The sequence below is a fragment of the Cibotium barometz genome, chromosome 15 (genome assembly GCF_041138505.1).
Source record: "Cibotium barometz isolate CiBa-2024 chromosome 15, ASM4113850v1, whole genome shotgun sequence".
Classification (NCBI taxonomy): Eukaryota; Viridiplantae; Streptophyta; class Polypodiopsida; order Cyatheales; family Cibotiaceae; genus Cibotium; species Cibotium barometz.
The window spans coordinates 18,224,103-18,296,191 of NC_141060.1; the positions used below are offsets into that span (position 1 = coordinate 18,224,103).

General features: G+C 40.4%; 1 protein-coding gene and 2 long non-coding RNA genes across 3 annotated transcripts; all 3 read right to left on the minus strand.

The window, feature by feature from the left end:
• Nucleotides 1-20,393: 20,393 nt before the first annotated feature.
• On the minus strand, nt 20,394-21,114 carry LOC147631021 (uncharacterized). The gene is made up of 3 exons (XR_015267455.1): nt 21,008-21,114; nt 20,750-20,860; nt 20,394-20,543 (listed from the first exon to the last, which is right to left on the minus strand). It is a non-coding gene; the product is annotated as an uncharacterized LOC147631021 (long non-coding RNA).
• Nucleotides 21,115-30,419: 9,305 nt separating this feature from the next.
• Nucleotides 30,420-31,185, minus strand: LOC147631022 (uncharacterized). The gene is made up of 3 exons (XR_015267456.1): nt 31,030-31,185; nt 30,772-30,882; nt 30,420-30,553 (listed from the first exon to the last, which is right to left on the minus strand). It is a non-coding gene; the product is annotated as an uncharacterized LOC147631022 (long non-coding RNA).
• Nucleotides 31,186-31,300: 115 nt separating this feature from the next.
• Nucleotides 31,301-32,189, minus strand: LOC147631023 (bidirectional sugar transporter SWEET7b-like). Its single transcript, XM_086809131.1, has 3 exons — nt 32,134-32,189; nt 31,900-31,936; nt 31,301-31,571 (listed from the first exon to the last, which is right to left on the minus strand). The coding sequence occupies exons 1-3, from the start codon at nt 32,180-32,182 to the stop codon at nt 31,301-31,303; spliced, it is 357 nt and encodes a 118-aa protein (XP_086665257.1). The 5' UTR covers nt 32,183-32,189.
• Nucleotides 32,190-72,089: the final 39,900 nt, after the last annotated feature.

Sequence of the window (72,089 nt, forward strand, 5' to 3'; positions counted from 1 at the left end):
TCAACTTCATGAATCTTATGGTGTATCTGGATCTAGAATTCTACGCCATGCTCATATCCATGTGAGTAATTTTTGTTGCGTTGACTTGTTATATCCTAGAATGTGGATGAAAAGAAGTGAGGGAAGTTGTAACAGACATGAGAGTTTCGTTGCATTGCTTCATGGAATTGAAGTGGAGTGAGTCATCTTTTGATCGGCATGAATAATGGATCCTCTCCTTGTGTCGGCGGGAAGCACTGGTATTGAAAACTGTATTCTGGAGCTATCAGATACTCCTTGCACCAATCCGGATGTATGCCAAAATCCTCTAGCCGGGGGTTGGTATCATCCCCTTATATGCACTGGGTGTTTTTTTCACCATCTATGGAAATAATAGTTGATCATGAATGTGACAATTCGGATCTCCGCAGATTGGCCAAGTGTGGATTGGCCAGCTTGGTGTGACAAGCTACATTCTCCCACAAGGTCCCCTCTCCTCCCATTGGTAACAGCTCTTCTAAATTTAGCATTGGGGCTTGGACCGGGAATGGTACATAAGGCTGCCTCCGTGACTCCATGTTCAAGTATGCATTCGGCAGGATCCTTCTGGTAGGCTCAAATGGTGTGATTTGGCAGCACCTTGAACATGAGTTTAGGCTTTAAGAGTGGGTTGCCTGTGTGGATGAAGCCCTCGTACTCTATAGAAAGTTGACAAAGACTCAAGAACATTTACATTAGTAAAAGCTTGGATATCATCTTTAGGTTGATGATCACATACCTTAGCAATCGGCCTTGGTGGAGATAGAGTTAGTGCCAGAATCTCCTTGGGGGAAAGTGTGTTAATGGGAAAATCAACGGGAATAGAAGAGAAGTGAGAGAAGATACAATGGGCCTCCGTTTTGGTAGTAGGAGATACACTAGGAAAGGGATTTAATAACTTACTGGGTGATGGAAGAGAACATTGGATAAGTAAAAGAAGTGGAGTTCCGTGGTGTTTCTTCTTGATCCTCTTTTGAACTTGGGGATGGTAGGCTGGGCTTGTTAGTTTTCATAAATTCTTGGAGGTCAAGTATATCTATAATTGTGGTTATATTAGGATATTCTATATGCTACTTATCAAAATTATAAACCACATTAGTGAACATATCCTCCAAATGTTTATGGATATTTCGATAAAGTTTTATAATACCAAAAGAATGATATAATCTAAGAGGTTTAGATGTTAATGGGTATTATAAACTCTAGTCCAGCCATGGCTAGTAACCCATTGGTAGCTACATGCAACAACCTCATAGTTGGCTAGTGTCATTGGGATATCATCTAGTAAAAACAAGTCAAGTTTATTGACACTGTCATCGAGGATGTTTGATTGTTGCAGCACCCAATACCAACGACGAAGGTTTAGCACTATTCGATGTAAGGGGAAAAAGAAAATGTTATCTAGGTCAGTTAGAATTATATCTCCCATAGGATTCCCATTATTATGGTTGGGTCTGCATCCCTTTCCGTGTATTGATGAATTAGGGTTAGGTCTCCGAAACTGAGGTCTTTGATTAGGTTAATATCGCATTGAAAAAGAGAGGGGGTTAGTGTAGATAAAAATAGTGTGAGAGTCGGAGGAGGCCCGAGGAGTTATTGGCAACAAACCTATCTCCTATCTCCAAGGTGCGTCGTCCGATGAGTTGCATAATTCATTTGGTTGATCAGTTGTTTGAGATCTTTGTTGGAGGGCAAGCTAGCGTTCCAGATCCTATATTTTGGAGTCTTTAGTGGTGAGTAATGTGGAGATGGCTGCTTCTCGTGCACCTCAAGTAGCTCTTCATATCTTCTTACAAACTCCTCTGTTGTAATCCTGGAAGTTGTGGCTTGAACATTAGCCTCTTCAACCTAATTTAGCCGTTCTTATGCCAAGCTTTGGCTGCTCGTTAATTGCTAGTGTACATGCACAAGCACCTGTTGATGGCTAACTAGCATCTGATCCATTGACTTTGTAGTGATTGAGGGCTTTCAATTTCTCAGCATGTGCTTTGTTCAGTTGCTCTCTTTCTTTTTGAAGGCTTACCACTCTCTTTTCTTATTTAGCAATGTGGCTTCAGTGAGTGTGTTGATCTACCTTGCATATCCGTCTTCCTTTTCTTGGAACATGGGATGTGCTTCCTTTAGCTACTGTGTATGTTGTTCTTCTTTCTCCTAGGTATGTGCCACTTCCTTTTGCAGTTGTACCTTATCTTGTTCTAATTTTTCCTTGAGCTCCTCATTCTCTTTGGTGATACAGACTGTAGTCTTGATGATTAGTCTGTTATTGCTCTCCAGGGTTTGGAGCCTTGCCTCCTATTCTTCGGCTACCTTTAAACTCTTTAGGATCACCTCTCTATCTGTGGAATCCATCGTGGCTATTTGCTCCTTAAGCGCCTTTACCCAGTCCATGAAATCCTGGACATGTTTCCATAGATTGGCATTCTTGTCATGTAGCAGTAAGCAAATGACATCTCTAGACCCTTTGCTCTTGGGACAAAATATCTGCACTTGTGGAGACTGAGCCTTCTGTTTGGTGCACCAGCAGCATGTCGAGGCCTTCCATGGTATCTTCTAGCAGCGTCAAGATTATACAAGAAGGATCGTTCTCCTATTTTGTCCTCAACGTTCGTTTGTTTTTGCTTACTAGGACTAGGAGTCTTGTCAGTTCTCTTCCTCTTCTCAGCTTATTTATATTTTTGAGTTTTTGGTTGTGCTAAGGTGGCCTCTTCATTCCTTTTGCCCTCATCTATTTGTGGCAATTGTTGTGCTATTGGAGCCTGTGTTACACCAATCTCCACGGAGGTGGGCTGATCTGAGATTACGAAGTCGTAGAGTGGTGAAAGGTTTGTGAATACCATATGAGAAAGGCTAGAAGGTGGTGTGTGATATGTTGACTCTGGAACGATACTTGCTATCAAACTGATATTGTCTTTTTCGTTTTCTTCCTATTGCTCTAGGATGCGATGTCATGGGCTACCTCTTCTTCCATATGTTGCGGTTTTGATTATAATTATTGGAGGTTGTCTCGCATATTTTTACCTTTCTTTGACTTCTTAACCACCCTTCGGCTCTTGAATTAGTTTCTTAGTCTCCTTTAGGACCGCTTGTTCTTACTGCAACTCTTATGAAATTGTTAAGACCCTAAAGATCTCTCTAGCTAATCACTATGCATAATCATGCATAAACCAGGCATATACTCATCCACCCAACCCCCCCGACCCAAGGGTCCACACATAAATACAATGAAGTACCACATAACTTACCTTGGTGTCCCATAATACCACCAAGAGATATGACTTTACTCCAGTATCACATAGCTCTATCATGAAATGACAAGAGAGTAGATACAATGCTCTACACAAGAGAGTAGATACAATGCTCTACACAAGAGAACATCCCTTGAGAGTGCCCCATGCCCCTATTATATATGCGGGCCCTCAAGTGTCTCTTGACTCTCCGTTTCCATATGTGACCCTTGATTTCCTGACCCTAACCTCAACCCAAGGTTTGACCTAACCCTTGCCCCACTAGAGCATGTTCCCATGCTCCCATGCTCACATGCCTAGGGTGGGTTAGCCTCCTAGTATATGCACATAACATACTTCCCCTCTCTCAAAACATTGCACTTTTGCAATGAAAAGAAGGAAAATCGGGTTGAACGTTCTCAACTGGCTCCCAAGTCAAATCTTCAATTTCCCTATCTTTCCACTTAATTTTAATCTCAAAGGATTAAGAGACTACAAAGTTTCCTTTCCTTGAATTTAAGTACCTTTTCAGGTTCATGTGGAACATAAGTCAAATATTCAACCTCAATGAGTTCTTGTGAGGAGTAGCTATGTTATCTTCACCTCCCAGCTTCTCTTTCAGTCTATTGACATGAAAGACTCCATGAACTCTACATGTAAAGGTAGTTTTAGCTCATACACAAACGTTCCAATCCGACGTATAACTCGAACTGGACCACAAAATCTAGGAGATAATTTTGAGCATTTTCCTATATTAACAAAGTCTGAGAATATTTAGGAACTTTCAAATACACCAATGCTCGCGGCTTAAAAGACCGAGGTGAGCGTCCCCTATCAGCATAAAACTTTGCTCTATCCTCAGCACTCCTGATAGAATATTGAGCTTGGGTCGGCATTTCTTGCATATCATGCAAGAAATCCCTCGATGCATCAAGCTCAATGTCCCTAAGACCAACATCAACACGTGCAGTGGGCTGATACCCATACATAAACATGAATGGACTTTAACCAATAGACGTATGCTTAGAACTGTTATAGGCAAATTCTATCATTGGAAGATATTTTTCCCAACTCGATGGTTTTTTAGAGACATATGCACAAATCATATCCTCTAAAATCTTATTCACACGCCCTGTTTGCCCACCATCAGACTACTGCGGGTGATCAGAGGAACTCATACTCAAAGTAGTTTCCAATTTCTTGAAAACTTCCTGCTGCCAAAAATGAGCTGTGAACTTAGGTCCCTATCGCTCATAATATCAAAAGGTAGACCATATAGTTTAAATAGTTGCACGACAAATTTGTAAGCCGATTTCGATGCTTTAACTGTTGTCTTTGTGGGAGCCATCTTTGTCAATCTATCCACGACTACCCAAATGGCATCGTGACCCCTATTGGTACGTGGAAGGCCCGTAATGAAATCCATGGAAATAATTTTCCACTTTTGAGATAGAATATCCAAAGGATATAATCCAGTAGATTTAAGACACTTTGCCTTATCAATCTGACACTAATGACACTTGACCACATAATTTTGAATAAAATTCTTCATTTTTTGGCCCAATAAAAAGTCCTTCTAACCAAATCCAAGGTACGTTGTATGCTTGGTGTTGAGATGTGAAGCTCAACATGAGCTGACACTCACGAGGCACCTGCATGACCATTTGACATTTACATCACTGGCGGGTTTGGTGGCACTGACAATCTTCGCCAGAGATTCTACATCTGGACTACACCGACTAGTCCACACCTACCCACTCCACTTAGCGTGTTCACATTATGGAGTGCTTTTATATACTCTATTATGTGTGTTAGTCACTTTATCTTCTTTGTAGACCTCTTTTGTTGTGTAAAGAAGAAGAGGAATTTTCAGCCTCTCACCTTGTGTGTTCTCTTCTAGGGTTTGTGTGTTTGCAAGAGCTCAAGCTCTCTTCTACCCTGCATTTTTTCATGGTATCATAGCCTGGTTCATGCTAAGGGTTGCGTGGCAAGTAAGAAAATCATAGAAGAGGTACAAGGGTAAGATCTTTATCTACTCTTCCCCCTTTGTGTTGGTTCATACCTTTTCGGGAGCTCTTCGAGAGGCATTGGCAAACGAACTCTGATTGAGGAGATTTCTTTGCAGGAGTAGAGCTATAGGGCAACTCCATTGTCCATTGGATAGAATATTTTGGGCCAAAATTACGTTTTGAGCACGTCTGGACCTCCGTTTTTCGGTTCGCAGGCGTTCACGGGCACTGTGAGTAAGTTTCGATTCTTTGTAGAACTCAGTTTTTGGAACTGTAAGAAGTGCAATTGGTTGTGCAGACACTGTGTGTGCTATAAATAGGTCTTAAAGTTTCCATTGGGTGTATGTATGCAAATTGAGGTCACTGGTTATGATAGTTTGGGTGCAGTATAGTACCGCAATACAACAGTTTGCTCAGGTCAAACAAGAGTGTTGTTTTTGGTAAATTTGTGTTGTACACAAAATGTCAAACAAGAGTGTTGTTTTTGGTAAATTTGTGTTGCACACAAGATGTCGAATGATGGAATAAACCAGATTTTTACAGAGAAGCTTGACAAGAATAACTTCCATGCTTGGAGGTTTAGATTGATAAATTTTTTAATAGGAAAAGGTTATTGGGACTACATTGAAGGTGAACATAAGGAGGCACCAGAGGTACTAGAGATTAATCCAACTACTACAGATGTAAAAGAATTCAAGGATTGGAATCAAGGAGTAAGGAAAGTCATGTATTGGCTTTCTACCAGCATACATGACATTATGATTGGGCATATACAGAATTCCAACTCACCTTATGAGGCATGCGACACCTTGGGAAAGCTGTATGAAACTAACACCAAGGCATGGAAGATTCAGTTGAAGAATGAGCTTCATACTGTAGAGAAGAAAAATATGTCTATGAATGATTATGTCTTGATGATCAAGGGCATTGTGGAATCCCTTGCATCAATTGGTGTTTCTGTTGGATGATGATGATAAGGTGGAAGTGTGTCTATGTGGTCTCGGGCCATAATACAAGGTGTTTAAGATGTCTATTCAGACTCGGGAGAGAACATTTCCAACTTCACAGATTTGGTGTCAATGCTGATCATTGAAGAGAGGAATTTGAGTGAAGATCAATAGTCTTCACAAAACAAAAAACAATTCAGAGCAGCAGGCCGTCTACACAACTGCAGGTAGAGGATGAGGTAGAGGTCATGGACATGGCCAAGGTGGTGGCCGAATAGGTAATCAGAATTATGGCTAGCAGCAGCGACAGTCCCAAGATTCGCACAGCAACACACAGGTGGAAGAGGCCAGTTTAGAGGCAGGGGGAGTTAATGAGGTTGTGGTAATTGGCAAAGGAATCATGATGATACACAAGGCTGTTTTTACTATGGTAAACCTAGACATGTGCAGGCATATTGCTATAAGAAACATAGTGACATGAGAAATGGAAAAGTGTAGCAAAATAACTACGCGCCCTCTAGCAGAAATAATGAGAGGTTGTATGTAACATGTAGTTAATGTTGTGTCTGGAAATGATGTAGCATGTAAGGATGATGTATGGTATGTTGATTCAGGTGCTTTGAACCACATGACAAGTCATTTGGTGAGCGGTTCAAGGAAATGAAGAGTCTTGAAAGACGAGGTTTTGTTAAAACAGGGGATGACACTGCTCATCCGATTGCCCATGTTGGAGATGTGCCATTGTTTATGCAAGATGGTAAGGTGAAGTACATTGCAGATATACTTCATGCTCCAAACATTACAAAGAATCTCGTATCAGTTAGCTAGATGATAGAAGACTTTGAAGATAAGTGCAGGTTGGTTGCAAAAGGCAACAGAGTGGGCATAATGTTTACATTGAATGTAAATATGCCTGAAGTGAGTGCTGCAATGTTTGCAAATGGTTCAGGATATGTTGCAGATATAGACATTTGGTATAAGTGAATTGGGCATGTAAATGTGCAAAGAATGAACTCTATGTAGACTAAAGAAATTATGGCAAGGCTGCCTAAGTTTAAGGTTAAAGGTATGCAGAAAGTATGTGAAACATGTCAATTTGGAAACCAAACAGAGTATGGATTTCCACATGACAGAAATGTGAGCAGGAATTTACCAGATGATGTTGTGCATTCATATGTATAGGGTCCAAAGACTATGTTTATGGGTGGTTGCAAGTACTACAACGTAACATTCATTGATGACCACACGAGGAAAGTGTGGGTGTATTTCATGAAGGAGAAGAGTGAAGTGTTCACTCATTTTTAGAATATCAAATTGATGAGACTGAAAAACAAACAGGAAAATATGTGAAATGCCTAAGGTCAGATGGAGGGGGAGAATACTTCTCCAATGAGTTCTCTGAATTCTTGACAAAAAATGCCATTAAAAGAAAATTTACATGTTATAGATACACTCCACAAAAAAATGGAGTTGCTGAGCAGAAAAACAAGCACATTGTAGAGATAGCACGAGCATCAATGGTGGTAGAGAAGAATATTCCACATAACTATTGGGCTGAGGCTGTGTCTACAGCAATTTATATCATGAACAGGACTCCTGTTGTAACCATACATGATGTAATGCCAGAGGAGAAGTTTACTGGAAAGAAACCTGATTTGTCTCACTTAAAAGTTTTTGGATGTATTATATATGTGCATGTTCTAGATGAGTTGCGTACTAAGCTGGATCCAAAGGCAGAGAAATGTGTGTTTATTGGGTATTCCCTTGAGAAAAAGGGATACAGATGCTATAATCCTGCTACACGTGAATTGAGGGTAAGCAAGGATGTTGTATTTGATGAGATAAGTAGCTGTTATGCTATTGAAAAAGATGCTATTGGGGATGATGTAAGTGGAAACGTAGTTGCATAGAATGCAAGTCACAAATCACAGTCATTGAGTGGAGCAGGAGAGTCCTCATCCAGTGGTTCTATTGATATACCATGGAGTTGTAGGCTCTGTCATAATACCAATCTTGGAAATGTAGTTGGTACATCACATAAAGGCAAAGAGAAAGTGGTTGAGCCCTTTGGTATGCCTGATATTTATGCAGGGCATTCTCTTGTTGATGGAGAGTCTAGTGGCTCGAAGATGAGCCTTGATGAGGAGCTTGGGATTCCATCAATGAGGACACCTGGTGTGAAGAAGGATACGGAAGCAATGAATGCAAAGTGACAAATATCTGGAAGAGTCAAAAACCCTGTGCAAAGGTTGACTTATGATGGTTATGTAGCACATCATTATGCTTATATGGCAAAAGTTATGTAGGTTGTAGAACCCACATGTTTTGATGAGGCTATTGGAAATGTATGTTGGGAGAAAGCCATGGATGAGGAGATGGATGCATTGTATCAAAATGAGACTTGGAATTTGGTTCCATTGCCTGAAGGCAAGAAAGCTATTGGTTGTAAGTGGGTGTATAAGGTGAAACATAACAGTGATGGTAGCATAAGCAAGTACAAGGCTAGATTGGTAGCCAAAGGATATGCGCAGACACATGGGATTGGTTGTGAGAAGACATTTACTCGAGTTGCAAAGATGGCAATTGTGAGAGTTGTGATTGCAGTGGCTGCAACTAAAGGCTAGTTTTTACATCAGATGGATGTAAAAAATGTGTTCTTACATGTGACTTTTGCAAGAAGAAGTGTATATGGATCAGCCACTTGGTTTTGAGGATACATGTCACCCAGAGTATGTATGTAAGCTTCATAAGACCTTGTATGGGCTAAAGAAAGCTCCACGAGCATGGCATGACAAGATTGCTGAGTATCTTGTCACTATTGGTTTTCATATGTGGTAGATACAGATTGCTCTCTCTATGTGCGCAAGAGTGATAAGGGTATTGTGATCATCACCATCTATGTAGATGATCTTATTGTTGGGGGTGTCAAATTGGATGAGACTCAGCATGCGAAAAGTCTTTTCAAAAGGAAGTTTGAGATGAAGGATTTGGGAGATCTGCGCTACTTTTTGGGAATTGAGGTCATTCACACACTTGATGGTATTTGGCTATCATAGGAGACAGTATGTATTGGACATGTTGTCCAAGTATGGGATGGCTGATTGTAAGTCAATCTTGATGCTATTAGATCAAAATGGCAAGCTTAGTGCGGATGTAGGTTATCTGTTGGAGGATCCCACTATGTACAAGAAGATTGTAGGGAGTTTGATCTATGTAATGATGAGCATGCCAGGTTTGAGTTACACAATTGGCTTAGAGAGCCAGTCTATGTAGGTTTCATGCAAACCACATCTTGGCAGTGTGCAACGCTTGCACACTTCAGTATTTGAGGGCCACTGTTGATTATGTATTGTTTTATGCAGTAGGTACCTATATAGGTGTGCTATATAGGTACATAGATGTGCTATATAGGTACATAGATGCAAATTGGGCAGGTAGCATCTCAGACAGGAGATCTACCAGTGGATTTATGTTTTCATTGGGGAGTGCTGTTGTGACATGGAGCAGCAAGAAGTAGCCCACAGTTTCCTTGTCGAGTACAGAGGAAGAGTATAAAGGAGTTGCGGTGGCACTGTGTGAGGTAGCTTGGTTACGCAATCTACTTATTACTGATTTGGGGTTGCATGTGGAGAGAAAGGTTGTCATATATTGTGATAATATTAGCAGTATACAGTTGGCTAGGAACCCAATTTTCCATGCGCAGATGAAACACATTGAGGTACATTACCACTTCATCAGGGAGAGAGTCTTGGCAGGAGACATCGACATGGCCTACATCAGCACATAGGATCAGGTCACTGACATCTTCATCACGAAGGCCTTGGGAGCTGAGAAGATCCACAGATTTTGAGATATGCTTGGAGTTCATAAGCTGGAGTTGAGCTTGAGGGGGAGTGTTGAGATGTCAAGCTCAACATGAACTGACACTCACGAGGTGCCTTACATGACCATTTGACATTTACATCATTGGCGATTTTGGTAGCGAGCACCGACATATCTTCGCTAGAGATTGTACAGCTAGACTACATCGACTATTCCACACCTACCCACGCCACTTAGCATATTCACATTATGGACCGCTTGTATATACTCTATTATGTGTGTTAGTCACTTTATCTTCTTTGTAGACCTCTTTTGTTGTGTGAAGAAAAAGAAGAATTTTCAGCTTCTCACCTTGTGTGTTCTCTTCTTATAGGATTTGTGTGAGTGTTTGTGTGCTTTGCAAGAGCTCAAGCTCTCTTCTCCCCTGCATCTTTTCACCTAGATTTCCTGCTGATGGTGTATCATGGCACTCAAATAGGATCCTCAGTTTAATTTCTGGCACATCCGGTATACAAACCTTATCATTTCGGAATAAAAGACCATTCTAAATAAAAAATTGGTTGGCTTTTCCTTGATTCACCAAGTTTTGGTCTACCTCAAAGTTGGACTTTGATTTTGCTAAATTCTAATATTTTTCAAAGAAAATATCTGTACTACATTTTTCCCTGAGTGAATCATACAAGTTAGAAGTAATTTCCATGAAGCTAAGTTCATTTACTTCACCAATTCAACTCAACACATTAGCAATGCTATTCAAGCTACCTTTTATATATGTAATCTCATGAAATCAAAGTCCTACATCAATTCAGCCCATCTGGCGTTTCCACCTTTCAAGTCCAGTTGATCACAAATGAACTACAAAGATTGATGAGATCTGTTAAGGCCATAAACTGAGACTCGTAGAGATACTATCTCCATGCCTTTAAAGCATAAATGATTGCATACAAATCCTTCTCTTGAACTGGGTACCTAGTCTCTGCATCGTTGAGTTTCTTACTTTCAAAGGCCACACGCTTCCCATCCTAGAACAAAGATGTGCCTACCACAAAATCACTAGCATCAGTTTCAACAATGTAAAGCCTCTGCTAGGATCTGGTAAGGCTAACACAATAGCATCTCGAATCTTATATTTCAAAGTATTGAAAGTTTCATATAGCTTCTCATCCCAATCAATTGGTGTCAATGGTGGTCTATACATACCTCTCAATAAGGAGTTTTAAGAAGGACTACTGCATTCCAACTAGGGTGCATTTAGAATGGCTAGTAGGGCTAGTGGTTGCTTTAGTGCTGGGAGCATGAGTTGTGGTGTCAGAGTCCACCTTACTGGGTTTCCTTGGTGTACTAGAGCCCACATGTTAAGTTTCCTTAGTACCAATGAGTTGTATCGCGGTTCTTCTGGTGATGGTAATGAGCACAATACTATTGTTTCCTATCCCTTAGTAACAATTTCGGTGGAAAATTACATAATAAACCATATTTGTCTATGAAAATGTAACATACCCATTGTAAATAACACTGTACTTGCTTCAGAGTTGAAAAATATATCTTAGCTTGTCATTTTTCCGATCAAAAAAACTTCTATTTTTGGAAAATGAGCCATTTTTGCTTAGAAATTTGTAATTTTGAATCCGAATTTGAAATCTACGCGTAATTTTACGCTTAAAATAGTTTTTTCTGAATTAAAAACGGGTACCCGGAATGGGTTTAATTAAACTTTTAAGCCTTTAAATCTGCGACTTCCGACCAAAAATAGTAACTATCCAGGCGTCTAATCAACGAACGGAACACGCCCCCATGGTCACAGGGCAAGGCCGGACATTTTCATCAAATAAAATTTTTTGACCCCCCCCGGGGCGGCGGGCGGCCGGCGTGGGCCCCACCACGGGCGCCGCCCGTGAAAAAAACCGACAATCCGCCCGGGGCACCCAAGCGTGTACACGACCTAGACGCACCCTCCAGCACACCCCTACACGTACCCCCTCCTCCCAGAACCCTCTATCCACAGGTGTCGCGCTCTCTCTCTCTTGGGGACACCTCCACCCCCATGTGTCACACTTTCTCTCTCCTCGAGACACCTCCACCCCCAGGTGTCTCACGCCCACACCTCTCCCGGACACCTACACCACCCAGGTGTCACCCTCCCGTACCCGGACGTCCACCCTCCAGCACCTATAAAAGGACCCTCCCAGCCCCCTTCTCCAGACAAGCCCCCAGCAAGCCTCTACGCGCAAGCTCTCTCTCAAGCTCTAGGACATGTCCTACACTCTTCTCCCCCCCCCCCCCCCCCCCCGTGTGAATAGACTTAAAGTGTGCTTCTCCTCTACCCCTTGCCTTACTCTTCCCTAGGCCTCCCTAGACGTACACTCTTCTCAAGAGCTCTCCCAGTTAAGGACACCCCTCTCAATTTCCCCCCCCCCATATGCGGCGACTTAAACTTAGGCTAAGAGGTCGTTCCTGCCCATAAGCCCAACAAGCTTTTCCTACCCCAAACGGACTCCGTTTTCGAATCCGTTTGAACCAATAGAATTCTCTCTTTTCTCTCCACGCTCCCAACCTCTTATATTCACCTCGTTTTCTCTCTATCCTCTTAAAACTCTAGTGCTCCTATGGCGCCGAAACGCCGCCGAATTGAAGAACCGCGCGCTGCCCAAGGAGGGAACGAGGCGAATCGCGTCCCTGTAATCGACTTCGCCCCTCTTGAAGCGAATAGGCATGAAAATGATAACCAGGTTGGTCATTTAATAAGTTTAACTAAAAATTCTCTCTTATGTAGTTTAATGCAAAGATTCGAAATAATAGGAAAGGAACCAAGGTTAAACCCTAGTATAGATGGCCTAAAGTACCTTATGGTTACTCTTAAGTAAAGTTATAGGAAAATAATCTTGCTTTTGAATCATTATCTTTCCAAAACGATGGTTTTTGTTAATGTGTGAATTCATTGAACAAAGGCTATGTCTTTCTTTCTATTGGATATACTGCTGGTTTATTGCTAACATGCAGGTACAGCTTCTCCCCCCCTTAGCTAACTCCGTGCTTGCCTGTGTAGACGGGCGGAGGATATAGCGAGGCCGGGAGTCGGCCCAGGGCAATCCCCTCCTATGCCACTGGGGATTGGTTTTCACCACCAGGGTGATGTATATATGCTGCCTAGTTCTGTGGGTCCAGGCTAGTGCGGTGACTTAACCCCCACCTCATGAGGAGACGTCCCCTCCGAAGAGCGAGAGGGTTTGGTACAAGCGTCAGTACCTGAGGGGGTGACAGGACGGCTTGGCCCTCATCGGCTGGCTGACGACGAGGGGAGACGGTCCGTGAGGTTTACCCAGCTGGTTGAGGCTGGAAGATCGAATTCTAGATTATCGATGTAGTTGTGGTTATGGTTATGGTTTGGACATGAGTTTGGATTGGAATATCGGCCCGGTTTCAGGGTCTTTTGTAAATATTTTTCACTGTAAGTATGCTCGTTGATTTCAATGTTGTGCTAAGAAAGACCTTCTTTAAGGAATCAAGTGTAATTAATTAACAAAGGAATTTGTTTTTAAGTGTTTCACAGTGTGGTAGGACTTAATTAGAAAATAATTGAATGGGTGAGTGCGTGGAAAGTGGGAGAATGGATGCCCTGACGGTACCATTCTAAGGATGGGTGGACCCGATCAGTCGGGTAGCTTTCTACTAGTCGTAACCTACGATACTTAGGGAATAGTAGAGTCACGAACAAGACTTGTTTTAGGGGACCGAGCCAGCGGCCGTGCCTCATGAATACGGGGGAAAAAGGCGTTGGCTTCCTTGAACCAAGTGTGGGTCTTGTTCCATCTCCACGCACATCTCGTGCTGGGGATTAGAATTTCCTTTAGGATGACTACGCTTCCCCTGCGAGATAGAGTTAGGTCCGTCCGTTTGCTCGTAACCTCGTATTTCTACGAGATCGAGGTGTCGTCGATCGGAAAAATAACACGAGACTTGACCGCCTATCAAAAGGATTCCCCCGCCCTACGGGTCGGGGGCCTTACACGTGGTATACGAGGTTACGTCGATCGGAAAAATAACACGAGACTTGACCGCCTATCAAAAGGATTCCCCCGCCCTACGGGTCGGGGGCCTTACAGAAAATAAGTATGGGTGTCTAGATTGAGGAACTAGCTAGGGCTGAACTTGAGGCTACCCTTGGGGCTAGCTTGCAACTACTGGCCTATTTTATTGAGAATATTTTCCGCCAACTCATCCATGCTCATATCCTTTTGACTATGAATCTTGCTAATGCAGTTGAGCCTGTTTAGCTACAGCTTTGGATAATGGTCTTTAGATAATTTTTCCCCTATCTCTTGGTTTGGGTGGATTACTTCTAATCTTGCAAATTGTTTACAAGGTCTATAAATCCTCCGATCATAAACCAATCAATAAATCATCCATCCAATATTTTGTAAGGGTTGCACCTCATATGGGGATACTTGGTTCTTGTAATGTATCTTGCACTGTCTCAAGTTATAGAGGTTATAGATCTTATTTGAGGTTATAGATCTATGCATAATGGGGCTCCATTGTGTGAGAGTCCCATAATGAATGTGTGTCTCAAGTCCTTATAGCGTGCCTTGTTAAGTGGATTTAGAGACCTAATCCACTAGCTTGCTTTGCCTTCAAGGAAAAATTCAAATGAATAGATCTTGGTGGGATTATTAATCCTTCTTGTGGGGCCATTAGGCTCAATTATGTGAGACTCCCATAGTAAATATGTGTCCCAAGACCTTATAGCTTGCCTTTTAAAGTCGATTTATAGACCTAATCCACTAGCTCACCTTTTAAAGTGGATTTACAGACCTAATCCACTAGCTCGCTTTTCCTTCAAGGTAAAATCCAAATGAACAGATATTGGTGGGATCATTAATCCTTCTCGTGGCCTCACAAACATGATGGAACTTATTTATATATCGAATGGGATATCTAGCTCCATAGAATTTGTTCATCAATCATCATTCTTAAGATGTGGATTGGCTTAATTTTTTGAAATTCTGAGTTTGTATGTGCTATATGTTTATGGCAAGCCCCTCCATTTCAAACACATCCTAAGCATGTCTTCTATATATTCACGTGGTGGTGAAACATAAGGTAATGGTTATGCAAATCCCTTTGTTTCATGAGCGTTTAGGATTTCTTATCCGATGGGGTGGGGTTGTGGGGATGTGATTTTTAATGGAACTTATCTTATAATTAAGGACATATTAAATGATTGCTCTTGTGGATCCCTTGAGGTAGTCCATGTCATTGGATCATCCTCGTGTTCCTTGGTCCTCGTCACACTAGAAAGAGGAACTAAAACATAGAAATTGCATAAGTTAGAGACTCCACACATTAGCTAACCAGTCAAAAACTATTTTTGATATTACCCCTTGCAATACAAGATGGTGTGCTAGCATAGTCTCACTACACCACACCATAATGTTCTCCACATACCTAAACTCTACGTTCTATGTACACTTCCTAATATTTCATCCAAAGTTTCCTAGTCCTGTTTATTTTGAGCTCCTCTCGCATGTTTGGAGGTAGCCTTCAAGTTTACAATGGAAGTAAAGAGTAAGCCTCAAGAAGGCATCAAGGAATCATCCCCCTTGAGAATGAAGCTCACACTATTGGAAATAATCCCCCTCTAGAATGAAGCTCACACTATTGGGAAGCAGAAGATTAATCCATATCAAGAAAGAGAAGATCACACCATCAAGAAAGAAAATCTCACACTCTAGAGATTTCTCCTTAACTTTTGAAAGGGTGAGAGACATGCGATCTATGAGTATCACCAAGCCAAGGGTGGCCGTGCACAATGTGAGTGCACATTGCAATCCCTAGACTCAATGATTGGCTCAACAGTTGGAGAAGTCAATGGTGGTCTGAGAGCAGAGAGAGCTAGAGAGCATCAATGAAGAACTACCAGAGTATACATGGTGGTGGTCATTAGTGGTGTCAAAGAATATGGCGGTGATAGGGGTCGGAGAGTGTGAGAATAGCCAATGGAGTCAAAGAATATGGTGGTGACGATCATGGTAGGGACAAAGATGACAATAGAGGTGAGGGATGATGGCCATCTACACTACTTCTCTCCTCCAAGATGCACAATAAAATTCAATAAAAATTAATCTAAATTATTTCAATCATTAAGAAGTTGACTAGAGAACCATGAGCACAAAGTTTTGTGCATATCTTCAAACTGCACATGTAAAAGGACATCGCATATTATCATCTACAAGCTAAATAATTCCATTAAATGTGATAATCTAAGGAGTCTTTAAGAGAGAAGTCAATTTAGCACTTTCATTATCTTTCACTCTGCTTCACTAATCGATCAAGTTTGAAACTTTATGTTCATCCAAGGTCATTGCTCTCTTTTTAGGTAATTATGTGAGAACTTACCTTGTTGCATCCCTAAAAGTTCAGGTTTATGAGATCAAGGGGGCATGTTACAAAAACGATCTCATAGCCTAAGGTTGGGCATAGATATTGGTTGAAAGCCTTTGTCAAAGGCATAAAATTTTTGTAAGGTTCAATTTGTATAAGCTCCAAATATGCAAAGGTGCTCCTGGTGGTGATAGCAAAGGTATATTCCTTGGGGGATGCTAGTAAAAGTCATGTCTCTTGGTGTTAGCAAGGGTCAAATGGATAATTTTTTCCAAAGGCTATAAAAAACTTCTATCCTCACTTGAATTTGAATATAGTAATATGTACGTGCTATTTTTCTCAATTTACTCTTTTTTCTCTCTCTAATCAAGTTTAGTGATTAGTTACCTCTACAAATACTATTACTCTTCCTCTATGATCCTAGCTAGCTTAGGAATTTTAAATTGGTGTCAAAATGCATAGAGGACACAACACAATAGACATCGATAAAAATGTGTAGCGAATTAACGAAGGCTTCTTTTTTATTTTTTATTAACCTTATTCAAAGTTTGTTAAAATATAAACCAAATTTGGTAAAGTGATACTCTAGCAAAATCAATAGCATCATTAAGAAGGCTATGCAACACCTTTCCTTAGGCTTATTTGCATTGTTTTTCTCCCTTTTTTAAAAAATTTCATAAGGTTATCTCTAAGGAAACTCACACCAAGTCCTCCCACACACATGCATACTAATGGGTGTGAAATAGTTGAAAGTGTGTTCGGCTATATTTACAGTTGTATGAAGTGTATCATATCATGAGACAAGCCTTCTTGTGCAGTAGTGAGAATAGTTTCACATCTTAAACTTGCAAGATTAAATCAGAAACCCGTAGATACTTGTCTCATGGTGTGAGACCTAAGACTCCCGTCATCATCATGAGCACCACACATAGTAGAAAATTTTGATGAAAAAGGCTTTCACACTTTTGGCAAATTTCTGCTTATGCGAGAAGTTTTATGGGACATCATTTCGGGATGTGACGCACAAACCATAGCTAGTGATTCTTCATGGAGGAGTAGAGATGAATAAAGCATCGGCAAAAATTGCACTAGGACTATTTAATTGTTTCATTCATGACATTGCCATGGCAACATCATCACATAGTGCATGAAATTCTATTTTATGGCATGGACATGAAATGTGACAATTTGAAAAGTACCATCCACCAAGTATTGGTGATGTTGTGAAGAGGATGCATTAGCAATATTACTGAAGAGCATGCCTAAGGACTTTAACAATCTTAAAAAACTTGCCATATCCCACCTAATGTTTTTTTTGTCACATGTATAATGCGTGGACTTCACCATCCCTACGGGCAGACCATATCTTATCCCTCCCTTGCCACCTACCCTAGATCCCCCATATCCACCTTCACCCATATTTCTTTCATCATGACCTTGACTCAATCTACTTAGAATACTTATACAGTCTCATGACCTTCAATAGGCTCACAGGCTCCGCGGAGCAATTCACACATGGATTCACCATCTTGGCTCCTTATTCCTGCACAGATCTTTAGTGTGTCAAGAACACCACTGTTGCCATCCATAAAGCAGGAGACCCTTGCGGACCTCAATAACTGCAGAACTATCATGATTGACCAAAGGTTTAAAACTTGTTTTTCTCTACTATGAAAGGCATAGACATTGTAAAATACAAAAGTAGCTAACGGTATCCGTGTCCCGTTTTGCTATGGTATCCATCAATCTTGTAGGGCCTTACCTAGCGATCCTAGTTGATACCATCCATTAGGTAAGGTTACTATTTTCTTTTTAGTTATATGGCTGTAGAGAAGAGAAGAAGCTAGAAGAAAATTCAGCCATCCACCTCTCTCTTGTGTCTTTCTCTCTCTCTCTCGTGTCTCTGTGTGTGTGTGTGTGTGTGTGTGTGTGTTTGCTTGCAAGGAACTCAAGCTCCCCCTCTCCCCTACATTCTCTTCAAATGGCATGCAAACATCATGGAATGAAGGATCACAATTATAGGACACAACAAATGCCCAATAATCCTGTGCATAGCTCAGTGACTCCGTCTTTTAATCAGTTAGTGTACTTATGTTTCAACCAAAGCCATGCCTAACTCTTTCTTCTTCTCCATCTCTAGCATTTTTCTACATTCATTGATGTAATGTTCTGGCTTCCAACAGTTGTTGGATTTGCCTTTCTAGGCTTATCACCCCCTTCTTGGTATCCTTTCCAAAAGAGTGGGTTGATTCTTCCTTTGGCTTATGTTAAATATTTTGGTAGTACCACATTGTAAGGTCGTGCAATTATGCCATGGGAACTTTTGTCCCAATGGGTTTTTCCCTATGGACATCCAAGTGTGAATAGGAACCTTAGGGTTAGCTAGTATATAAGGAACCTCATCCGTCAATTTAGGGTTACTATTCATTTTGTACTTCATTGTACCTTGATCTCTTGCTTCGTAGTAAACTAGCTTTCTACACTCGGTCTCTCCCTTGTTTTCCCTTTAATATGTGAACATTGAGTGAGTGATTGTTTGTAGCTTTGCTTCCTTCCATCAAAGCTAATAGTGGTATCAGAGCCAAGCTCTCCATGGCTTATTTTTTATAGTTTTCAACCTTTAGATTTTTGTTCAAGTTCTAAAAGCTTTCTATAGCTTCGATTTTGTAAAACAAGGTGGGTCCCAATTGTTTGAAGCTTACGTAGTTGGTTGCTGTGTTTATTAATAGAGTTTCCATTAATGCTTCTTTTGGTAAAGGAAGCAGACCATTGTAGTCTACATCATGCAGCAAGCTTTTCAAGGGCTACATCTACAATTGGGCTATAGATCCATCAAACATTCCTGTAGTTAGCTTCGATGGGTCGTGGTGCATGCAATAGCAGCTCAATTTAGATCTTACGAGACAGGAATGTATCAAAATCTTTCTCCTAGATATTGTGGTCTATTTAAATCCTTAAGAAGGTTGATAATGTAGCACCAACTGTCTCGTTACTGGAGATCTCTCGCGTACATCCTATTTTTCATGTCAATAGACTCAATACCATAAGGAGAACGTAGTTACTCCTAACGTTTTGGTGGATCTTTTTAAACCACCATCTCTTTCACATGAATACGAGAAGATTCTTGAATTTAGATAATGAAAGACGAGGCGTACTATGTACCATGAGGCACTAGTTAAGTGGAAGGATAGAGGAAATGAAGAATCCAGATGGGAACGCTTGAGTTTACTAAGAACTATCTAGAGTTTGGTGACAATGGTGGTGGGTTGCTGGAGAGACAAAGGTGACAATAGAGACGAGGGACAATGGCCATCTTCACTACTTATGTCCTCCAAGATGCACAATAAAAATATGTTCAAAATTAATCTAAATTATTTCAATCACTAAGAAGTTGACTAGAGAATCATAAGCACAAAGTTTTGTTCATATCTTCAAACTGGTCATGTAAAAGGGCATCACATATCATCATCAAAACAGAAGCTAAATAATTCCATTAAATGTGATAATCCAAGGAGTCTTTAAGAGAGAAGTCAATTTAGCACTTTCACTATCTTTCACTTGGCTTCACTAATCGATAAAGTTTGAAACTTTTTGTTGGTTAAATACATTTATTTGAAAGGATTTAGCTTCTCACATAAATGACATAAAAGATTTTGCTTCTCACATGAATGAAAGATATTTTTAATAGCTATGTGGATATATACAATCCTAAATATAACGTAAAATAGCATCAGCTGCTTCAACACACGCATTGTTTTTAAAAAAAACCATTTATGTTTCTTTTAGAGACTTTTTTTTAAAATAGAAAATTTATCTAAGGTTTAGAAGAAATTCCTTACAGTCTCAAGACAAGGTGTAGCTCATTCAGAAATAAAAGCAAGCTCTAAAATGTTTCAAACCTATTTTCTTCCTCCATGGTCTTAAAAACTAGGCACTTTCTATAAAAAAGAAAATTTCTACTTTTTATTTTACATTGTATCACCGATCTCTTCTTTCTTTGATGCTTCCTGTGTCATTTGCACCTCCACCACTATTTCGTTTGGATGTCCACTTTCCACTTGTTTTTCTTCTAGCTTTCTAGAAGTTCTCCTCATAAAAGCTACTTGCACACACCCAAGTACTACCCCCACGGCATTGGGTATCTGCCAAACCACCATTGATTAGTGAGTATACGAAGCTCTAATCTCCAACAAGTATGAAGTCCACACAGAGTAAAAGACGAGTGATTTGTCTCGTGTGCTCCATGATTTAGTGGCCATTTAAAGCTTTGAATTCCAACAAGTGTTAAATCTACGTTTTCCAAACCCCCCCCCCAAAAAAAAAATGTAAAGTGAATTATTGGTCTCACCACAATGTGCAAGTCCATGGTCACAAATCCATAGACTGTCCATATAACCCCCTTGAGAATTAAGGCTACAATGGAGGAGTATTTTGCATCCTTGGACTTGATAGCGTCTCTCTACACAAGTGGAATAATGATATCATCACACGTGGGCCAAAATCTCCATTAATATTGCATAATCCCTAATTATCCACACTAAACAAGGCCAAATAGTGGTGGTAATTTGAACTCGTATTTGAAATGGTGTATAATTGATGAACTCACCGCTTGCGATAGTAGTGCCAAGTGCATGCCAATACTAATCGCTGCACATAAAATGCCTACTACCATTATCCTCTTGTCACGGGTACTCAACCCTAAGAGTATGGAGGCCACCAGGGATGCTGCCGACGGGGGGGGGCGGTGGTCGCGCCGTGGAACCTGTGTGCCACGGAGCGACTTTTGCCTGTTTGACCTGGTGGTCGCGCCATGGAACCTGTGTGCCACGGAGCGACTTTTGCCTGTTTGACCAGGTCAAACAGGCAAAAGTCGCTCCGTGGCACACAGGTTCCACGGCGCGACCACCGGCCCCCCCGTCGGCCCCGGCGCACCCCGCACATCTGATCTACCCTTTTGGGGCCATACGCAGGAGAAATCGGCCCGTCGAGTCGAGCCAAAGTCGGACTGGTGGTGGCAGATGAGCGTTCACAAAAATTGATTGAAACATCATGACAGGGCACGACAACAACACATAAACACATCAAGAAGATAAAACTTAAAATCAGCTCGAAAAACATCTTGATGTCATTAATTGTTTGATTTTCACAAAAGGCAAATGAGTACATTGGATCTAGCCAACTCGCTTGATGAGCTTGGTGAAAGCCTCGTGGGTGAGAGTCTTTACTGATGGTTTGTCACCAATGCGTTCGGCTATCTCTTTGGCATCAGTGATGCCTTGTCCAAGGCTAAGGCCACAAAATCCTAGGAAAGACCCTGCACTTTTATCACTAAAGCTATAGATAGCTACTTCCCTATTTACAAGAATACATTTATGGGCATTTTGGGCTATAGGGGCTTCAGACAGGATGGCGCTTAGGGCTCTACACTTCAAAAATTCAGCTTGCGCATCATTTGAAAAGTCGTTGTGAATCACACGAAGCATCTCGGCATTGAAGCTCGGGATGTAGTGCCATAGCGCAGCATCTTTCCCCTCCACCTCCTTTCGTGCTTCACCCTTTCGGCTTGCGAACCAGTCCATTTCTCTTGCGGTCTAAAAAGTAGATAGAAGAATGAGTTGACTTCAAAAAATTACAAATTAAGAAGGGAAGAAATTGGGTGTACTACCTCAGTGGCATCATCATGATCCGCAAGGTCTGCATCACTAATATTGATGCTCCCGAGGCTGACGGAATCCGAAATGGCAAGCGGCTTGTGAGGGGCAAAGCTAGTTTCTGGCACACTCTCGTAGAAATCCTTGCACTGGGATATTTGTACAAGAGTCTCTGCCACAAGGGACTCTATTGAGGCATGATTTTCCGGGAGCGCAAGCACCTTTGTGACATCTGCGGAACTGAAGTCAATGCGGATGTCACCCAAGGACATGGGCGATGTCATCCAAAAATAAGAACTCTACACCTTCTACTATGATGGGGTGTAGAGTTCGCACTTCGAGCTCTGGAACTTCATCCATGACATCGTCCCCTTCGATGTCCCGTTTCACAGCCTCAGCTTGCGGCTCTTCTGCCAGAGTCACAAGTGCAAGAGATGCTTCTTGCACTGGGGTGACAATCTCCTCCTTTGGGTCAGCTTCCTTGATCAAGAGATAAGGTGTGGCTTTCTTTGGAGGAGTGGCCTTCCTCTTTCCCTTGCTTTTCTCTGTTCCCTCCAAGATCAGGAGGGCAAGAGTCATGTCCCATCTCAAAAAACTTGTGCCGATGTTGCCCATTCCAAGACCTACCAGGTTATCTTCTTCCTCCTCCCTTAGATATGTGCTACTAAGGCCTTTGAGGAATCTTGCAAGCCTGAACCTGAAATTTTTGTCCGCTTTGTAGGTATGCTTGATAAGATCCACAGGCACCCAAGTCCCCTCCTCGTCTTCAAAGTTGACACAATATTCAGCCATGTATGTGTCCATGTAGCTAGTGAACGCCCCAAACACGTCATTATGGAGTTCGGCGGTGCCTTCCATGTCAATAGATGTCTGAAAGATGGGTGCAAGCTTCTCGATCAAGTGACCAAGGTCAAGCTTGTGCAATTGAGATAGGAGAGCTTAGGCGGAGGTGGCCATGCTTGAGTAGCGAAGAAGGCGAGGGGACCGCAAAGATGCCGAGAGTGAGGAGATGAACTCAAAGTGGCCAAAAGTGACTCATAAAGAGGTCTTTAAAACTTTTTTTATGTTTAAAAATTCACTTAAAACCTCTAAAAAAATAAAAACACGCGACATAACTTAAAAGTGCACAAAATTGAACGCAAATTGCGAGTAGCCAAAATTGTTTTGAATTAATCTCTCAAAATCTGTTACATAGCTTGCTTGATATGGATACATCTAGGGAAGGGAATGCTTTTACAAAAGTAAGATGCCTCTTTCCTCTTACGTAGAGGTGTGTTATCAATCACAAATGAAAAGTCACCTTTCAGTGCAAACCTACTAAGGCCTAAGTACTCCCTTAGGTTCGCCATATTCCAATCAGCATTTACTACGATATCCCACACATCAGCTTGCGTGCTAACATGTACATCAAGCTGTTCTGCATCGTTGATGTCCGAATCGAGTGCTTGCCATTCGCCTCCAGTCAGCTTCCAACGTCTGTAAGGAAAGATAATAGAGAGTTGTTGCTTTCCAAGCTGGTACCGAACGACCATCTTCTCCGACACCACCATGCACTTTATCTTGTCACCCTGATGTTTAATAACCTTCAAATCCCACGAAGGTGGCAGAAAGGCACTCATTACTATGCCTCCCTTTGCAATCCACATTGTAGGAGTCCGGTGAACATCAGCCTCCTTGAACAAAAACACAAACAAATGTAAAGGCATGAAGAACGTGAGAGTCGCACGATGTGACCCATAGGTGCACTTCATTGCATTGCACACATCAATCTCAATCCGACGTCTGGTTAGTGCAACCAAAGTATTGTCGGGCTTTGGCCAATCATGGTCCGTGAGACTTGGTGTAGGGAGCCTCCGTAGAGTCCCGAACCATCTCTTGACGTGGGTACAATATACTCTGCATGAAAGAAGAAAATTGAGCGCTCTAAAAGCTCTGATGCTGAACAACCAGTATATAGTAGCTTGCCGATTTCAAAGTGGTGCGCCTCAAAGGTTCCAGAAAGGGCCTCTAAAGGCTCCCATTCCACAAATGTCGACGGAAAGATGTCTGCACAGAACATTACAAGAACACACTTGAAAAAATCAAGCTTCCGTAACATGAAATGATATTAGCATGTCTCAGTGCAGCCCATAAAACAAGAAGCACAAATAAAACTTACAATTTGCAGGAAAGCGTTTGTGATTGGCATTGTCAACACGGAGTTGCGATGCCTTGTAGACGTGTTGGATCATCACCTGCTTGCTTCCGTCAGCCCCCTGCTTGAGATCCACTATGCGACCCTTCCAATGGTGTGACTTTAACCCTATGTATCTGCGAGAGACTTTGTGGGCTCCCCTTGTGCTTGGATGCATCGTCACCCACATTCCTTTTGCAAAGGTGCTTGTAACCCACAAGCCAGTGTCGTCTTGTTCGTTGCTGCTGCTAAAGGACTCCACTCTTGAATGAGGTCGGCGACTCATTGTGCTTGGCTAACCGATTAAGCTAAATGCTATGAAGTTGTAGGTGTGTTAGAAGATCTCTGCAACCTAATGCTAGCAGCGCATATAAGCTGGCAAGAGGAGTCAAGAATGTGTATAAGCTAACAAGAGGAGAGTGAAGAATGTGTGCAAGCAAGAGAGGATGGACTTGATGGGGAAAAAAGTGGACTGTTTTCCAAGCTTTCCATAGCCAAGAAGATCTCTGCAACCTAATGCTAGCAGAGCATATAAGCTGGCAAGAGGAGTCAAGAATGTGTATAAGCTAGCAAGAGGAGAGTGAAGAATGTGTGCAAGCAAGAGAGGATGGACTTGATGGGGAAAAAAGTGGACTGTTTTCCAAGCTTTCCATAGCCAAGAAGGCACAGAAAGATAGATCTAACTTTAGGAGGGAAGGGGAAGGCAGAATGGGGAGGGAGGAGGCCAAAAAAAGACTCTTTTAGTTAGAGAGAGACTCAAAACCGAATCGCTAGTTTTAGAGAGAGGAAGAGGGAGTGGGGAGAGGGAAAAGTAGCTTTAAATGAGAGATAATGATGGGGGGGCGTTTTTGGCCCTAGCCCACTTTTTGAGGTGGGGTCATTTATGCCAGTTTGAGCTGTCTTTATTAAAAAAAGGTGGGAAATTTAATTTTATTGAAAGATTTTGCATTTTTCAGCCCAATTTCTTTAAAAAAAATGGTATGATTCAAGTTTGACCCCTACATATTAGGAGCAGGGAAACCCAACATTTTTCTCCACATGGCCTTCTCCCATTGCACCACTCCTTAATGACTGTCATTAGGCTTTAAAGGGCCCAAGAAGACCCCAAACAAGTCCTAATGTGTATTATTCTTTAGGCATATAGTTTATGCAGCGTGATGATGGTATTTTGATGTTGCAATCAAAATATATATAGAGGCTACTTACATGGTTTGGTCTTGAAGACTGTAAGCTTGTTACTATACTAGTAGAGATAGGTGCTACACTTAGTCTTTAAGATGTAGGTGAGCCATTTGATGTGTCACTTTGTCAGTAAGCTATCGTGTGCCTCATCCATCTATGTAACATGAGGCCAGACATTCAAATTAGGGTCTCCCAATTGAGTAAGATTTACACACAGTCCTCGAAGTAAGTATGGCAGGCTGCCAAGCAAGTATTCAGATACTTATAGGGGACTTAGTGCCTTAGCCTATTCTACGTTAGGAGGGGGGGGATATTCAACTGCATGCTTTCAGTGGTTCCGATGGGCTAGATATTATGACACGCAACTGTCCACCACTAGTGGCTTTTGCTTTCACCTTGGTGATTATCATGGCTCAGCAAGAAGTAGCACATAATGGCTTTTTCTTTCACCTTGTGATTATCATGGCTCAGTAATAAGAAGAAGAAGCTAATAGTGGCCATTTCGAGCTATGAAGCTGAGCACAAGGCAAATTTTACAATGACTATGGAGTGTGTGTGGATTAAATGTAGATCTTGGTGTTGGCCCCCACCTCCATATTCAATAATAGCCAAAATGCATTAGCCGAGGAATCCCGTGTTTTATGCTTGCACAAAGCACATTAAGGTGCATTGTCATTATGTCAGGGAGAGGCTCATTGTGCAAGAGAGATTAGCCTAGCTTATGTCTCTACACACAACAATGTGGCAGATGTGTTCATGAAGGCTATCTCACAAGAGAAGTTCAAAGCTTTTCACAAAGATTTGGGCTTAGTGCCATTTGGGAATTGATCAACCAACATGATCCTTGTACATGTTCACATCATCACTACATGGGGGATTTATAGCCATTTATATGGTAGTTGTGTGTGGACATAGGCCAATAATCTCCTAGGGTACTTTTTTCCTCTTTAGGAGGTTTTTTCCCTGAGCATATGTACACACTTATGTGTGTAAGTGACCTTATCATGTCACTTCACTTGTACTTCACACATTCTCATCAATATACATTAAGTATTGTGCTTCTCTCCATCTCTCCTTACTTGCTGCATCTACGGTCTCCATCCATATCATACCAAGTATATAATGTAGTTTTAATTGGATTTAACAACAAAATATTGTACCACCCATATATTTGGGGTACTTTGGGCCAAAAATATAATCTAGTTTGAACTATGGGTATTTGGTCCAAAAACTCCAAAATTAAAGGAGTAATTTAGGCCAAAAAAAACTCCAAAATTAGAGCACTCATCTAGGCAAAAAAAAACTCCAAAATATTGTACCTACATTAGGGGTATTTTGAGGTCTTGTTTGGGTGAAAAAAATCCAAAGCGGACCATTTTCTTAAAAAAAGAATTCTTCTTTAGAGAAGCAATTGGGTAGCTCTGTCATTGGTTGTCCCCAATTCAAAAGCTACCCATGATCTTGTGGTGAAGGAAGAAGCCCAAGTTTGTCACTTGATAAGATACGTGCTAAAAATAATAATAAAATTAGATAATGTGACATATAGTATCCTTGTAAATCCTTTCTAAAATTACAGGAAAAGTTTATTAGAAGTATGATAGTTTTAAAATATGATATTTTTTGAACACCCACCATCGTGCTAAATCACAAATTGATTCCACAAGATTGTAGTGCTAATCCTTAAAAATCCTTTATAAATTATAATTAAAAAAATAGAACTATGATAATTTTAACGTAAATATAATATTTTTAACACCCATCATATCTTCATTGTGCCAAATTACAGATTTCACAAGATTATAGTGCTGAGAATGTTTACTCGGCTCTATACGAGTACTCCTCTCTTTTCTTGATACATGCTTATGGAATATTCCACCTTTCTAAGTTCTTTTATGTATCCATATATTTTAAAGCAACAAGCTTTTCTCAAAGACTATAAAATTTTGTCAACAATGTATAAATAATAAGTCATGGGATTTTCAAGGCTACCACACTAAAAGTAAACAACTAGGTGCTTTTTTGGCCAAACATGATATAATAATTACATGTCATAATTTTATCGACTTCTTTTTGTACTTCATTTAGTAATTAAGAGCTCAACACAATAATTGATCGATTTAAATATTGGTAGGTTGTGAAGATAGAGATGTTGGGCAATGAAAGTATATTGGGATAGGATGTTGATCACCCGATTGTAAAGTAAGCACATCTCAATTAAGTATGTGCAGAAATTATTTAGTTTTTGAGATACATATTATATAATATCATGTAAAAATTTTCACCTATTGATATTGGCTTTTTTGGTGCCCTAGGCAAGATATTACTCAAATTGGATGGAGTCAAGACTCAACATCATGGAAGGGGGTAAAGATGGTTGATGTTTATGGTAATGCCATATTTATATATACTATTATTGGAGCATTTCTCTATTCGAGACTATGGGTGGCATTTTAAGGCCGTGTTAGACCCTGGGTTGAAATTTTTAAATAAAATACTGAAGAATTAAGAGGCCCTTTTCGCAGTTCGTGCTTGGGTGACTCTCCAAGTTATATACAGGCCTATGATGATAGGGTGATATCTTTATGTAGACTCATAGGGTTCCAAGCCATGCTCACCCATGGACATGCATTTAAAATGAGGCGATGTCCACGTTTTACAACAAATTCACCATGCAAGTCACCAAACAAACATGCTTAAGGCAATTGCAATCCAAGTTATTGTGAATTGGAAAATAATATGATTTTTTCTATAACAACATCTCCACCTAATAAATAAAGTTATTATGATTATTTTACTAATGGAGAGTAAAATTTGAAATACTTATAAATAAATAAAAATGAAACTACCTTTTATTTCAAATAAGTACTTTCAATATATGTTAAGAAGAGGAAGAAGAATATATCTATAAAAAGTTATTATGATTATTTTACTAATGTGGAGAAAAAATTTTGAATACTTGTAAATAAAAAAATGAAACTACCTTTTATTTCAAATAAGTACTTTCAATATATGTTAAGAAGAAGAAGAAGAATATATCTATAAAAATTTTATTTTTTATTTTAAACTAATTTTATTATTATATACTATTCTGCATTAATAGTAGTTTAATTTATTTATTTTGTTAAACTTTATGAAGATACCTTATAAACTTTCTCAAAAGAGAAAAAAAGTTTTTGATTTTCAAAAGGTCAAACTAAACACCACAAGAAGAAGGTTTTGATTATGAAAAGGTCAAATAAAACACCACACGAAGAAGTCATGTGACGTAAGTTTTGAAATCTGGTGGGAGGCCGATAAGAGAACCATAGGAGATGGCATATCAAGGGAATGCATCCCTAAGGGAGGGTGTAGAACATTTGGGTATGCATCTTGTATTTGGAGAGAGGTAAGGGTTATCGAGCACTACATTTTTGTTGTATTTATTAAAAAGATAAAGAAGGGTGAAAAAGAGAGATATGTATGGAATGTAGAGGTAAAGAAGCATTAAGTTTTATGTATGCATTATCTACAAAGGATACTATTAAAGGTAGATGTCAACAAGGCTCTACACATGTTATAGAGTCTAAAGTCGAGCTCAAGGAGTTTGAAAAGGATCTGAATGATATTAAAATAACAAACTAAGTGCTTGATAAATAATGTCAATACATGAAGGCTGGGGAGTTTTTTTAAAGGAAAAGTAACATCTAAAGTTATAAAGGGCTAGAACCATGCTAATAGAAAATAACTGGGAACATTGAGCCTTCTTGAGAAAAAAAAAACCATAAGTTATAAAGGGCTAGAACCATGCTAATAGAAAATAACTGGGAACATTGAGCCTTCTTGAGAAAAAAAAAACCATAAGTTTGTACAAATGATTCTTGCAGCCATGGTGAGAAAAAAAAAACATAAGCATTCTACAAATGATTCTTGCACTATAAAATTATTTTGGGGTAATGAAACTAAGTGATTGTTTATCTTTGGAAATAAAAGGTCTTGTAAAAAAACGTTGTAAATGCTATGAAAGAGTTTTAGAAAGTTTGTAAAAAAGGTTTCATCAGTACAAATTGTATTCGAGCTATAGATCAAATGCATTAGAACTATGGAGAGACAATGAATTGAGAGAGAGAGAGAGAGAGAGAGAGAGAGAGAGAGAGAGAGAGAGAGAGAGAGAGAGAGAGAGAGAGAGAACATCGTTAGAAGAGTACAAGTATGAGTGAGTATAAGGGATAGCTAAAAATAAGATAAAAAGCTAAGAGCACCTTATAAAGATAAGTCTTTTGTTGGGATTGTGTGTGTGTGTGTGTACGCACGCGCGCGCGCACGCGTGTATGCACGCGTGTAAGGCGTAAAAAACTATGCATTCATGTGTGTGTGAAGGAGTGTATAAGTGCTGAGGGGGGGGGGGGGGGGGGGGGGGGGCTAAGAGAAGTGTGTGATTCTTTATAAAGTGAGTGTGTGTAGAACACTTTGTAGCTTAACATGGTTTCACTTGCCCGACCTCCCGTAAGGCATTTTGCCATCTTACTCGCGTGTAATGGAAGCCCATATTTTGTAAGATGCAGTAGACTTTATATAAAGCCACCTTAATTTAACCTTAATGCCAAATAGAGAAATTACAAAATTCATGTACATGATTGCTTAGGACTAGAACAATGTCAATGGGACTATTTTTATTTTGCTTCTCACATGAATGAAAGATATTTTTAATAGCTATGTGGATATATACAATCCTAAATATAACGTAAAATAGCATCAGCTGCTGCTTCAACACACGCATTGTTTTTTTTAAATTAAACCATTTATGTTTCTTTAGAGACTTTTTTAAAATAGAAAATTTATCTAAGTTTTAGAAGAAATTCCTTACAGTCTCATGACAAGGTGTAGCTCATTCAAAAATAAAAGCAAGCTCTAAAATGTTTCAAACCTATTTTCTTCCTCCATGGTCTTAACACTAGGCACTTTCTGTAAAAAAGAAAATTTATACTTTTTATTTTACTTTGTATCACCGACTCTCTTCTTTCTTTGATGCTTCCTGTGTCATTTGCACCTCCACCACTATTTCCTTTGGATGTCCACTTTCCACTTGTTTTTCTTCTAGCTTTCTAGAAGTTCTCCTCATAAAAGCTACTTGCACACACCCAAGTACTACCCCCACGGCATTGGGTATCTGCCAAACCACCATTAATTAGTGAGTATACGAAGCTCTAATCTCCAACAAGTATGAAGTCCACACAGAGTAAAAGACGAGTGATTTGTCTAGTGTGCTCCATGATTTAGTGGCCATTTAAAGCTTCGAATTCCAACAAGTGTTAAATCTACGTTTTCCAACCCCAAACCCAACCCCCCCCCCCCCAAAAAAAAAGTAAAGTGAATTATTGGTCTCACCACAATGTGCAAGTCCATGGTCACAAATCCATAGACTGTCCATATAACCCCCTTGAGAATTAAGGCTACAATGGAGGAGTATTTTGCATCCTTGGACTTGATAGCGTCTCTCTACACAAGTGGAATAATGATATCATCACACGTGGGCCAAAAGCTCCATTAATATTGCATAATCCCTAATTATCCACACTAAACAAGGCCAAATAGTGGTGGTAATTTGAACTCGTATTTGAAATGGTGTATAATTGATGGACTTACCGCTTGCGATAGTAGTGCCAAGTGCATGCCAATACTAATCGCTGCACATAAAATGCCTACTACCATTATCCTCTTGTCACGGGTACTCAACCCTAAGAGTATGGAGGCCACCAGGGATGCTAATCCACAAATAACCACTCCAAGCTTCCAAAGAAGGCTAATCTGGTTGGTTTTGCCGAAAAGAAAGATTAGAGGGATGAGAAATCAAGATTATAAAACAATACAATGGCTTGATAGTTGTCGTTACACTAAGTCAATTAATGTTTATAGCTTAATTAAGATGACTTAATGTTAATAGCTTAATTGAAACTGATGAACTTACTCGTTGATTCTTGGAAGAGTAGTAGCAGTATAGGATTATGTACATGATCGAAAAGGCGCTGCCAAACGTGTTGGTTACAAGAACCCATCGTGCATGAGGCCGGACCATTATAGGATGTGCATAAAACATCCATAATGAGCAGTTGAGCAGCTTGAGCACGTAAAGATCTCCCGTTAACCCTCCGGTTGATTTCGTCTTGATCATGTTAAATACCCTCGGCCTGATAACATCACAGTATATTAATCATCGTAGTTTTTAACATGACTTTCTCCCTTGTAGAATACTGATTGATCTAGCTCAGCTGCACAATCCTTTATTAAATCTAGTACATGTTTGTAGCACATTGCCTCTTCATACACTACAGTTATTCTCTAATTACTCTCACAACATGCAAGTTTAGCCGTAACTGTCTTCTTATTACTGATCTCATGAGCACTATTCAAGCTTAGCTACTTCTAGTCTAATCAAATCGCCCACACTATAAAGGTTCGTCAAGTTAATCGAAAATATCAGAACACCAGAAGACCTTGATTACTGAAAGCACTTACGCTGAGGATAAGAAGAAAGTTGACGATGCAATATTGCCTGTATTGACACCAATTAACACCATAATAACCAGTTGATTAAAGCTTAAGCAAAGTGTGCTCATAGTACAATAAAGGATGTAAAATTAATCTTCTCTAAACCGAGTCGAAGGTAAGGAGAGGGGGTGGGAGGGGGTTGGTTTAACAAATCTTAATTAAACTTGCAAATCATGATCAAACTTAGCAAACTAAAATCACCTAGAATGCCTAGCAATTGAATTGCAATATTGTTGTGGATGAAGGCCATTGTGGAGGAGTGTGAGTACTTGTCCCCAAGAAGTGGTAATCTTAGACCTTAGAAAAATCTTAGACCTAAGGTCTAAGGTCTAAGATAAGACCTTAGTCCTTAGATAAGATTTTTCTGACAAGCGTGTAACATCAGTCGAAAAGTTAAGCACAAAGTCGAAAAGTTGGCAACTTTTCGACTTGCCAAGTTGACTAGAGAATCACTAAGCACAAAGTTAAGCACAAAGTCGCTTCGCTTTCCCTTTGCCACGTCATTAATATTAAAACAAGGCGCAGGTCTTCTAAGTGAAGGGGCTCCTTTAGTATACAAAAGGGTCTTCTAAGTGAAGGGGCTCCTTTTGAATATTAAAGGAGCCCCTTCACTTAGATAGGAGCCCCTTCACTTAGAAGACCCTTTAGTACCCTTTTGTTAGACAAGCAAGAAAGCTCCTAAAGCTCTGAAGTCATTTAAAATGCAAGATGCAATGCCTGGGTATTTGAATGAAGTCTATATATATATATATATATAATAGCTTAATTTGAGTGATTGTTTGTAGCTTTGCTTCCTTCCATCAAAGCTTCGCTTTTTGAATAGCTTCGCTTTCCCTTTGCCACGTCATAAATGACATAAAGGATTTTGCCCCGGTTTGCCCTTTCCCAAAATCCTTTATGTAGTTAAGTATAATATTGGATGACCATGTAAAAGGAGTTAAAAAAAGTCGTGGCATTGGATGATGATGGCAGTATTGGGCGGGCAGGGCCAACGCCCAAAGGCAGGCAAGTGTGTGGGAATCCAAGGCGGCCGCGGACCGGGCGCGACTTTTAGGGCAAAATCCTTTACCAAAAAAAAACCCTCACCGGTCGCATTTTCCCAGTTCGCCCCGAACTGGGAAAATGCGAACTGGGAAAATGCGACCGGTGAGGGCGAGCGGTGAGGGTTTTTTTTTGTAAAGGATTTTGCCCTAAAAGTCGCGCCCGGTCCGCGGCAGCCATGGATTCCCACACACTTGCCTCCAAACACTGCCTTTGGGCGTTGGCCCTGCCCGCCCAATACTGCCATCATCATTTAACATGATTAAGACGAAATCAACCGGAGGGTTAACGGGACTTTCACTATCTTTCGCTTGGCTTCACTAATGGATAAAGTTTGAAACTTTATGTTGGTTAAATACAGTTATTTGAAAGGATTTAGCTTCTCACATAAATGACATAAAGGATTTTGCTTCTCACATGAATGAAAGATATTTTTAATAGCTATGTGGATATATACAATCCTAAATATAAGGTAAAATAGCATCAGCTGCTTCAACACAAGCATTGTTTTTTAAAAAAAAACCATTTATGTTTCTTTTAGAGACTTTTTTTTAAAATAGAAAATTTATCTAAGGTTTAGAAGAAATTCCTTACAGTCTCAAGACAAGGTGTAGCTCATTCAAAAATAAAAGCAAGCTCTAAAATGTTTCAAACCTATTTTCTTCCTCCATGGTCTTAAAAACTAGGCACTTTCTATAAAAAAAGAAAATTTCTACTTTTTATTTTACTTTGTATCACCGATCTCTTCTTTCTTTGATGCTTCCTGTGTCATTTGCACCTCCACCACTATTTCCTTTGGATGTCCACTTTCCACTTGTTTTTCTTCTAGCTTTCTAGAAGTTCTCCTCATAAAAGCTACTTGCACACACCCAAGTACTACCCCCACGGCATTGGGTATCTGCCAAACCACCATTACTTAGTGAGTATACAAAGCTCTAATCTCCAACAAGTATGAAATCCACACAAAGTCGTTTTCCAACCCTAACCCCCACCCCCCCACGCAAAAAAAAAATGTAAAGTGAATCATTGGTCTCACCACAATGTGCAAGTCCATGGTCACAAATCCATAGACTGTCCATATAACCCCCTTGAGAATTAAGGCTACAATGGAGCAGTATTTTGCATCCTTGGACTTGATAGCGTCTCTCTACACAAGTGGAATAATGATATCATCACACGTGGGCCAAAAGCTCCATTAATATTGCATAATCTCTAATTATCCACACACTAAACAAGGCCGAATAGTGGTGGTAATTTGAACTCGTATTTGAAATGGTGTACAAGGTATACTGACTTTGTAGAAGATGGATGAACACCGGGCCCAAGGTACCTGGATGAAACCTGGATCGTCAGTAGACTCCAATACCATAACGAAATAGACAGGTATGGTATTTCGTCAGTAGTCTATACCTGTCTATTTCATCCAGGTATAGACTACTGACGAAATACCATACCTGTCTACTGACGAAATAGACAGGTATGGTATTTCGTCAGTAGTCTATTACACTTTTGATACCTTGACAAGTATGGTATTTCGTCAGTAGTCTATTACACTTTTGATACCTTGGGCCCGGTCTTCTACAAAGTATGGTATTTCGTCAGTAGTCTATACCTGTCTATTTCGTCAGTAGTCTATACCTGTCTATTTCGTCAGTAGTCTATATGTATCTTTGTAGAAGATACGTCATCTTTGTATCTTTTAGAGACAAAGATACAAAGATGACGTATCTTCTACAAAGATACAAAGATACAAAGATGACGTATCTTCTACAAAGATACAAAGATACAAAGATGACGTATCTTTTGTACACTTTTACAAAGCCAACCCCCTGGGGGACGGTGTTCCTCCATCTTCTACAAAGTCGTGAATAAAGCAAACAATGCCCCAACTCGCTTTAGACTTCAGAGCTGCGCTTCTTGCTTGTCTAACAAGTGGGCACTCACACTCCTCCACAATGGCCTTCATCCACAACAATATTGCAATTCAATTGCTAGGCATTCTAGGTGATTTTAGTTTGCTAAGTTTGATCACGATTTGCAAGTTTAATTAAGATTTGTTAAACCAACCCCCTCCCACCCCCTCTCCTTACCTTCGACTCGGTTTAGAGAAGATTAATTTTGCATCCTTTATTGTACTATGAGCACACTTTGCTTAAGCTTTAATCAACTGGTTATTATGGTGTTAATTGGTGTCAATACAGGCAATATTGCATCGTCAACTTTCTTCTTATCCTCAGCATAAGTGCTTTCAGTAATCAAGGTCTTCTGGTGTTCTCATATTTTTGATTAACTTGACGAACCTTTAGAGTGTGGGCGATTTGATTAGACTAGAAGTAGCTAAGCTTGAATAGTGCTCATGAGATCAGTAACAAGAAGACAGTTAAAGGCTAAACTTGCATGGTGTGAGAGTAATTAGAGAATAACTGTAGTGTATGAAGAGGCAATGTGCTACAAACATGTACTAAATTTAATAAAGGATTGTGCAGCTGAGCTAGATCAATCAGTATTCTACAAGGGAGAAAGTCATGTTAAAACTACGTTGATTAATATACTGTGATGTTATCAGGCCGAGGGTATTTAACATGATTAAGACGAAATCAACCGGAGGGTTAACGGGAGATCTTTACGTGCTCAAGCTGCTCAACTGCTCATTATGGATGTTTTATGCACATCCCATGGTCCGGCCTCATGCACTATGGGTTCTTGTAACCAACACGTTTGGCTGCGCTTTTTCGATCATGTACATAATCCTATACTGCTACTACTCTTCCAAGAATCAACGAGTAAGTTCATCAGTTTCAATTAAGCTATTAACATTAAGTCATCTTAATTAAGCTATAAACATTAATTGACTTAGTGTAACGACAACTATCAAGCCATTGTTTTTTTTTATAATCTTGATTTCTCATCCCTCTAATCTTTCTTTTCGGCAAAACCAACCAGATTAGCCTTCTTTGGAAGCTTGGAGTGGTTATTTGTGGATTAGCATCCCTGGTGGCCTCCATACTCTTAGGGTTGAGTACCCGTGACAAGAGGATAATGGTAGTAGGCATTTTATGTGCAGCGATTAGTATTGGCATGCACTTGGCACTACTATCGCAAGCGGTAAGTCCATCAATTATACACCATTTCAAATACGAGTTCAAATTACCACCACTATTTGGCCTTGTTTAGTGTGGATAATTAGGGATTATGCAATATTAATGGAGCTTTTGGCCCACGTGTGATGATATCATTATTCCACTTGTGCAGAGAGACGCATCAAGTCCAAGGATGCAAAATACTCCTCCATTGTAGCCTTAATTCTCAAGGGGGTTATATGGACAGTCTATGGATTTGTGACCATGGACTTGCACATTGTGGTGAGACCAATAATTCACTTTACATTTTTTTTTTTGTGGGGGGGGGGGGGGGTTAGGGTTGGAAAACGACTTTGTGTGGATTTCATACTTGTTGGAGATTAGAGCTTTGTATACTCACTAATTAATGGTGGTTTGGCAGATACCCAATGCCGTGGGGGTAGTACTTGGGTGTGTGCAAGTAGCTTTTATGAGGAGAACTTCTAGAAAGCTAGAAGAAAAACAAGTGGAAAGTGGACATCCAAAGGAAATAGTGGTGGAGGTGCAAATGACACAGGAAGCATCAAAGAAAGAAGAGATCGGTGATACAATGTAAAATAAAAAGTAGAAAATTTCTTTTTTATAGAAAGTGCCTAGTTTTTAAGACCATGGAGGAAGAAAATAGGCTTGAAACATTTTAGAGCTTGCTTTTATTTTTGAATGAGTTACACCTTGTCTTGAGACTGTAAGGAATTTCTTGTAAAACTTAGATAAATTTTCTATTTTAAAAAAGTCTCTAAAAGAAATATAAATGGTTTTTTTTAAAACAATGCGTGTGTTGAAGCAGTTGATGCTATTTTACGTTATATTTAGGATTGTATATATCCACATAGCTATTAAAAATATCTTTCATTCATGTGAGAAGCAAAATCCTTTATGTCATTTATATGAGAAGCTAAATCCTTTCAAATAACTGTATTTAACCAACATAAAGTTTCAAACTTTATCGATTAGTGAAGCCAAGCAAAAGATATTGAAAGTGCTAAATTGACTTCTCTCTTAAAGACTCCTTGGATTATCACATTTAATGGAATTATTTAGCTTCTGTTTTGATGATGATATGTGATGCCCTTTTACATGACCAATTTGAAGATATGAACAAAACTTTGTGCTTATGATTCTCTAGTCAACTTCTTAGTGATTGAAATAATTTAGATTAATTTTGAACATATTTTTATTGTGCATCTTGGAGGAGATAAGTAGTGTAGATGGCCATTGTCCCTCATCTCTATCGTCACCTTTGTCTCCAGCATGTGACCAACTCATCGCCGCCTGTTCTCTCACTCCACCTCTCTAACTCTAGCTCCACCGCCATACTCTCAAGCTCTCCAACCCACCACCATTGTCACCAAACTCTAGATAGTTCTTAGTAAACTCAAGCGTTCCCATCTGGATTCTTCATTTCCTCTATCCTTCCACTTAACTAGTGCCTCACGGTATACATAGTATGTCTCGTCTTTCATTATCTAAATTCGAGAATCTTCTCGTACTCATGTGAAAGAGATGGTGGTTTAACAAGATCCACCAAAACGTTAGGAGTAACTACGTTCTCCTTATGGTTTTGGAGTCTACTGACATGAAAAATAGGATGTACGCGAGAGATCTCCAGTAACTAGACAGTTGTTATGCTACATTATCTTCTTAAGGATTTAAATAGACCACAATATCTAGGAGAAAGATTTTGATACTTTCCAGTCTTAAGATCTAAATTGAGCCGCTATTGCATGCACCACGACCCATTGAGGCTAACTACACGAATGTTTGATGGATCTATAGCCCAACTGTAGATGTAACACTTGAAAAGCTTGCTACATGTAGACTACAATGGTCTGCTTCCTTTACCAAAAAAAGCATTAATGGAAACTCTATTAAGCACAGCAACCAACTACAAAAGCTTCAAACAATTGGAACCCACCTTGTTTTATAGAATGGAAGCTATAGAAAGCTTTTAGAACTTGAACAAAAATCTAAAGGTTGAACACTATAAAAAACAAGCCATGGAGAGCTTGGCTCTAATACCACTATTAGCTTTGATGGAAGGAAGCAAAGCTACAAACAATCACTCACTCAATGTCCACATATTCAAGGGAAAACAAGGGAGAGACTGAGTGTAGAAAGCTAGTTTACTATGAAGCAAGAGATCAAGGTACAATGAAGTACAAAATGAACAGTAACCCTAAATTGACGGTTGAGGTTCCTTATATACTAGCTAATCCTAAGGTTCCTATTCACACTTGGATGTCCATAGGGAAAAATCCATTGGGACAAAAGTTCCCATGGCATAAGAGTGCTCCATGCCCCTATTATATAGCAGGGCCCTCAAGTGACTCTTGACTCTCCATTTCCATTTGTCACCCTTGGTTGCCTGACCATAACCTCAACCCAAGGTTAGACCTAACCCTTGCCCCACTGGAGCATTTTCCCATGCTCACATGCCTAGGGTGGGTTAGCCTCCTATATATGCACATAACAAAAATGAGGGTAGATGGCTCCATGGGTCGTTCAGCAACCTAAGGTACCTTTGTCTCTTGAGTGCCTTGAGTAATGGAAAGATTAGCTACATGGCTGAGTACTTTGGTTAGGAGATATGGATTACAAACCTTGGATTGGTGTGACTTGAGGTAATTCTCCATTTCTTGGTGGATATACCAAGCCTAGTCCTCCTATTTCTTCTCATGGACCTTTGCTATGCGATTTAGAGGGACCATGTTATATCTATCCACTGGATTTACTTGCATGAGCATTGACATTGCTCTCTGCAAGCTTTCTCATCTGCTTCATCCTTTATATTCTTGTACTCCACCCCATTTGAGTTAAAGGAAACCCTCTTCAGCATGTCGTCCATGGGCATTTGATCAATTGTATGGACATGTGTTGGTATGGGTGGGCGTAACTGTAGAGATTCCCGTATCATTTCCTCTATGATGAGGACCTGCTCTGTGGAGCCATCTACTTTTGTGACTATACCTCACTTGGTATTTTTGTCATAAGACTTCAAAAATTCCACACATAATTATCTCTTTGCCAAGTCCTACCTTCTCTAGCTTGTTTTTTATGTCTCTATCTTCTAAGATCTTCAAACACTCTGGGATATGATAATGGAACATAATCTTCCCGTGAGCTGTCTCAATGTCTTTGTGGATGAGGATACCTTGGACCTTCTGTGCAAATGGCCCAAGGTAAGTGAGCTTGATGCCACGTGGTGACCTTTTCCTCTTGTTGTTGGTGACCCTGTGGTACTAGCCTTTCCTGTGAGTTACGGCCGGGTTCCCCTCAACCTCTGGGTCAGAAGAAGTAGCAAAGGAGGCCATCTATAACATGTGAAAAGAACATTAGTCATTATCACTAGTAGGAGCTTTTTTTTTTGGTATGTATGTGTTAGTGATTTTATGTATGGGTGTATAATGGGAAGAGTGTTAGTGTGGTGAGCAATGAATCAAGAAAGGATGTGTGTGAATTAGTGTTTTTTGAGATTAGTCCTAATCTGTGAAGTAGCAAGCCGTGAAATGGCCAAGTGTGAAGTAGTTATGCATGAAAGATTAATCAGTGAGGTGTTAACCCATAAAGGGTTAGCATGTGAAAGGTTAGTTTCGTGAAAGCTTAACCCATGAAAGGTTAAAGTGTGAAGTGTAAAGTGTAAAGATGTGAGGGGTTAAGGCATGAAAGCTTATCTCGTGAAGTGTTAGTTCGTGAAAATGCTTAAAGCATGAAGGGCTTAACTCATGAAAGGCTTAACCCGCAAAGGGCGTAACCTGTGAAGTGTTAGCTCGTGAAATGCTTAAAGTGTGAAGGGCTTAACTCATGAAAGGCTTAACCGATGAAGGGCTTAAGCTATTAAAGGCTTAACCCATGAATTTACAGTAATTTATTTCGTTAAATAGCAAATCGTTGTGTCACGATTATGAGTGTGGAATGAGTTTTAGTGATTAGCAGTTGGTATGAGCAACTAATTTTAAGCAAATGGTACATTGTTATCTGAACCGAAAGTTTAGTTTCAGACTCTGTGAAATAGCAGACTATTATTTCACAAGTCAATTTCCTTGTCATGTGAGTGGATTTGATGGGAGGTGTCTTCTTTTAAAGAAGTGGAGGGATGATGAAAACAATAAGGGAAAGGATAGATGCAATCGAATAAGAGTTGTAAAATGTAGAATTGTGTTCAAATGAGAATCGATGGTCACAAACAATCAAATGCAAACGAACATGGATGAGTGACGAACGCATTCCAGAGGACGATGAAGATGATGATGCCAATAAGAAGTGATGGAAAGAGGTTGATGAAAAATGCACAAATCTGCGATTCATGGAAGTTTTTTGACCATTTCACGGCGTGAACTAGCATAAGTTGGTTCACGATGTAAACTATTTTGAAGTGTTTCACAACGTGAAACAATCTTGAGCATTTCACGACATGAACTAGCCCAAACTAGCTCACGACGTGAAACATCTTGTACCCTTATGCATAAAAATATTGATACCCTATGGTTTCCTATATGCTCAGACACTCCAAGGCCATATGTTATGCATTATGAGAAGTAGAAGTGTACATGTCAAATGAATGAACATGCTTCATGGCATGAAAAGCATACTCCTTTACCTTGTACCCACTTGCTTAAAGCTGGGTTCCCCTCAACATCCTCTTTCCTTTTATTACCATGGAAACAATGTTGTACTTTGGAGCTTGTGGGTATGTGTTACTACAACTATTCTCATTCTAAGTGAGAACTTTTGATTTTTCCTTCCATCCAGTGGAGTAGTCCATCCACCGAATCTCGGTGAACCTGTTTTGTTTCTTGTGCATGTGAGTGCATGTCTTCTTTATCCTAGTCCACAACTTGGTTCATATTTTCCTCATTTGTGGATGACACTGGTAGTGTTGCACTCCCTTGTTTACTTGGTTGAACTTGTTTCTTTCTCCAAACCAACTTTGGTGCTTCCTTAGCACTTGATTTAGCTGGGACTTGGTCCTATATGTGCTAATTATGGCTCTCTTCTGTTTTTCTGGAGGTACATGAAAAATTGGGTTTTGGATTGGTTTTTGCTACCCATACCATTTCATTTCCTTGATAATAGCCATGTGTTGCTATTAAGTTTTTTTGGACCCACTGCTCTTGAATGCTAAGTTATGTGCGGGCTTGCTTGGAAGATAGCTTTCTGTCCTCCGTGGTTGGATTTCCTTATCTCTTGCCTGTAGCATGGCTTTTTTGCCTCGATACACTCATGAGGTTTTTTTCTATATTATAGTATCCTTGTGCTTGAAGTTAGGATTTGGAAACCCACTATTTTTTGCCTGGATACCTTTGTTGCCTTTACTTTGGTTCTCCTGAAGAGGGATGATCTTTCGATGTGTATGCTTGTTCTGTTAAGACCTCTGCTTTTCTTGACATTGGCAGTTCCATATTACATGTCACTGTCTATTTTCCCTTATTCAATGGACTCCATAATGGCACGGTGATTGTTTCCTTACCATCATTGAGTTGTACATCCCATTCTTCCCATTGGAAGTGATAGTTATTACTAGCGCAAATCCAGGATCATCCAAGAATCATCTCCTCTTCCATGGACCCTGCAGGCATAACAAATACCTTTCCAACCAAGGGATTATTTCTAATAGAGATATTAACATTCAAAAATCCCACGATTTTTGTAGTTAATAAATGCACACTGCAAACATGTGCATTAGTGGCCTCGAGGTGGGGTTTTTTAAGAGGTACCCATATTTTATAGGAGATTAAGTTATGACTTGATCCCATATCAATCAATGCAATGTTCTTAGTGTGACTATATTGATATTTTTACACTGAGGCATGCAAGATCAATGTCCAGGTCATCCTTGTTAAGCAAGGTGAGTGAAACCATGTTCACATGTAGCATTTTCCCCTGGTGCCTCTGTTTTTCTTTGACTTCCCTTACTTTGGCTTCCTCTTGAGCTTGTCTGATTTTTCCTTGACTAGCTCTTTCTTTTGTTTCAGAAGATGCCCATGTGCGAGCATTTCTTGGGTCAGGTGTCCGTAATACTTTTTGAGCTTACTTCCATTGATGTATCCTTCCATTTTTACCCCCTCGATGGTTTCAATTCGGATTGACCCTTGAGGGGTGATTTCAGACACTCTAAAATGTCCTAACTCTTTGTATTTTAGTTTCTTTTTCTTGGTGCTTCTTCCAACACCATACATGAGGATGAGGTCCCCCGTTTCCACTTCCTTGTGTTTTAGGTTATGGTCAGCAAACCAATGTTTTCTCCATAGTTTCTTGACCATAAGCCCATGCGATGAAATCATCCAGGTTTCCTCGAGTTTCATCAAGCCAAAAAAACCTCTCGGCTAATGCATTTTCAGTGAACCATTCTTATACGGCAATTCGCAAGCTTGGAACTAAAAATTCCATAGGCATTATTACATCAATGCCATAAGCTAGATGGAAGGGAGTGTACCCCATCACTACCTTATATGATGTACGATAGGCCCATAGTTCTCCAATCAGCTTGTGCTCCCAAACTGTGCGACTAGCTTCTAAGGTTCTAGTTAGGATAGCACATAAAATCTTGTTTGTGCTCTTTGCTTGGCCATTTTCCTATGGGTAATAAGGTGTTGATTTGCGATGGACTACAAGGAATCCTATAAGTAATTGTTCAATCACCTCATTAATGAAATGTGAACTCTGGTCATTGACTAATTCCACCGGCGGTGGCGGGCAGCCAAATCTAGGAATGATCTGTTCGTATAGGAGCATTAGCTCTTTTAGAGAAATTTGGCCGTAAGCATCATATCTTGTAGGAACTTAGCCGTAGTTTGAGCATCAGCTCTTTTAGAGGCACTTGCCTCTGCTCACTTAGTGAAATAATCTGTGGGCTTGTGAACGGATGCGCTATTAAACTAATGGGTCTAACAAAATCAATACCCCATTTCTCAAAGGGCTATCACACAATAATAGGGGTGAGTGGCATCCTATTCTTTTGTTGCAGGATAGCAAAAAGTTTACATTCCTCACATCTCTTCACAAATTCTACGGCATCCCCAAATAACGTAGGCCACCATATTCCCACTTGAAGCACTTTGCAAGCTGTAACTCTCCAACAAAATGTACTTCTAAGATCATGACAAACTTATCTTCCTGCACACATCTCCTGAGAATATCATCCTTGCCTAACTTATATAATTCTCCAGTAATCAATTGATAAAGTGTGGCCATCTTAATAAGCCGATGCATTTTATCCTTGTTCAAGGGTCGATCTTATGGGAAACCATGAGCTAGGCAATCGGATATTCCTCACTCCACTCAGGCACCATGTCAAGTTTGAACAGACAAGCATCTGGGAGGTCATCTCGTCAATGCTGGCGCTGCAGGTTCTGCATTTGGAATTCTAGACACATGGTCTACCAAAACATGTGTTCCTTTTCTCACCATGACCGTAAAGCCAAATTCCAGGAGTAAAAGCAACCAACATGTGATTCTTCCTGTGGTGCAAGGCTTGTTCACCAGATACAATAGGGCGGCCTGATGGTCCATAAATAATACAAATTTGTTAGCTAGCAGGTAATGTCTATATTTCTTTACAGGATAAATGGTGGTGTAGTTTATCTCTACATCATTCAGTTGACAACTGGCAAAGCAAACTCGGTAATCCAATTGAATTCCCCAGTTTGTGCCAATACACATCCTATATCAAAGTTTGATGCATCGATGTGCATGTGGAATACAAGATTCTAGTTGGGTGGTCCCAGGATTGGTGCACTAGCTAATGCACTACAAGACAATGCTGCCATACACGCGTTTCATACACGCGATAAATTACAAACGCGTGTATGGTCGCGCCTGTATTTGAATAGAATCGGGCGCGTGTATTTTTGCATTTAAATTCGCGTGTATGTTTGCATTAATCAACGCGTGTATAAACGCGTCTATATACACGCAGTAATACACGCATCTATACACGATAATATTCACGGGGTAATACTCGCTATTATACACGGATAAATACACGCTACTATACACGGATTAATACACGCATGGCAGAGAAAAACTGAAAAAAAACTGAATTCCTTTACAAAATTAAAAACTATTTTCCTTAAACCATCTCATAGTACATTACAGTATACATCATTACACAATCCCACTACATGCATTTACAACAATGAAATATATTCAAAAATAAATCATATTGCATATGAGATGATGGAAATGTCATCAATTTAGAACATACAGTGACGGATTGGTTAGGGTTCGATCTCATCTTCAATAAGATCCATCCTTGCCAAACGATCAACATCAATATCCATTTGATCAATTGGTAAGGCTACGATTAAATTTATTCCACTATCGATATTCTGTACTCCATTGATAATGGTATCGATGTCCTGATCATCCTCATCAACATCACCATCATCCTCAATGGTAGGGTCATTCTCATGATCATGAGAAATGGCATGCTCATCCTCATTATCACGATCATCTCTTATTTCTTGATCATCGATCACAACATCTTCAATGGCATGTTCGACGTCATCTTCATTGCGGCTTGTTACATCCTCCATATGCTCCATATCAGTGAATGTATTATACATCACTTTGGAACGTGGTGCAATAGGGATGACGTACCACCATTTGATGTCATGCACCATTGGTAGATAGATAACCTACTCAAATACACACAGTACAGTAATTAATTAGCATATCAAAAGTCAAGGGGTACGCGAGCTTAGATATATATGTACATGAAACACATTAGTAAAAAAATGCATACCTGCTCACATTGTTGTGGCAATACGAGCCTATCTTTCTTTGTTTGCCAGAACTTTGGAGAGTCAGTAGTTACATATCCACTTGCATGGCGTTTTATCGTTGCATCAGGCCCTTTTTCCACCACGTTCATTTGCCATTTGACATCCAAAACATACACAAAGAAGCGACGAAAGTCAAGCCTAAATATGTCTTGGATTATGCCACAATAATCATCCATTTTTCCATTAGCTCCCTCAAAGCTACTAATGACACCGCAATCTTGTGTATTTCTCTTTTCATCAATTCTTTGTGTTCGAAAATGCTTGCCTTCACACCATATAGCATTGAACATAGTGCACTGGACCAAAATAGAAACAATATTTGTGTAAGCAATGTGAACAAATATTAAAAGAAAATCACTTACAACTAATGCAAAACAGTAGTTCTATGTACCTTTGACATGCATCCTCGTGCATACTCCCATTCTTCCGCCGTGATATGCAGCCCCTCGTCACTCTCTGCTCTCTCCATTTCCTCATGCAACCAATCAACATGGATATCATTCGGAAGTGTTGCTAGATGCTTAGGGTACGCCTTCCGAGAGCCATGTTGCCTCCGAAAGAGAGCTCTTTCTGCTTGCCTTTTTGTCTTTGCATCCTCATATCTTGTAACCCATCTGCTCATCACATCACTATTAAGGATACAAGTGAAATTGAGATCATCAATCAACGTTCTGTCAATTACTTTACTCTGTCCTTTTCCTTGAGGCACAATAGAGGTCATCCTCAAGTCCTCTTCATTGCTCCATAGTCGTGGCAAAGAGCTGTCCACCTGACCAAGAAATTCTGAAATATATACAAGCGACTCTTGTATCAACCAACCCTCGGCCATGCTTCCTTCAGGCCTTGCACTTTGCCTCACAAAGTCTTTTAAGGTCTTCATGAAGCGCTCTAGGAAGAACATCCAACGTGCATGCACAGTACCACATAAAGCAATTTCGTCCACTAAATGCACAATGAGATGTAGTTGACTTGTGAGAATGGTTCGCGGAAAAGTCTCCTCTACCAAACAAACCACCTCCACTGCCATAACACGCGCATCATCCAACGTGGCTGGATCAATTGCTTTGGAACTAACATATCTGAAAAATAAATAAATAGTACGTTATACCTCATGCACGTTCATTTTGCAAGGTATAATGAAGGGTGATCTGAGCATGGGTTTTACATACCTCACAAGCTCGCCCATCTTATAAATACATTTTTTCAAACTCTTATTCGCACAATGGTCGATGCTAGTAGGTAGTATGAACTGCGCACATAAGAGCACATTTATGGTTTATGGCATTACAAAATTTAATTTCAACGTACGTACAAGACTTGGAAAACACTTACTTGAAGCATGTTGTGCCAATCGTGGGACTTCAACCCATATAGTTGCTCAACGCCTCTTTTCTTAGTGGTTGTAAAGGCTCCCTTCAATGATCTCATGCATCCAGTGGGAGTACGCAAAGTGGTGATGGCCTGCTTTACCTGCTTCTCCTCTTTCTTTGATATAATCCATGGTGCAGGCGGAAGACGAACGTGCCCACCCACCTCTCGTGGCCAAGCTTGACGCATACGTCCTGCGACCCGCAAGTCCTCACGTACGCTAACATTGTCTCGTTTACCAGTAATATGTTCCCAAATACCAGATCCCACATTCTTGAAGATGTGCATGGGATCAAGAAGATGGTTGATCTTAAGATGGGTCCAATATGGCAGCCGGAAAAAAATGGAGTACCTGCACAAGGGATTGCTCTATGTGACCTTTAATCCAATTAGAGACTACACAAAACAAGATTGAAAAAACATCACTATACCTGTTCATGCCATCTGGAGGAAGAATAGTTGTAGACTCCCAAATACGCTTCCAATCTTTTGCATGAAGTGTTTGTGGAGGAATGTTACTCTTACTAGCAACATATTTAGGATGATCTGAGGGGAGAAATCGATGATGATTATCGAATATAGTCTTACACAAACCATCAGCATACTCATGTACTAACGAAGGGCCACAAACAGGACATGCATGTTTACCCGATGTTTTCAAACCTGTTAAAATATAAATAAAAGTTAGAATAATAAAGTCAAACCGTCTAATTAATATATATAGCCAATAGTAATAGAGTAGGGAGGTAATTAGAATTCTTACCAGAACAATCGCTGTATCCTGGAAAGTCATGCATTGTCCACATCAACACTGCTTTTAAGTCGAAGTGTCGAGAGGAGGGAGGCCTACTAATGTCCACCACCGCAACACCTCTCCATAGTTCCTCCAACTCATCAATCAGTGGTTCAAGATAAACATCCATATGCTTGACTTTATGTTTCCCTGGAATTAGAAGGGATAACATAAGATGTCCCTTCTTGATCGCCATTGATGGTGGAAGGTTATAATTCACCAGCACAACTGGCCACACGCTGTACGCGGTGCTTTTGAAACCAAATGGATTCACTCCATCCATACCCAGGCCAAGTCTCAAGTTTCTGGGCTCTGTTTTAAAGCTGGGCCACTCATCTTCAATATGCTTCCAAGCAGGAGTGTCTGCGGGAATTCTCCACATGCCATCATCCGATCGATGTGAGGAATGCCATGACATGAGCTCTGCTATGGATTTGCACTTGAACATGTGTTTGATGCGAGGAATTATAGGAAAGTGTCGCAAGACTTTACGAGGTACATCAAAACTCTTCATATCTGTTCTGTACCTTGCTTCACCACAAGTGGGACATGTCAGAGCCTCCTTATGCGTCCCACGAAAGAGAATGCAATCATTGACGCATGCATGTATTTTATCATAATCCAGTCCTCCAAGAGATGTCACATAGCGCCTCGCTATGTCTCTTGAGGTGGGCAGTCTATTTTCCTTTGGAAGCATATTTGACAATAGCCTGCATCCAATATCATCAATTATAATTAGTCTTAAATCCTAAACCTTAAACCACTAATTCAAATTTATAAGTTAGAATGCTTACTTCAACAATGCGTCAAGACTTGCATTGCTCCATCCATAAACTGTTTGTATATTAAGTAGTTCAAGGGAAGCACGTAAAACGGAGAATGTGCACCCTTCAAACACCGGTGTCGATGAAGCTTTATAAAGATGCTCTTGTTCCATATCATCGTCGTCCATACCTTTGGGATCATCCTTAAAAAGATTCCGCACCATATCATCAAGCACCTCCTCTTCCACAACTTCGTGAGGTGCAGGGCTATTGTCGTCCCTTTCCCACTCATCTCTGACATTAGATCCCGAAGCTCCAGCATCATCTCGTCGACGCTTTACGTGCTCTCGTCGCGCGTAGGGTACCATGTTAGGGTGTGGTACTGCATCCTGCTTCAATTTATCAAATTATATGTTACAACTCTATTAATTTAATTTGGATACCATGAGTCATTTGAATACCATCAATTTACATCTACTCACCTCTAAACCTGTTTGATTCCATTCTCCATACATGGAGATATGATTCAAGGTAATTCGACGTGCTCGTACAATGCATCCTTGACATCGATTACACATACATTTGATCCGTTGTCCCAACCACACATCGCGATTACGATGACGCATTGTCTCATCTTCCTCAGAACTGCTTGAAGAGGTTGATGACATCCTGTGTACAAACCAGAAAACACAAACTCATTATATATTTTTAATGAAAGCACAAAAACGCGTGTATTCACGCGGCTATCTCCTAAAATTTGCGTGTATAAACGCGGCTACTTCCTAAAAAACGCGTGTATTCACGCGGCTAATTTCTGCAAAATGCGTGTATAAACGCAGCTAAAATCATGTAGACGCGAATATACCTGCGTTTATAAACGCGAACATAAACGCACCCATAAACGCGGCGGCATATTTAAACTAAACATAGCCCGCCTTCCCCAAATATAGATTTTGAACTTAGAAATCAACAGTGCGCCTGTTTTCGCCTCTTCCAACAGCAAAGAAGGAGCAGAGAAAGGAGCACACACACGGGAGAAAGAGGGAGCAGAGAAGGAGCAGAGAGGACTCACTTTTTCAGAGGTGAGTCACTTTGTCCTGTGCCTTGTCTCTTTTGTCAGATTTGTTTACTTTGCTCTTTGCTCTTTGGGTTTGTCTTTTTGCACACGATTGGGTTGCTGCATCCTGACAGGGGCGACAATGGCTGGTCCTTTTATAAGGACATTCTGTTTTTGTCGGGGGTCGGTCTTTTCGAGAAATTTTTTTCGCAGGTCGCGTGTAAGAACGCGTGTAGGAGCGCGTGTAACCTGTCTGCAGAGTTTTTCCACGCGCATATACACGCGTTTTTTGCCGGGTATATACACGCGTTTTTTGACGGGTGTATACACGCGTTTCTGCAGACAGAAAACTGCGGCGTTTCAGATTTCATGGTTTGCAGGCATTTGACTTGTGTAATGACAATGTGTGAGTAAAGAGACAGCCCATGATGTACATGATGATGTTTGTTGCAGGTTCTTTATGGATATTCCAGGTTCTTCATCCGATCCATTTGCGTACAGCAATTGGTTGATGGAGATGATGAATCACTTTGGGCTCCAACCTGGTCCGGTTGAGCTTACAGAGTATATGTATGTCCATCCCCCTCCTTCCCTGCCTGGTGTCTATACCCCTATCGCGAGTATCCAGGGCACTCCAGTGCCGTCTATTCCTCCGAGTCCGACGAGATGGCATGCAGCTTCTCCTCTTCCACGTCCACCGAGGAGACATACCTCGTCCCAGACACACTCACGTACACCCTCACAGCCACCATCACGTGCTCCCTCAGAGCCACCGTCACGTCAGGGCTCACAGCCACCGTCACGTAGACAATCCCCCAGTCGTGACTCCACCCGCAGCAGTAGGAAGAGTGGGAGTGGGGGAGGATGCGGCGGGTGCTTTGGTGGGGGAGGTGGGGGAGGTGGGGGAGGTAGTAGGGCACGGGGTGAGAGAGGAGATAGAGGGAGAAGAGTTAGAGGAGACAGTTCGGAAGAGGAGGAGATGAGAGAGATGGAGAGAGTGGTTTGCTATGATGTGACGGATAGGGGCGGGATAGTGATGGATGCGAGGGGGAGGGAGGTAATGGAATACATGCGTGGGGTAGTATCAAACTCATATAGAAATTGTTTTATTAAATTTAAAGATCAAAATAGCCGATTAGTTGGGGAGGTGATAGAGGCTGTACACAGTCGGTACCCCAATCCCCCACATGCTACATTCTCGGATGTATGGGGAAGGACGCGAATAAGGGAGATCTTAAGTAATAAAAGATCTCACCTTAAAAAACTCGCGTACGATGACCGGCTAAATGTAGCTGCGGGTGGCTATCCTGCCGAGAAACCTGCCACTGCGCACAAACGCGAGTGGAAGGAGGCAAAGAAACGAGCAGAGGGTGGCGTGAAGAGCAGGCAGCATGTGGAGGCACGACGGATCCAGATGGAGACCGTTGGATCTTCGCATTTCGGATCTGGCGGCGTCGAGTCATGGGAGGCAGAGTTCGTAAGTATCCTGTCACTTTATTTGATTGTTTACTTAATTCATTGATTCTATGAATTGTTTTAATCTTACAAATTGTGTTGATTATGATACAGCGACGGGTTACGGGGAGGAAGCCCACAACCCACGATACTGCGTATGCTCGCCGGCATAGCAGACGTGACACGTGGGCCATCTTCAGAGCCGAGGGACGTATTACGGACGCGCAGTTTGAGTTGGCCATGAGACCATACGGTCGACAGGTACTTGAAAATTCGTAACGAATGGTTTTGGTTTATTGAATTGCATATATATATATATATATACTTATATACTATAATTTACTTGAACAGGCACAAGCTGCTGATGATCCACCGGCCGCCGCTGCAGAGGGTGGACGTGAGCACTACTCCTCGGACATTCCGACCGATGCGAGCTCATCTGAGCATGAGGGGAGCACCGAGTCATCATCTGGGTCTGAGTAGTACTCAGATTTGTAGTATCACATTCCATATTTAGGATGTGATTGTATATATTTTTTTGTAAACTCAAGCCATGGGCTACTTCGAGATATGGACTCCCTTGTATACATGTATGAAATTTTGATAGTAATATTGAATTGATTGATCGATAGTATTACATTCATGGCTGTCTTGAATCGTGTAATGACAATGTATGCATTCATGTCGTTCTTGTCTTAATCTCCCTCGTGCATATGTTCTTCGTGGATGGTCTAATGGGATGGTCTAATGCACCAAAAACCCTAAACCAGAGAGTGCTATTGGGTGCTGGAATGCTGGAACAGTATTCAGGCACCAAATAGCACTCTCTGGATTTTTTTTTTTGCTCTCTGTTCGCGTGTATAAACGCGTCAAAACTGCTAAAAATTGCGTGTATCTGCGCGGATACACTGGAAATAACGCGTGTATACACGCGTATAAACTGGCAGTAACGCGTGTATAAGCGCATCTAAATAAAAGAAACGCGTGTACAGACGCAAGTAGAAACGCGGCTGGGACATTGGAATTGAACAGGACGCGGCTATACACCCGTGTATAACCGCGTCTAATGGAACAAGATGCGTGTATACTAGCGTGTATTAACGCGTCTGCAAAAAAAAACGCGGCTACACACCCGTGTATACGCGCGTCTGAGAGGCACTGTACACGCGTTTTTACACGCATGTCTCTGGCCGCAAGAATACACGCGCTGATACACGGGCCCGCTACTTTTTTTCACAAGTCATTTTTAGCGGCTAAGAGCGCGGGTATGAGCCCAATCCCTTGTAGTGATGCATTCTTCAACTTATCATAGGCTTCTTGGCATTCCTTAGTCCATCCAAAGACAATGAGTAGTCTATACAATGACCTGGCAATTTCAATATAGAATATAATGAAGCATCAATAATACCCAACATGGCCCAACCGCTATAGTTGGTTGGTTGTGGGGGTAATTCTAATATCAATTTTACTTTACTCTCATTAATGAAAATACCATTTTTAGACACAATGTGCCCTAAGATTACACTATGTTTGACTTAGAATTGACACTTTAAAGGGTTTAAGGATATACAATATAATCGACATCTCTCAAACACCTTCCTCAAGCAAACCGAGTGTTTAGTCTAGCATGAGTGTGCACACAAGATCGTCAAAATGAATACCTCCAGCCACTTTTGCAAGTAGTCCTTAAGTTGTTGGCGCATTGGTGAGTCCAAAAGGCATAACCTTATAAGCATATGTCCCCCACATCGTATTAAAATATGTCTTGTGATGGTATTCTGGTGCTATGGACACCTGATTATAGCCTGAAAACCCATCTAAGAAGCTGTATGCTTCTTTACTTGGCTACATGTTCTGTATATGGCAGTGGGTAGTGGTCTTTCCTGGGGGGCTACATTGACCTTTTTGAGATCAACATAGACTCTCAATTTTCCGTTCTTCTTTGGCACAAAAGCGAATCTATGTGATCAATTTCATAGATGAAATCCATAAAAATGAGCTTACCAATTTCCTCCTTTACAATCGCTGCATATTTCAGATTCATCTAATAAAATCTTTTGCCTAGATGGTCTCAATCCTTCCATGATGAGAATAGTGTGTTGAACCACCTTGGGTGGTACAACCTTCATTTTCATGTATTTCCAAGAAAAACATTCTTTGAATTCTTTTAAAAGAGCAATGAGCTCTTCTTCATCAACCATGGTTAAGTCTTTACCAATGTAGACAGGTTTGATGTCCTCCCCTGGCTCTGCAATGTCTACCTCCTTAACTTCTGCTGGTCCATCATAAGAAGTGGATTGGCCATCTTCCTTTACTCTTTTAGCCATCAATCAAACCACTTTTTGTTCATCGATGGTGTATGTTTTAAAATGGTCCGGCCATTGGCTTGTCATCCTCTTCATCTTTTATCTGCGCTATCACCTTCTTTGCCTCACACTCGGCTTTATCTAGAGCCTTATTTTGTTTTCTACATCCTGCCTTAGTGAGTTTAGGCATTTTTGGCTCTTATGGCGTAGCCTTCTCGTCTTGTTTTCCTTCTAGGGTTAACTTACTCAACTCCTCACCCCAGTTCTTAGAAAACTCCTTGTGCACCTTAGTGACCTCAAGATATCTTAACCACTAGGCATCTATGGATTTACTTTGTAATAGGGAATTTCATCAAGCGAGATACCTACTTTGTTTACACCATCTCCTAAGGCATTGGGTGCTATTGCAGCCTTGTGATCCACACCCTTCTGTGCTAGAGGCTTCATCCTTTGTTTCCTCTTCTCTTGGTTGCACATCTACCATGCGCACTAAGGTGGTAGGAATGTTTCCCAATTTAATGTATTGGGTTCCTTTAGAGGGCAACACATCTATAGTGGCAAGCACGTGCATCCAGTTTTCACTAAAATTTGGAGGTGGAAGCCACGCATACATTGTGGCATCTTCCTCTTCTCTTGAATTCTCCTCAACTAGTTGTTGACAGACTTGTATGTAGTTTGTTCTGTGGTGACCAAATCACAAATCCTTTCAAACATACACTTGATCTAATTCCCAATCATGCACTAATTTAGCTTTCCTCATAAAGGGTATGCCCAAGATAATGTCATATGAATCCAGATGGCTCAAAAAGTTCATTTACAAAAAATGTATGATGGTAGTAGAACAAAAAGACCTTAAGTGTAACGTTTTTTAACAGCCCCATTGGTCTTGAGGATGTTCCATCTGCCATCTTAACGATTAGATATGCTCTTTCCAACTCTAGTTTTCCCCAATTTTCCTAACATCGTTTGGTAATAATGCTCACACCCACACCTCCATCTAGGATAGCTAGTGCTTGGTACCTGTTATGGTGGTTTAGAATCGTGGCATTCGTATCATCACTCTCATAATACTAGCCTAATTGGTTTGACAAGTATTTTGACAAATCTGGGTGTTCCTCCTTCCTCATGCACTAGGTTTTTCTTTGCCGCCAGAGGTTACTGACTCTCCTTTTTGTAGTGGACATTAGGTTCAATCTTCATTTTACCCAGTCCTTGACATATGCCCACAATGTTGGCATGTTACGTAGTAATGGTCCTAGCAACATTTTGACATTTGTGGACAATATGGATGCGAGACTGCCATATCTTTAGGCTCCCTGGCAAGTGAGGGCTCCTTACACGTATTTCTTGTGTATTTCTCACTGTTATGGCTCACCCTAACCCTCCTTGAAACACATCCAAAAAGAGCTTACCTGGTGAGCCGCAATTGTCGTGGGGATCTTTCCAATAGCCGAGCTCATAACCCTTGAGGTTTCCAAGCTCTACAACTCCTTGAGAAGTAATTCCACCGCACCTCCCATGAGCGTTGTCACACCACCGCATTGCACTATAGGTCATCGTCCCTCCTCTCACCTCATTTCACTCGCACACAGTCACTAGCATGCATTAGGGAGAGAGATTAGCAAGAGCAAGACTCAATTGCATAATGGGAGAGTATGTTGTATTATGAGAGAAATTCACTTATAAACATGGCCATAAGTGTTCACACTCACTTAAATTGCGGGCACTTTAGGCTCATAGAGGCCTAATGCTATTACAATGACTACTCTCATAATATATCTATAAAGTACATCACTTAGGACTTCAACCTAACTTGTTACCACATGCTCTTGAAGTTGGAATCACCATAAATACTCTGTCTCACCATTACGGGCGCACGTCCAAGTTGTAGCTTTGGACACTATTGCTTCATATCTTGAATGTATGTTCCTTTGGTGTATCTACCGTGACTACCGTGACTCCTTGATGTAAGGTAATGGCGGTAGCTCTTGTTAATCCTAGAATTGGATTAACATCCCTCCCTTCTTGATGATGACGATCGTGTCCACGTGATCGCGTTGAAAACCTTTGTGTGGGGAGAATGAACAAGCTTTGTTGATGGCTTTGATGTTGAATAATACTCAATGGTCTTTGTTCCTCTCTGGGAAGGAATAAGAAAAGCTAGTTAATGAATGAAGAGATTAGTTGTGTATTGGGAATTCCTAACGGGTTGGGGGTGGGAATTTTTGTGAAAGATTGCATTTTTATATTTGTGTGAGCCTCCTTTTTTGGGGGCTCAATTTGTTTTTGGCAATCATTGGCAAGGTTACATGTGATTTTTGTTAGTAGGGACACTAAGAGATGTTAATAGTGGGAGAAGAGAGAGAAGGATCCAGAGGGACATAGACTTAATCATCAGAACGAGGTGGTGATTCTCAGTTCCTCATTTAATTCATTGAAGCGACATTCATCATTTGAAGTAATCAAAGCAAGAACAAGAAAGGATATATACCAATAAATAAGGAATCCATCATTGAAAAAGTGAAAATGGAGTAATTATGACATGATGATGAATGATGGAGTGCATAAGGACAATCCACTCTCGACCGATTGTTCTTTTGCGCTTTGTCTTTCCATCTAGTCAGATTTGATCCCATGGATATAAAGTGCCTAAAGCACACAAAAACCTCTGACTTCTGCTTTAATGGATACACCCAACTATATCTAGAGTAATCATCCATAAAAGTGACAAAGTAGAGATATCCCCCAATAGATGGTGTCCTCATAGGACCACATACATCACTATGTATAAGCTGTAATTTCTTAACAACTCTCACAGATCCATCCTTTGAAAATGATGCCCGATGCATTTTACCCCAAGAATACACGCCTCACATACATGTCTAGTGTAGGGGTCTCAAGAGTTAGCAACTCAAACACCATATCATGCCTTTGAAGGCATAACAAACTGGCTTGTGATGATATCCCTTTGTGTGGTAGGATTCTTGTCAAATGTTGTTGAGTAGGATTTGATCCTGTCTTTTTTTGTCCATGTGCTTTTTATGATTTTATGTATATTTAAGTGCTTTTAAGTACATTTAAGTGCTTTTATGAAGCAGATTTACATGAAGTACAAGAATTGAGTCATATAGACTCTTATTGAACTGCTCTGTGTTGAGGTAGCTACTTGTTGGTGGTGGTGAGGATTGAAAGAATTATGTTGACTTGCAAGGCTAATATAGATATCTTTACTAAGGATTGAAGATCATTGATTTGTGAAAATGGTGGTGTCGTTTGGAGAGGTTTGTAATTTGAAGAAAAACTCTAGGCATTGGGTTGTACCATTGACCAGGCTTTCGCCCACCATGGCCCCCCATCCAGAGATGTACCTAGAAGTTGTGGATGGTGAGGCTTTGGTGCAAATGTTCTCCAATGCACGAGTATGGATATTTACTCATGGAGCAGCTGCTACATTAATTTAGCCAAAAGAATAGTAAGCAATAAGCTTAACAAATATATAGTGGCTATTGTGTGATATGGCTTAATCTGATGGGGCTTAAATCGTGAAAGTGCAGGTTCTTAAGCCGTGAGATAGAACTCCTTGAATTGTAATTCTATGAGATGGAATTCTGTGAATTTGTAGATTTTGACCCTCTTTTTTTTTGCTTTTATGGGTCATCTATGTCATGATTTGCAAGCAACAACTTCTTATGCGCTCATTTCTAACTTCCAGAGGGATGACAAGAGCATTGTTATTCTATTATTGATATGCTCCTAAGTCTCCATATTGCTTCTTGAATTTGTGCTGAAATGATGTCGAGGTAGTAGGGAAGACTGGTGATTGTTTGCTTGAACCAAATAAGCTCTTGTGTTGGTGCTGAATGCACGAGAGTGGTTGAGTGATTTGCTTGTTGTTTCTTGGGCCTCCATTCTTGTCGCACTATAGGTGAAGTTGTTGCGGGTTGAAGTCAGTGGTGAGGCTTTCTTCACATTGTTCAATTTTGGTAACATATGATGGAATTACCATCATAGTATCCTTGTTGTTTGAAGTACATGCACAGGCACCCATCTTTGACAAACAGTGTAATTTGGTTGTCGATGTGCTTGGTGTTGAGGCTTTCTTCTTTGTGCAAGCTTAGGGGACTTTGTGATGCGTTTGGGGACCCAAGCTTTGGTATTTCTTTGGTAGTGCCCTTGTGCTTGCAGCAGTGTTTTTGGTACCCACACTTGTTGCATTGGTGGAGTTCTTTGAGGAGGAACTCGCATAGGCTTTTGTGGACAATGTTGTGGAGTACTCTTCTTCTTCCTTGGCTTTCGAGTGCTTCGTTGAGGAAGAGGTTTTGACTATCGAGGCACCCAAATTTGATTGGCTTCTTCATAGTGTTGAAAGAACGGTAGAGGGGGAGGAGACACACACACAGGAGAAAACGCTAATGTATATTGCAAACCCTAACTAAAGAGGGAAGCCATCTCCCTTCTCACACAAAGCATAATACCATAATCCATAATACACACAACACTATGAGTTGTGTCCACACACATCTAACCCTAGCTAATGTCCACACACTATGAGTTGTGTCCACACACATCTAACCCTAGCTAATGTCCACACACTATGACCAGCTGGACACACGGTCATTTATGTCTCACACATGTTCCTACCTAACATGCCAGCACATAGCATAGCTGGCTCACACTAACATCGAGCTTGAATCTCAGCTGCCCCTCTCAAGATCATGATGTACTGCCGATGAAGATGTAGATGAGCTTGGGATATCAAGACTATCAACACTCTCCCTCAAGCTCATCCCATGTACTCCCAACATAGTACAGAAGTACTCAAACTTCTCCCTGGTAAGTGGCTTCGTAAAGATGTCTGCCACCTGCTCATCAGTCTTCACATACTGAAGATCGACTGTACCATCCAGCACCTTCTCTCTGACAAAATGATAATGGACCTCTATGTGTTTGGTCCTCGCATGAAACACATACTGAAGATGTCTTCACATACTGAAGATCAACTATACCATCCACCAGCACCTTCTCTCTGACAAAATGATAATGGACCTCTATGTGTTTGGTCCTCGCATGAAACACTGGATTCTTGGCCAACTGTATATTGCTCATGTTGTCACAATGAATGACAACTTTGCCATCAATAGGCTCACCCAAATCTGCCAAGAGACCCTTTAACCATACTGCCTCACAAGTAACAATGGCTGCACCTCTATATTCAGCCTCTGTATACTGGATAAAGGAACTGTAGGTTGCTTTTTGCTACTCCAACTCACCACGGCACTTCCAAGTGTAAAAGCATATCCACTAGTAGACCTCCTGTCATATGAGCTACCTGCCCAATCAGCATCTGTGTAGCCATGTATGTCTAAGCTTTTACCACTCTCATAAAGTAGACCATAATGTGCAGTGGTCTTCACATATCTCATGATGCGTCTCACTGCATCCAAATGTGGTTTTCTGGGGCTCTGCATAAATTGGCTTACTAGCCCCACAGCATAACTCAAATCCGGGCGTGTGATAGTCATGTATATGAGACTACCAACCATCTTTCTGTACATAGATGGATCATCAAGCTCATCACCATAATCAGCCCGCAACTTCACATTTTGCTCCAAAGGTGTACTCATAGGCTTACACCCTGTCATGCCATATTTTGCCAACATATCCAATGCATATTGGCGCTGTACTAACCATGTACCTGCATGATCTTTGACCACTTCAATCCAAGAAAGTATCTCAACTCACCAAGGTCTTTCATGTCAAATTTCCCACTCAAAGCTTTCTTGACATGCATCACATCTGCACAATGATCACCTGTGATAATCAAGTCATCCACATAGATGACGAGTAAAACAATCCCATGCTCTGTCTTCTTCACATAGAGTGAAGAATCTGCTGTAGAAATCTAAAAACCAAGTGAGATAAGATATCTGCTCATCTTATCACTCCAAGCACGAGGTGCTTGCTTCAGATACAATGCCTTTTTCAATCTGCATACGTGAGTGGGATATCTTGGGTGTACATACCCTTCTGGCTGTGCCATATACACTTCCTCTTGTAGATCTCCATTTAGAAATGCATTCTTGACATCCATCTGATGCATTTCCCAGCCATTAGCTGCAGCCATAGCAATGACTGCTCTCACTGTGCCCATCTTAGCCACTGGACTAAAGGTTTCATCATAGTCCAAACCTTGGGTCTGTGCATAACCCTTTGCTACCAATCTTGCTTTATGTCTCTCAATAGAACCATCAGATTTGCACTTCACTTTATAAACCCATTTACAGCCAATAACATTCTTGTCCTTTGGTAGTGCAACCAAATCCCATGTATCATTATGGGGATGCGTCCATCTCAACATCCATTGCTTTCTCCCATACATGCTCTCCAATAGCTTCTGTATAGCATGTAGGTTCCACATGCTTCACCATAGATGTCATATATGCATAGTGCATAGCAAAATCTCGATATGTCAATCTTTCAACTGGATATCTGACTCTCTGGGATCTTCGCAATGCATGCGGGTCACTCTGAACACCTGTAACTCTAGCATGTGGTGGCACATATCTATCCTGCCTAGCACCTGGTGTGCATAAAACAGGTATGCCAAGCTCCTCATCCAAACTCTCTGAACTAGATGACTCATAACCTGTGATTCCAATTCCTTCGACTTTCTTCTTTCCTTTATCCATAACACTACTCCCAGTGCTCACACTCTCATGCCTCAAACGTCCTGACCATGGACGTACAGTACTACTCTCAGCCTTTGCTTCTGCTGGCCCAAACATAGAAGTAGAACTAGAACTTGCTTGTGGCAAGTTCACAGGCACATCAGCCTCAAGTGACTCTATGACACCCTCATCTTTTGCTTTGTACCAACTAGCAAGCTCATCAAACACCACATCTCGTGAGATGACCACTTGTCTAGTTTGTGGATTGTAACATTTGTATGCCTTTCGATCCTGTGCATATCCAACGAATACACATTTTTCTGCCTTAGGATCCAAATTCCTCCTTCTTTCATCAGGCACATGTACATAAGCTATGCATCCAAAAACTTTGAGGTGTCCAATGTCTGGCCTATAACCTGTAAGCCGCATCTCTGGCGTGCTTCCATGAATGGCTGCTGTAGGTGTTTTGTTCAATATATACACTGCAGTAGCACATGCTTCTGCCCAATAGTAATCTGGCATGCTCTTTTCATTGAGCATCGCCCTAGCCACTTCACATATGACTCTATGTAATGATATTCCAAAATCCTTTTCCTTTCAAGAAACTTTTTATCCTGTACTTCCATGGCTGGAAGTTCTTCCTATCCAGCTTTTCACCAACAATCTGTACTGGATTATCCGACATGTTTGCTCAATGCAATACACCTTCTGTACACTTCAAATCTGTAACCGAGCCTTCCTCAGCTCAACCACACTCCAATGAGTGTTCCAGATACTCCAAAGCAGTCAACAAACTCCAAATTTGATGTAGAAAATCAACCTGTATGCATCTAAGATGAACTGGCTCACGCAGTCTGGGATACCCTGTTTTGATGCGCTTTCCACGGCTCCAAATCACAATGTAGTGGTGCAATCAAGTATGGAAAACTTGTATTGACACCTAAACAACCTCAATGTAGAGTATCAACACCATCTGACATGTGTACATATCAATTTTTGAAAACCTCTTTCTCTGTTTTGGGAAAAACCAGAAAAACCAGTAGGAAAATGGCTCTAATTTCTTCAATATTTGTCCAAATTGAGCAACCAAGCATTCATTAGCTTAGCAATAGTGTCCATCAACTCCATGTAAGAGGAATTTGTCCAATTGTTTAAGACCAAAGATTAATTGCTCAATTAAAATTGCTCTGTTTCTCTGCAACCCAGTGGATGCAACCAGTGGACAGCCTATTTAAGACCAAAGATTAATTGCTCAATTAAAATTGCTCTGTTTCTCTACAACCCAGTGGATGCAACCAGTGGACAGCCTGTTTAATCAGCTCATTCCCAGCTCAATTAGGCATAATTGATCAAACCAACCTTGTAGCCCTCTTCTCCAATGTGTGTAGCAACCAATTGCTAAAGCAATTGTGAAATATAACAAGCAACCAATGAGAATTTGATCTCCTCGCTTCAAAATGAACACAAAATTGCCATGTTTTCTCTGTGGTGCTGGCTGCACCGCCTGCATTTGAGGGATTTGGGAGTTGTTATACTATTAATTGATGATGTCTACAAGTGTCCAAGACACCTAGGTATGTGTGCAACCAATCAATGGTTGGATTTTAGCCAAAAACATGCTCCAAATGCATCAATTTTTGACTTGCTTTTCTCTGTTTTGTGAGAGCTCAAAAACCAGAGTTTTTTCACACATCTAAATGCTTCCAAAATGCTCCAAAATCATAGTAGGGCTTGCATAGGAGTTGCCAATACATCTCTCATTGTCAGATACATGTTTGTTTTGCCAGATTTGCATGTATTTCCACCATACATCAATGCTTTCAAGCTTTAATGGAAAGCTTCCAAAAACCAGAAATTTGCTTTGCTTTGAGTTGCTCTAAATTGTTTTGTTTTTGCCTGTATCACCTGCAATCCGCTCAAGGATGTTTAGAAGACCTTACCCGGTAGGCCAAGCTCTCAGATCTAATAGTAGTTGGTGTGCTCCAAGCTTCACAGCTCCAATGGCAAGCTTCACAGCTTCTTCTCCCTCTTCACTCACTCACTCATAAACCCTAATAAACAGCACAAGGCTCTGATACCATGTTGAAAGAACGGTAGAGGGGGAGGAGACACACACACACAGGAGCAAACCCTAATGTATATTGCAAACCCTAACCAAAGAGGGAAGCCATCTCCCTTCTCACACAAAGCATAATACCATAATCCATAATACACATAACACTATGAGTTGTGTCCACACACATCTAACCCTAGCTAATGTCCACACACTATGACCAGCTGGACACGCAGTCATTTATGTCTCACACATGTTCCTACCTAACATGCCAGCACATAGCATAGCTGGCTCACACTGACATTGAGCTTGAATCTCAACACATAGTAGCCTTAAGCTACAAGTAGCTGCTTCTCCACCCACATTTTGATACTATTAAGATATCATGATTGTGGGAGTCTTGGTGGAGTTTTCTTTAAGGTTGATGTGGAAGTTTTGGGGCCTTCCTTGACTTTGGTTGGTGATGAGATTGTGGGTTTGAGACTCATGGGCATTGTTGATGATGATGTTAGAGTCTCTTGTGGAGTGGCTGTCGAACGAGGCCTTTGAGCATTTGGTTGTCTCTTTGATGAGGTTTGTCGATGAAGATGCATAGGATCCGGGGCCTTTCCTTTGAGTTCCCTATTAGAGATAGATGGTTGTGGGCTCTGGGAACTTCTTTAGGAATAGCTGCTGATTTTTGCAAGGTTTTGGAATTGAACTTCGTAGGTGAGGATGGGGTTGAAGAGTTGATGCTTTATCAGAGTCACGATGTGCCGTGAGTGTTGGTTGATCTAACAATTCCCATAGCTCGAGGGTCATGAGATTGTGTTCTCGTGTTTAGATAAATCTGTGCTTGAGTTGTGGTGATTTTATTTGCAATTTCCAATCCAACGAAAATCCTAGGGATCTTTTCAATAAGATATGTTGGAAGTTCCAGGTCGTGCAAGGTTTCTTCCTCCCATAATAGCAATTGTACATCGCCTGCAGGAGTGTTCAAGGTGACTGTTTGCATGGATTCATCTAGTGAAATCAACGATTCACTTATCCAAGTTCCACCAAAGACAACATCATACTCAAGGGATTCTAGGGTAACATGGAATGTAAATTCCATATCGCCACATCGATTGGTTGAGTGGTGTATCTAAAGGAACTTGCAACTTCAATGTTTTGTCCATTGGCTCCTCTTGCAAGGCTATTGCTTATAGGGATGAGTTTAGGTTGTCCCAATGACACCCAAGTGTCAACTGTCATGATGACACCCAAGTGTCTACTGTCATGATGTTATTACTAGCTTGAGGGCTAATCAATGTGCATTTGCACTGAACATCATTTCCTGTAGGAAAATCCAACCATACCATGATAGAATCTTCCAAAGGAACCATGGGTGTTTCGGTTATTGTTTTAGCTTCAGATCGTGTGTCTGTTTCATATTCCCATTCACTTTCATCCTCTGTTTGGGTCTCAGCTTTTTAAAGAGTACCCAATGCATACACTGGCACACTTGGCCCTCTGACAATTCTTAATGAGGGTTGTTTGGAAACTTGTAAATCCTCACAGTCCTATTTTATGTAGTTCGTTATCCTTGTATAACTCAGGTTGAGCCATTAAAGGTACAAGTGTTGATGTGATGCTGGCTTTATCATGAGAGAAGAGCATTCCTCCGAATGAGGTTTTGAGAGATTATTTTAATCTTGTAAGGGAATTATCGAACTCCTCACGTGCTTTCTCAAGCCTATAGTTCGTACAGTCTGTTTCAAATGACTCTTCTATTATAGAGAGTATGTCTTCCTCTTCAAAGGGAAAGTGGTACTCCTCTAAGCTTTGTATCGTGGTTGCTATTTTAGGATTGGCATTATGAGGCTCAATCATAACTGGTGACCCTGTTAGACATTCAACCAAGCTAAGCATGCTCTCCTGAGCTTGCTCTTTGCATTCCGTATATGTCATGTGATCATTATTATCCATTTGGGGTGGTTGGGTGAGCTCTAGTTTCTTGATTAGTCTATGTTGGTGCACTGAGTGAAGAGTAAGAACTTGTTTCATCCTCACTTAGTGATGTACTAGAACTTGTTTCATTCTCTGACTTTCTTAGGTTTGTCATTTTTTCTTTATGTTTATCCATGCGACGAGATCGAATTTTCTTTTGGGTTTTTGTATCTTGTGATGCATGTATGGTTGTCGAGGTTTGTGTGGTGGTCTTTTAGGTGGATGCTTCTGCATCATGTATAGCTTTTGGCTCTTTTGTGTTTATGTCCCCTTTTGTGTTTATGTCCCCTTTTGGGTTTATGTCCTCTGCAGGCTCCTTTTCCCTATCTTTTAATTCAACCTTGGTTTCGATAGTTTTTTGCCCTTGTCTTTCTTTGGTTTAGAAGGTTTTGTTGTCTCTTTTGGGTTCTGTTTTAAAGCATGTTCTTCTACCCATGTTGAGGTATTACCTTTTACGTTCTTTTTGACTATTTGTCATGCCTTGGCTTGTAAATGTGTAAGCACATTCAATGGCACTATGGACAATTGCCCATTTTGTACACTTAAGATGTTAAATGTTGTATTTTGTGAGATAAGTTGCATTGACGCAACTCGTCTTGGGAAATCCTGGAACATGTGATCAATGCCACATCATTCACACATTGGCGGCGCAAGGTGTCAATGACTATGGGCATGGAAGTATTCCAAACTATGCAGTCTGCCACCTTTTGAGGTCCACAACAATAGAAACACTGAAGTGTCCGATTAACTGCCTCCTAAGCAGTTTCTACCCTTTGGACTGTTTCTGTTTCTGTTTTGTGCATGGGAGATGGCGGTTTTGGGTCCATCGTGGATGAAGCGGGACACTTTTTAGTATCATGGTCAAAGGTTTTAGTATCATGGTCAAAGGTTTTACAATATATGCAGTATAGAAGAACAAGTGCCTTACACAATGAGGATTGGGATGGTCGTAGTATCATGGTCAAAGGTTTTATAATATATGCAGTATAGAAGAACAAGTGCCTTACAAGTGCCTTACACAATGAGGATTGGGATGGTCGTAGAGTGATTGCATTCAACACAAAGGCATTTCACTCCTCACTTTTAGAGGCATTAAGGATGTCTGGATTTGAAGGTTTTCATCCTCTCTTAGAGATGTTTGTTGTAAGGTTTTAAGCAAGGTTGCATAAAATTCAGGGAATATTAATTACGAGATCGATCTTTCTTTTGCCATTGCTTCACTTGGTTTAGATGAGGAACACCTCGTAGCATGATCATCTTCTAGCATGTTGTCATCTAAACATATTGCTTCTTTGCAACATTAATCGAATGTTTTCGGATTGGATACAATTATCAAGTTGTGTAAGCTGTTATTCTTCAAGCCCATCATGAAACATCTCCTCAATTGAACATCGTTTAACTTTTCCCATGACTCACAACATGAGTCCAAGAGTTTTATCCGAAGGATAAAATCTCTAATGAATTCATTATGTTGACTCTCAATTGAATAGAGTTTTATTACTGCACTCCATCGATCACCTTGTCTGGAAAAGCCATGTATAAAGGCTGATTTCAAGGGTTTGAAGTTGGTCTTGATCGCCGGGCATCAATGTGATGAACCATCGACTAGCTTTTCCCTCTAAGCATAAGTTCAACGCATGTACCTTAGTGGGGCAGTTGGGATTTCCAAAGGCTTCACATCTCTGTTCAAACATTTGAATGAATTGAACAGGGTCTATTGTTCCGTCATATTTGCCCATAATTTTGAAAATTTGTACGGCCGTATTTCTTTATGAGTCACTGAGGCCGTATGTGAGTGCTCTTGTTGGAAGAAACTCAATGAGTCCTAGGCCACCTCCCTTCCTAGACTTTTCAGTATGTCCAAGTTGTGGGCATCCAAGAAAGGGTTGGTACTTATAGGACTTGCGGGAATGTTAGGCAAGGGACCAAAGCCTAGTGGGATCGAAGTCATAGGGGGTGTAAAACCGCGATGACACGCTTGTTATAGGCATGGCCAATGGCATGGGGAGGTGAATTGGCAGCATAGATCTCAATGGCTCAAAGATAACAGCCATTGGGGGTTTAGTCCTTGTGTGATCGCTGGCACTCCCTCTATTGTGGCCATGTTGGAGTGCCTAAATGCTCCTTAATGAGCAATTACATGTTTTTTTTTGCTTTTTATACTTTCCCACAGCCCGTTACAGTCTCAAAAGGCTAGGCGTACTCTTCCTTGGATCAAACGGGTGTCTATTTGCCCTAATTAGCTTAGCCGCTATACGCACGTCGACCTCAGATATTTTTTCGAAAAAAGCGTATGCTAGGAATTTCCCATATGGAAGAGGAGGTCCTAAAACCTATTTTCCATCACTGTCTCAAGACGGAAAAAAAAATTTGAGATTTTTTTCCTATTTTGCAACACGTTTTTTAGGGTGTTCCAAAAGGAATTTTGAAAACCTTTGCATGAGGGAGTTGTAGTATTTTTGGAGTACTACAACTTTGTTTTCTTGAGTCGTCCGTGATTTTGTCGTTTAGACCCTCAAAAAGTAGCCCGAATATGGCTTGCCATCGTTTTCGTACTGTTTTTTATGATTTTGTGATTTTTGGACTATTTTTTTGCCTCGATTTTTGGGCAGAGGCCAAAATGGTCGATTTTGACTTCGAACGACCAAGTCCAAAGTCAAAGAGCTCAATGTCAACTTTTTGATGAGCCCTAGAGCGCCTTCATCGGATATACGGTTTAGGAGATACGGGCCTCCAAACAGGGGTGGTTTCCAGAGTCTCTTTTTTTTTCACGGCTTGCACTTTCACGACCTGCACTCACACGGCCGGACCTTTTCACGGCCTGCACTTTCACAGCGGCGGACCCTTTCACGACCTTCACTTTCACGGTTAGACCTTTTCACGGCGTGAAATCAGTTTCACGGTGGCGGGCCTTTTCATGGCATGAAATCAGTTTCACGGCGGGCCTTTTCACGGCGTGAAATCAGTTTCACGATGGGCCTTTTCACGGCGTGAAATCAGTTTCACTGGCGGACATTTTCATGGCCTGCACTTTCACGGTCGGACCTTTTCACGGTGTGAAATTGGTTTCACAGCGGACCTTTTCACGACCTGTCTGCACTTTCACTGTTGGATCTTTTTACACAGCGTGAAATCACTTTCACGTCGGACCTTTTCACGGCGTGAAACTTTTTTTTTTAACGGCCTGCACTTTCACGGCGGTCGAACCTTTTCATGGCGTGAAACCCTTTTCTGCAGTTTCACGTGATTTTTTTTTTTGAAGTCGTGGAAAATACGAATTTTCTTTTTTTGGAGGGGGGATATTTTTAAAATTTAAAATGAAAGGGATATAGGCATTTTCCCAAAAAGGTAAGTGGGAATCAAAAAAGTCAACCTTTTAATGACACCCCTTACACCCTTCACATAAATGACCCCCAAGATGGACAAATTGACAACTCATGAGCATCTACTCATTGAATGCTCATTAGCCTTAATGAGTTATGTAAAAAAAAGTGATTAAAGATCAATCCAAGATTAATCCTTTCACTAATCTTTCTCTCTTTTACACTAATCAAGGATTCTAATTAACCACTAATCTCTAATTAATTCACACAATTGAACACATCATTGGATAGAGCAAGGAGAAACTAATCTTTGTGCATCAACAATTGTATAAATTAATCTAAATTAGGGTATTAATTAGGATCTTAATTATAGTCTCCTCTTTAAGGCAAAATTAAGCAAAGAGAGTTAAATTTCTCCAATTGATCAAAAGATTGATGTGATTAGGTGTTTTGATGTATCTAGATGCTCTCAAAACACTCAAAAATCCCAATTTCAACTACTCATATGATCAATTTAGACCCCAATTAACAAATTTTCTAATTTTTTAGCCTCTTGAACAAGATTAATCACCCTTAATGACAAAAATCAGTCCATTAAGCGAAATTAGTCAAATTCAAGGATTTTTTTGTGGTTTTAAGAATTTTTTTAAAAGATTAAGCTAATCCAAATGCTTGCTAACACTCTAATCCAAAAAAATTCAACAAAAAACACACAATTAAACTCAAATGAATGATCTTAGATGCTTAAACTAAAAAGAGCTAACATTCACTAAAAAGAATTGCATTCTCTTGCATTGTTTGATGCAATGGAAACTAAGCCTAATACAACTATGTGCAAGTCCTAAGAACATGAAAAACCACAAAAACAACAACAAAAACAACAAATTAATCTAAAATTTAAGCAAAAAACATTCTTTTCAAAAATAAAAAAGAGAGCTATTCTACACCAAATCTCACACAAATCACCATCAATTCCACATCTTTTTCATGGGAAACCATTAATCAAGATAATGGGCAATGGATTATGCCTAGATTAGACGCAAATTGATGGAAAAAGCCAAAGGATGGTTCCTCGACACAGCGGCGCCAAAAATGTTATGGCTCACCCCCTAACCCTCCTTGAAACACATCCAAAAAGAGCTTACCTAGTGAGCCGCAACAACTGTCGTGGGGATATTTCCAATGTCTGAGCTCGTAACCTTGAGGTTTCCAACTCTACAACTCCTTGAGAAGCAACTCCACCGTGCCTCCCACGAGCGTTGTCACACCAGCATGTTGCACTACAGGTCCTCGTCCCTCCTCTCACCTCACTTCACTCACACACACTCACTAGCATGCATTAGGGCGAGATATTAGCAAGAAGATTAGCAAGAGCAAGACTCAATTATTGGACAATGGGAGAGTATGTTATATTATGAGAGAAATGCACTTATATACATGGCCATAAGTGTTCACACTCACTTAAACTGTGGGCTGGCCGGGCACTTTAGGCTCATAAGAGGCCTAATGCTATTACAATGACTATTCTCATAATATATCCATGAAATGGATATATTATGAGATAAATTCACTTATATACATGGCCATAAGTGTTCACACTCACTTAAACTGTGGGCTGGCCAGGCACTTTAGGCTCATAAGAGGCCTAATGCTATTACAATGACTACTCTCACAATATATCCATGAAGTACATCACTTAGGACTTCATCCTAAATTGTTACCACATGCACTTGAAGTGGGAATCACCATAAATACTCCGTCACACCATTACGAGCGCCCGTCCAAGTTGTAGCTTTGGACACTATTACTTCATATCTTGAATGTATTTTCATTTAGTGTATCTACCGTGACTCCTTGATGTAAGATAATGGCGATAGCTCTTGTTAATCCTAGAATTGGATTAACACTCACTCTCCCACACACATGCATAGAAGAGAAACATGCACTAGAGCACTCTCTCTCTCTCTCTCTCTCACACACACAAGAAAAGGCAAGATCTCTCATAGCACAAAAGGGGATTGTGTTCTTTAATTATGAGAAATTTCCTTTTGTACATGTGGCCCTTATTAACACTTGGGTACCCAAAAATTACTAAACCTTAAGGCCTTGGGTGGCCCAGTATCTCAAAATGTAAAACTTTTATAGTGCCTTTATATAACACTTATTAATGTCCTCAATTGGAGGAGCATCTTTGTTAATCCAAAATGGGATTAACAAAAGTTAACCATTTCTATTTTGCAAGAGAATATCCCTTTCTGCAATAACTCTAGGCTTGGTAACACATCATCAAGTGTGCTAACACATGACATCAAACCCAAGGAGTCTTAACTTTAGGTGTATGTATAGAAGAAAGAAATCTCTTTAGATAGGGATGAAGGGGATGCATTGTCTACCTCCTCAGGGGGGTAAGCACACCAACTAGTGATGGTGATGGTATAAGTAGCAGAGTGATGATGAGGAACCATAACTATTCCATGAGTTGTATGTTTAAAAAATAGCTCTTTTTTTAAAGTTATATTAATTTCCTTTTTGGATTTCTCGATTGAAGATGGCAATGAAAAATGGTGTCTCTATTTTGGTATATGTTTTAAAACTCATTTGTTAGATTTTCAGTTGTAATCTAAAAAAGTAAGCAAAACCAAGTCTTTTTTTCCCTCTTTAATGCAAAGTGCCCTAAATATTGTCATTTTTGGGCGGTGTTGTATGCATGTGTAGACCACTTTCCAAAAAGGTTTTAAAAAGGCCTCTTTTTATGGAATCTTGAAAGATGTTGATTGTTTCTCGTTTTCAAGAAATATTACCTATTTTACCCGTAAAACATTGTTCAAGGTAGCATTAAATTATTTGGTTCCACCATCAAAGAGGAGCTAACCATGGTGCCAAACCCCAAAGAAGAGCTAACCATAGTGCCAAACCTCAAAGGGAGCTACACATACACTTTATTGGCACCATCAAACAAGTGTCGCCAAGCCCAAGGAGATTACCATGGTCTCATAACGCCCATGCATGCCATACCACAACACCAATTGGCTGCTTGGAACTAGAAAGATAAATCTCAATCAATTGTGCAAGAAAAGCCACAACTATAGTGACATCAAACCTATCATCATACATGGGCAAGTGGCTCTCCTCCTTGCCTCAGTGAGGCCACACAGTAACCCGGACCTTAAAACCCATGGTACACATGTAAAGTAATACCTCCATCTAAGTGTAAAAAGACATCTACTAGGAATTATTTAAAAATCTAAAACCTAAAATAAAACTAAAAATAGTAAGAAACTAAAAACTTCTTAAGCACTCACTACACACTTGCACACTACACACACACCTACACATGGACACTCTCTATACATATGTTTGCATACACATGCAAACATACACAAACACATAAAAACATAGACCCATACTTGCATGCACGTGTACACTTGTTGTTGACATGCATATACATGTATGCACGCATATACATGTATGCACGCATATACACAGCCCTATACCATTGTTTGTGCACACATGCATGCAGGCATGTGCACAATCCTAAACCATTGTTTATACCAACACACACACAAAACAAACAAAAATTAAAATCCACACATGCACACCTCCTACCCACACTTACACACATCCCCCATCTATTGGTACACTTACACACATGCAAACCCCCCCTCTATTGATACATTGTACACACCGCACGGATAGCCCCACACATAAACATATGGACCCCCCTTCCCCATCCCCCCCTCACCTTTTAGTTTTTCTTCCCCTGTCTCTCCTTTAATTTCTCTTATATCCCCAATTAATTTTTCTTGAACCCCGTAATTATTTTTCCCCTATGCACCTCTCCTTAATTCTTTATATCTCCTCCTTTCATTTTACTTAATCCCTAAAAACTTAATTTTACTTAATTCTTTATATCTCCTCCTTTAATTTTACTTAATCCCTAAAAACTTATTTAATTAAGAAATCCTCTAAGATTTTTAAATTATTAAACTAAAATTCATCTTATTTAGAAAAATAATGGCAATTGGCCACTTAATCCCACATGGCCATGGGGCGTGTGGGATGTAGATCCATGTCCTTGACTAGGGACACACTGGTTCTCATGGCAAGCACACCCACATTCAAGAGCCTTATCCTAGGGTCAACATGCAATTGAGGTCCCATGTGTAACATCATGTTCCCTACCTTTGTTTTCTTTAAGAGAACATCACCACTATCTCTTACACCACCAACGTTAGTCATGTAGCCTTCTCCTTTGTTTTGACATCATCTAGTGCCTTGCCATCATCACAACCATTGCCGATATAGTCGTCACCTACCACACCTTGCCACCCCAGTCCCCCAAGAGATTTAATTTTTTCACACATGGTGTAGAGGTAGAGAGAGATAGAGAGGATCTAGAAAAAAAGAATTTGTGTGATTAGAGTAGGTTTTGCTTCTAACTTTAACCTCGTTTTTGTTTAATGTTGCTGAATTTTTTCACTTCTTTATCTCATGGGAGTGGTGGAATGAAGAGCAAGCTCTCCCATCCGTGATTGAGGTAGGCTATCTCTCCACTTGGTGGATTTCATCTCACGACTATGAGCTTTAATTAGGACTCAATTAGGACATTAGTGTACATTAGCATTTTTGTATTTTTTACTATGATAAGCTTAATCAAGGCATTAATCTTAGTAGTTGTCATTTTGTATTGAATTGAGCTAAAAATTATGACATGGAGTGTATCTAAGAAACCCTATCATGTCAAAAACCCAAAAAACATTAAGAAAAACCATAAAAATTTAAAAATATGTAAAAATTTATGTTTTTTTTTCTCTGGACTTTTTAGATCATCGTGACCAAGATCTACATCGTCAACTTTACATCGAGATCGCTGAGACTAGAGCCTTAAAAATAGTTAATGTGGAATTGTCTATCCAATCAAATATTCTCTTATAAGGGGGCATAGAGTAAAGACCCTTGTGAAATACCTGAAAACTACATAAAAATTGGTGTTGTTAAGGTTCCAATCAAATATTCTTTTGTAGAGGGTATGGACTAAAGAACCTTGCATAGTGCCTTAAAACTGCTTGAAAACTACATAAAAATTGGTGCCTTTGGATCGTTGATCTCAAATCTAGATCACCGACCTAACTTGCATTAAATTGTGATTGTGTATCTCTACTCAAGACCAATCATGTTCTCTGATCATCAACATTTCACAATCATCAATATTTTTCTTAAGTTTTCTTGAAAAGGAGATCTCTCTCTATTCATAACACTTATTGCCAGCCTTTCTAATCGTGTTAGTTATTCTAGATCAAGTGATTCTCATTGTAGATCATGGATATTTTCCAAGTTGATATTATATCCAGATCACACTTATATTAAGATCATCAACCCAATCCTTGAATCATTAAAATATTCAAATATGTGGATCTTAAGACTGTTGCTAGTTCAAATCACAGTTTGTTTAAATTGTT

What these genes read in the sequence shown, in the direction of transcription:
- LOC147631023 (XM_086809131.1), bottom strand. Translation starts at nt 32,182, where the DNA reads ATGGCCTTCATCCACAACAATATTGCAATTCAATTGCTAGGCATTCTA. An exon ending in TCAATTGCTAGGCATTCTAG is followed by an intron (nt 31,937 to 32,133) that starts GTGATTTTAGTT and finishes GTGTCAATACAG; the next exon opens with GCAATATTGCATCGTCAACT. An exon ending in ACTTTCTTCTTATCCTCAGC is followed by an intron (nt 31,572 to 31,899) that starts GTAAGTGCTTTC and finishes TGATGTTATCAG; the next exon opens with GCCGAGGGTATTTAACATGA.